This window comes from Cydia pomonella, chromosome 5 (assembly GCF_033807575.1).
Source record: "Cydia pomonella isolate Wapato2018A chromosome 5, ilCydPomo1, whole genome shotgun sequence".
Lineage (NCBI taxonomy): Eukaryota > Metazoa > Arthropoda > Insecta > Lepidoptera > Tortricidae > Cydia > Cydia pomonella.
Window position 1 is genome coordinate 13944916 of NC_084707.1, and position 72089 is coordinate 14017004.

Genomic DNA, 72089 nt, shown 5'->3' on the forward strand with positions numbered 1-72089 from the left:
TAAAACTTGGAAACCAAAAATAAAATGACTTATTATAATTGAATATGAAGGTACAAAAATTTGGCTTTTATAGAATTTATCAATAACCACGGGAACATAGCGTAATAAAGTATTCTGACTAGTCAGGATGGCGGGTGACCTGTTTTTTGGTGATAACTTTAAGTACCGTGAGGTACAATTTTTTTTAAAGGAGGTACTAAATAGTACAAATTAGGTACAAAAATATGGTATGGTTTTCATTTAATTTTATTTAGGTACACCCGCCATTCTGACTCTCACGATTAGTATCGCAGAAAAACAAAAGATAGTTTTGTGGTCATGTTTTTTATTATAAACGCACTTAAACAGTTTTAAGATTGCGCAGCAGCAGCCGGGGCGGTGGTGGCGGCGGCTTCCTCCCTGATGCGGTCCTTCTTGAGGGTGCCCATGAAGGCGGCCTTGTCTGCCGGCGTCTGGAAACGACCATGACCGAACTTGGACGATGTGTCGATGAACTTCAGGTTGATCTTTTCAAGGGCAGCCCTCTTGGTGTGGACGCGAAGAGACTGAAAAAAAAAGTGATATTGGACTTTTTCATCAAGTTATTAAATTTATCATCAATAACTAATCAAAATATGGCGTTCGCACATAAATATGTATTTTTATGGAATGATTTTTAGTGTTCTGTACAAAACTTTGTTCACGGAACACTTATGGAATCACTTTGGTTTTGCAAATCGGTTTACAGTACATCGACATTCGAAGTTTTATAATATCTTATCGCTAAAGTTACACATAAAGACAGGTATTTTTTTAGGAAAACTTGAGTTTTAGCAGATATAACAAAACACGTGCTCATTATTTTTTGCTACTTTCAAACATATACTCAAACCAGCCATTAACTAGCAAGTTGCTTGAGCATCACTTTCTATAGGAGTTAGAAGATTTAGTAACTTTTTAGTACTTTGAAGGCCATTTTCTCCTAACAGGTTGAGTTTGGGCAGCTAAAAAAAAATACGTGTCCGTTATTCTAGACTACTCTATAACATATATCAAAATGAATCAAATCGGAGTCGGACAGTTGGGTGCCCTTCCTTGTTAGGTTTCCCATTAATAAAGATAGCTAATCTTTTTTTAACAGCCCATTTTGTCTCACTGCTGGGCAGTCCCAAATTTTTTTTTGGTCACTCCAATTTGCTCGGAAAACTAAAAAAGCGCGTTTTCTCAGAGATAAGACCTAGCTAGATCGATTTTTCGCCCCCTAAAACCCCCATACAGCTAATCCCTCACAAGCGTTAGTGTTTAGGCGGGTCCACACAGAGCGAGCATACGCGCGAGGCAATTTCCTCACGCACAAACCGGCCAGTGTAGACGTGCCTCGGCCGTGGCGGCGCGCGCGTACACTGTATGCTCACCCTGTGTGGACCCGCCTTTTTCAGAGATCCCCGAAAAATATAAATATACAAGAATAGGCGGGTCCACACAGCGAGCATACGCGCGAGGCATTTTCCTCGCGCGTATGCTCGCTGTGTGGACCCGCCTAATTGCTTGTTTAAATGTACAAGATGTAAGCATAATGATCAGTATCTCATCTTACCTTTCTGAGGGTGATAACGCGTTTCTTGGGTCCCATGCAGCAACCCTTGATCATGACGAAGTCATTGTTGACCTCACCATAGTGGGGGAAGCCACCCATGGGGGTGATAGACTTCTCAGACAGGTCGTACTCAGTGCTGGCATTGTTCTTTACAACCTTGCCATCCTTGGTGTGGATACCTGCGGAAATGCTCATAATTAGGCACTGAACATTTCTAGGGCGAGATTTATAGTTTGAACTGCAACATCAGTCCGCCCTAGTATAATCTTCACTTGAGATTCAGGTTCTAACCGTATTTTTAGCGTGTAAGTTGGATCATCACTTGATTTACCAGTAACTTCACACAAACCCTGTGAAAGTTGTCTAATATGAGCACATTTTCAACTTGCATAGTCTGTATAGTCAAAAGTTAAAAAAAAACATGCTGTACTGGTTGGTTATTGTAAGACTAATATGATTCTCATTAAAGATATAATCACCTTGTCCAATACGGTAAATCTTCTTGTTCATTTCAGTGCGATGGTGGTATCCCTTCTGACCAGCACGGGCGACAGTGAAGGAAACTCTTGAAGGATGCCATGCTCCGATACAAGCAACCTTGCGCAGACCCTTATGTGTCTTGCGAGGCAGCTTCTTCGTGTGCCAACGGGAAGTGACACCTGTGAACATTAACCACATTAGAATAGGCACTTAACCCTTTACCAGGCTGACAGTTCAAAAATGACAATCGAATGTCAGTCTTACTCATCGAAAATAGAACACATGTTTGAAGAGCCGCATGTGGGAAATATATATCCCTTAGCCTGGTAAAGGGTTAATATATATGAGATGCTAATTGCCAACTCAATTAGGATTATTTTAGATCAATACGGTGGCATGTAAGATTTGCTCCGGGTATTGGGGAGTTATTTTTCTTTGATGGAGGGGGATCAATGAAAAATACATCAACATTAAGTACATCTCGTCAGGTGACAAGCAAAACTCACTAATTACCACCACAAGTATATAGCCATAATGAACCATATTGATATTACAATAAGGTTCATTTTGGTTTAATTATTTTTTGTAATAAGTGAGTGTTGCTTGTCGCCTGACGAATCTACTCCCACAGCGTTAGTAGGGTACATCTAGAAAGGCTAGGTAGGAGAGGAATTATATATAAGGAGTGAGACAAGGAGACCCCCCTCTCCAAAGCTTTTTATAGCAGTGATGAAAGAAATATTTCGCAATCTTCAATTGAAAAAAAGAAAGGTATATGGATGTCAAATAACTCATTTGAGGTTCTTATTTTGTAATGCTGGGCCTGGGCCTGGAAACAATGCTAGTCTAAATTCAGAGGATTAACTCCTCCCTCCACATAAACGCGTCTAAAACGAAAATATAATGAACAGTCACACAAAATGTATAACTGTAGAAGGAAAGTAATAAAAATAGCAATAAAAACGAGGTGGACAGGAGAATAAACATAGCTTGAGAAATTACTGGTCACATAAAGAAATCCTAAAAGGAAATTATAGTTATGGGTTGATGATATCATAGCAATTGCAGGAAAGAATTGGGAGAATATTGCTGAAGACAATGAGAAATGGAAGGAGATGGAGGAGGCTTTTACAGTGTAAATACAGTTTAAATACAGTGTAAAGTCTACATAGCAACACTCAAGGGAAAAGAAAAGTCAATTGTATAACATATGTGTAAGAACCAGTGATCAGTTTTTTGGATTCGACATGGGGTGAACGACCTCAATCATTATGTTAGTATGGATATGCCCCGGGAATCCGGGCTTTATGTTGTTAGAAAAGGCAAAAAAATACAATGTGTTTATTTTATTGCACTTTTAAACATCTAAGTAGCTGATAGACGAGTACCCAAGAAAGTCCGTTGTTTCGTCAAGCGATATCCATAATTTTTCGTCTGCAACGTCACCGTGTATAACACTTTTTCTTTGTAAAACTTATCCAAATACATTCTTCTTATAATAGATTCACCGGGTAACTTAATACTATCACCACATTTACAGCATATGTACTTTTCAAAGAAAGAATTAAAAGCCGGATTTTCGATTTGCTGCCACGGAATGTTGCAAAGAATTAAGAACTGGACTAGATTAAAGTAAAAATCTTCATTCTTCTGTTGTAATCCTCTGTGCTGGCCACTTTCAACATGTTTTTTTAACAACATTTTTACTCGTACATCCGATGGTTACTTCACATTTTGAACAATAGATTGATTGCTTAGTCGACTCGTACATCAAGTCAACGTGGGGCTCGATCCAACTTAGAATAGTTTCATCCTTAGGGGAAGAATTAGACAATAAATAATTTCTATTTCTATTAGGTTATCGCGGCATGTCAACTAGTATGTAATACTGCCGTACGGTCTAGTACTTCCCGAGAATATTCCAATCATAGAGTTGTCGTAAAAGATAATCTCAGAGTCCATGAAACAAGTCGATGAAATGAAAATTGAACCATAAATCATAGTGTGCGAACTTAACGTGGATACTTATTTATTGGATCGCGTTTGAGCTATAAGATCTATGTATTTGCACTTATACAATAACCTGTGACCTAATATTATAGTATAAATTATACAGATAATACCTATTTATTTATGCAATCCTTAGAAGCAAATAATTAGAACTGAAATCCAGAGAAAATAATGAAATGTTAATGTCAAGATTTTGAAGTATTTTTTCCATCATGATAGATATATAAGCTAATACTTTGTGGAGGTTTTAATATATTTTGCTTTAAATAAAATGTTGAGATTAGGAAAAGAATAGAAGTTTTTGTCTTAACTAGTTGCCATGTAATAGTAAAAAAATCCTTAAAGAAAATTTAAATTGTTTTATTTTTGTACAGTTTGTTCGGCATCGCGGGAAACTGTCGTATCTATATTAACTTTACTTGATATCCCGCGAGGGAGAATCCAAATAACCGATCACTGGTAAGCTTAATTAATAACAATAAATAATGTAAAATTTGCTAGGAATGCACAATAGAGCACTAATTGCTATAATATTTGAAAACCAACCCACCTTTGTATCCCTTGCCCTTGGTGACACCAATGCAGTCAATCATCTCATCCTGAGCAAACACAGAGTCAATGGGGATGGGTTTCTCGAGATGTTCCCTGGCCCACTTAACCTTGTCTTCAACGGTACCACCGTTTATCTGAATTTCCATGATATGGGCTTTCTTTTGACGCTGCTTCAGCAGCTTCATCTGTGTGTGGGCAATGAGCCTCACCACAGTGCAGTAACGGATCATCTTCTTGAAGTCCTTCTCAATGGACTTGCGGCCAAGCTCATCTTGCCACCTCTTGCTGGACTTTGTGAAAGCCTTCTTCTTGCACTTGTACCTGATTGGGGCATAGAGTAAAGCAGCTGCTGTAAGAGAATCCAGGCAGCCTCATCGTTGAGCGGAGACCACTTGGTAACAATATGCTCCAGGGCATACTTGGGTTAACTCTCATCCAGCGATAGGAGAGCTGTTTTTGGATGGATTAGTAATGACAACAAATCAAATTTAGACAAGGTAACTTGCCCTGAAATCAACAATTTTAACTTCCGTAGTGGCATAATGGAATTGTCAAATCAGGCAGGTTACCCAACATTTTAATGTAAAGGCATTATTTATTTAAATTCATGAATTGATTCCAACTACTTACAATGTTAAAAATTCCACAATTATAAGTTTAATTTATTTATTTAAAATAATTTCTATTGAATCGAATATAGAACTGGATGGCTTCTCTTACCAGTTCTTGTAGAAGCGACGGCGGCAGTCCTCGGACATGTGCTCGGCCCATACGGTGAGCAGAGCGCGGAGCCCGTGCGGAGTTTCGATGTAGCCGACAGCACCCACCGCCACCATGGGGGGAGTTTCGATGATGGTTACTGCCTCTACGATCTCCTTTTTATTGATCTCTGAAAAGTTAAACAGTATTAAGTATGTTTAGTTAGCCAGATTTGCAAAGAAATATCCACTTGATCTATTAATTTTAATAACCTACGATTAACTGCGTGCATTTGAGTGAACGATAAAATCTAATCGAAAGATACACGAAAAAAGCACTAATGCTTTTACAAGTTCGAAAACGTGTAGTAGCCACATAAAACCTAAGTTAAGGACTTACTTGATCCAGGACGATCGGGTTCACGGACCACGTGGGTCATACCCGCCTTGTAGCCGATGAAAGCAGTAAGATGCACTGGTTTGCTGGGGTCATCCTTGGGGAAAGCCTTCACCTTGCCACGATGACGGCGGGACCTCTTCTTGGGGTAGAATCCCATCGACCCATGACGGGGTGCTGAAAACTTCCTGTGCGACTGAAAATAAGAAAAAAAGCATTTCTGAACAGATTCACACCGATGAAGATGACACCTTAATTGGAACGGAAATAGCATCAGTCCGCCCTAGTATAATCTTCACATAAGATTCAGGTTCTAACCGTATTTAAAAGCGTAAAAGTTGGATCATCATTTGAGGACGGGGTTAGCATTCGAGCTGCGAAATAATTATTAAATACTTGAGTAGTGATAAGACTATTTACTTCATTATATTTGAAATTTATTAAATAAAAAGATGACTTAGATATTTTACGATAAAACAAGCGGAAACTTACCATGTCGTTAGACTGTCACAACGAAAATGGCCGATTGAGAAATTTTGACTTTTCGATTTCAACTTGACATATGTCCATAGACAAATAGATATGAGCGTAGCTGTTCCAACGGCTATTTAAAACGCTGGTTTAGCAGACGAAGCACTGAAACTTATTATTATTATTATTATCAGTCGTTTAAAGCATCCATATACAATGGAAATATGACTATAAACAACTTTGATTTCAGGAAAATCAAAAATTATCACGCAAAATATATTTATTATTATACAGAAAAACTTTGGAAGTGCCTACTCAAATAGTGTCAATTCGGTCGTGTATTTGACTCACGGACCTAGACAATAATCCGAAGAGTGTTCATTGGCCAAAAAGTGTGTCCACATGAGAAGTCAAAGTGGGCCGCTGCATCTCTTTCTAATTAGGGCGTGTTGAAATAAGGTTGTAAGCTTACACGCCACAATTTATATTTCAAATTAGAATATAGATTTGAACTGTTAAGTCAATCAATTGTCACTTGATAAAAAACAGTCTGTGTTGTTATTATGTTACTTATAATATATTTAGATTAATTGTATTAACTACTTTATGAAATATATTCATTGAAGATTCATCCGTTGTGCTCCATTCATGCTACTGCTCTCTGCTTAGTCTCTCTCTAACAGGGTTATGGGCGAACAATATTCAGCACAAGCATGAAAAATGTCAACGGGCTCTGGCGATTCTTCTAGTGATGTGAATAATAACAGAGGTACTGGAATTATGAATAGTATGACGTTTTTCGATAAACTGGACGGCTGCTCGAACTATTCAACATGGAAATTCCAGATGGAACTATACCTAATAGATACAGACTTATGGGAATACACGAGCGTTACTCCCGCGATTACCGATTTAGCAGGTACGAGAAAGGATCAAAAAGCAAAAGCTAAAATTTGCTTGATGATAAAGCCGCATTGCCTAGTACACGTCAAACACGTGAAGACAGCTAAAGAGGCATGGCAAGTGTTGAAAGATGCCTTCGAAGACAAAGGTTTGAATAACCGCTGTAGATTACTCTCTAGACTAGTGAGTTCAATTTCAATTTATTTATTTCCTTTTAGTACATTTTTAACTTTACAGTATATAATTCGTAAGAGTAGGAAATGATTCCTCCGTACTAGTAAGAACTGTATGACGGCAGGATGCACCACCTCTCCCAGAACACACTTAATCTATCTAAGTCTAGACGACACAATATACACAGTCAGTATCTCCGCAGCACTAGTTATATATATTTATATAAAGATAAAGAGAATATAGTATATATACATATACAGGTTGCAAATTCAACAAATGGTATGGGAAATTCAAATAAGTGTTTATATATGCGCGCGCGCGTGTGCGTGTGCGTGTGTGTGTGTGTGTGTGTGTGTGTGTGTGTGTGCTTGTATGTAGTTGTCATCATATCATGTGAGATTCTAAATACCACGAGAAGCATGTATGGATGGATTTGTATATATGTAAGGCCAACGTATATAAGAAAATTATGCAATTTTTTGGGTTAGGTTAACATTTTTAGACAGTAGTTTTTAAAAGTTTTTCGGTCTCATCATAATCATATAATTTCAAAAAAGATGTAACTTCCGCTTTACACCGATTCACTGTAAGCTGGGTTAAATTAATACTTGTGGAGATCTTGTTGTACAGAAATGGACCAAGGAAAAAAGCAAAGTCATGGGCAAAACTAGTTCTACTGGGTGGATTGATAAAAATTCGGTTTCTTCTTCTCTCAGAAACTCTTGAATATGGCGCTTTCTTGTGTTGTTTTAAGATGGTTGCTTTTATAAATAACTGTCTTACTGATAGAACGTTAAATTCTTTATATAAAGCGGTTGTTGAGTTGAGTTATAAACTAGAGATGTTTACGACAGTAAGAGACTATGTAACAGCGGTAATGGAGACATCTCAGGAACTGTCAGACCTTGGAAAGGAGATAGATGATGAATTGTTAGCAGCTTTGATGCTTCAAGGCCTCACGAGTGAGTTTCAACCTATGCGGCTGGCTGTAGAAAACAGCAACATAATATTGACATCTAAATATGTCAAATCGAAACTTTTTCAAATGGAAGAGACGTATACGTCACCGAGCACAAGTGGAACTTCTACAACTTCTGCATTGCTTACCAAGCAAAAAGGCAAGAAACTGCCGAAATCTAAACAGAAGAAGATAAAATGTTTTATCTGTGATGGTCCACATAAGGCATCAGTATGTCCAGAGAAACCTAAAAAGCAGAAGGAAGCTTTAAGTGCCTTTGCATTTGCCATGACTGGAGACCGTGAAGAGGAATGGGTCCTAGATTCCGGGGCGTCCACACATATGACAAATCGAAGACAGTGGTTTAGAGACTATAAGGTTACAGATCGTGTTTCTGTAAATTGCGCTAATGGTGGTAAGGTATACGGAGAAGGACGAGGTACGGTGCTGTGTAAGTCAACTGGAATGACTGTAAGTAACGTCATGCATGTCCCAAAGTTAGCAACTAACTTGATGAGTGTGAGTACTATAGCAGAAAAAGGGTATGTTATAGTATTTGGTCACAAAAGGTGTGAAATTTATAATAGTGATGAATGCAAAATAAGTGGTACGGTTCTTGTCAAAGGTATAGAAGATAAAGGTGTATACAAACTTAATGAGTGTTGTTTACAGAATACGGCCCTTAATACTACGTCGGAACGCGGTGATGCACTGGATTTGTGGCACTACCGTATGGGACATCTAGGTATTCGAAATCTTCTACTTTTGAAAAACAAGATGGCGACTGGGGTAAGTTTTCCTAACAGCAATTTAAACCTGGAATGTGTCTCCTGCCTGAAGGGAAAACAAACCAAGCAACCGGTGAAGAAAAATCGTGTAACACGAGCAACGGAAGTGTTAGGACTAGTACACTCCGATGTGTGTGGACCCATCAACGTACAATCCTTTGGTAAGTGTCGATATTTCCTCACGTTTATTGATGACCTTACGCGAAAAACTTTTGTTTATTTCTTAAAAAATAAAAGTGAAGTCTTCAAATACTTTCTAGAATTTAAAGCATTAGTTGAAACGCAAACCGGTCATAAGTTGAAAGCGTTAAGGACAGACAACGGAAAGGAGTACGTCAACAAGCAGATGGAAGATTTTCTCAAGCGGCATGGTATTAAGCACCAGCGCACGGTTGAATATACTCCAAGTCAGAACGGTGTCGCAGAGAGAGCGAATCGCACGATTTGCGAGAAGAGCAGATCGATGTTGCAAGCATCAGGCCTGGAAAAGCGTTTTTGGGCTGAAGCCGTTCACCACGCAGTATTCTTGAAGAATAGATCACCTACAATTGCAGTCAAAGACAAAACGCCAGAAGAGGCGTGGACGGGGAAGAAATGTAATTTGGACAACATCAAGGTGTTTGGATGCAGAGCTTTTATGCATATTCCTGATCAAAAGAGGACAAAGTTTGATCCTAAAAGTTTAGAATTGGTCTTCACAGGTTTTGCAGATGATGCGAAGGCATACAGACTGCTAGATCCAAAGACTGGTAGAGCATACAATGCGAAGGATGTGGTATTCTTTGAAAAACAGATGTACCGATCCCAGAGGCAAGAAAGTCAAGGAACACCGACCAGAGATAACTCGGTTATCCAAATTATACAAGATGAGGAAGATCGAACGGAAGCAGATGCAAGGGCTGAGCAACCAACAGTCGAATTTCTACCTGATGTTCACAAAAGTCAACCTCTCTCCGTAGAAGAAGGCATAAGGGCAGAATCCCCAATAATAGACCTCTTACCAACTGTTCAGGAAAGTCAACCTTCCTATAAAGAAACAGTAGAACAAACTGAAGAGGATAGAGAGCAACGAGCAGTTGAACCTGTCATGGAAGGAGTTCAATTTCCTCGAGTGGAGATTGAAGCGTTTGGTGATGAATCTGATGATTTCATGCCAGAGGACGAGGAGGACATAGCAGAACCTGCGCAATCACGAAGGTATCCCATAAGGAACAGAAAACCCAAGCAGTTTCCGGACTATGACCTTTATCACACAATCGAACATGATGAGGATCCAACTACGCTGAAAGAAGCCTTGTCAGGTCGAGATGCTGAAAAATGGAGAGCCGCGATTCAGGAGGAGTTAGACGCTCTGAAGAAAAACAATACATGGACCCTTGTGAAGCCTCCTAAAAAGTGTAACGTCGTTGATTCTAAATGGCTATTTAAAATCAAAGAAGAGGCGGGAAATAGATGCAGATACAAAGCCCGACTGGTGGCAAGAGGCTTCAGTCAAAGGTGGGGCATTGATTATAATGAGACTTTTTCGCTTGTTGTACGCCACAGTTCATTGAGAATGCTAATGGCTTTAGCAAGCAAGATTGGACTGAACATAGATCAGATGGACGTTAAGACTGCTTTCTTGAATGGAAATCTGAGTGAAACTGTTTACATGAAGCAACCTGAAGGCTTCGAAGTCAAAGAGAAGAGGGACTATGTATGTCAACTTAACCGTTCGCTTTACGGATTAAAGCAAGCACCTCGAGCGTGGAACAATAAGCTTGACAGTGAATTGAAAAAACTTCAATTTAAACAATCCAAAAATGAACCATGCATTTACACAAGATCAAAAGAAAACAAGATCATCATTTTAGCAGTTTATGTGGATGATTTGTTGATTTTTTGGAATGATGAAGACGAGCTTTGTAAGGTCAAGAGTGACCTCATGTCCAAATTTGAAATGAAGGATCTTGGAAAAGCTGCATTAATTTTAGGAATGCAGATAACTCAAACAAAGGATGTCATCAAAGTTGATCAGGAGAGGTACATCGAGAAACTTCTCAAGACTTTTAGAATGGAGGACTGCAAGACAGCAGCAACTCCGGCAGCTGCTGGATGTCACTTAAAGAAGTCAGATCACAAGCCTGATGATAGGATCCCATATCAGAATCTTATAGGATCTCTGATGTACTTAGCAGTATGTACGAGGCCAGACATAACGCATGCAGTCAGTATTTTGAGCCAATTTAATACTTGCTATACAGAAGAACACTGGGTAGCAGCAAAGCGTGTGCTCCGCTACTTAAAAGGAACGAAATCTCGTGGGATAGTGTACTCCAAAAGATGCAGTGCTGACAGATTCATCCAAGGATATTCAGATGCAAGTCACGGAGGTGATGAAGATAGAAAATCATGGACTGGCTACACCTTTATAGCTCAAGGAGCAGCTGTCTGCTGGCAAAGCATCAAGCAGAGGACAATAGCACTATCTACTGCAGAGGCAGAATACATAGCTATGTCAGAAGCTGCAAGAGAGGCAATATTCCTCAGAAGGTTAATTGCAGAAATCACCAGAAAGGAAGAGGAACTGATTCCTATCTTCAGTGATAGTCAATCCGCAATAGCGATTGCAGACAATCCAGTGCATCATCAGCGGACGAAGCACATAGACATACGTTATCACTTTGTGAGAGAAGCGATCATGAATGGGCAGATAACAGTTACGTATGTTCAGACAGATCTTATGATTGCTGATGCACTAACTAAACCTTTGTTGAAAGGAAAGTTTGTATGGTGTACAAACAAGTTAATGGGCATGCAAGGTGATTGAATGTATTGATGACAGTATAGTCTATATTCAGGAGGAGTGTTGAAATAAGGTTGTAAGCTTACACGCCACAATTTATATTTCAAATTAGAATATAGATTTGAACTGTTAAGTCAATCAATTGTCACTTGATAAAAAACAGTCTGTGTTGTTATTATGTTACTTACTTATAATATATTTAGATTAATTGTATTAACTACTTTATGAAATATATTCATTGAAGATTCATCCGTTGTGCTCCATTCATGCTACTGCTCTCTGCTTAGTCTCTCTCTAACAGGGCGACCACGAGTTATATGTATGTGAGATCTTAGGATGACATGGACTATATAGGATATATAGGAGAATCTTTTCTCATTCGTGCATAGTCAGAGAGAATCTTACTTTTCGCTGTGCTCGTACGAGTACAATGGCATCTGAAAAGGGATGGATATAGTTTTTTCTCTTCTGTAAAACGCTTCACAAAACCATACTTAATTAAGTCGTTCTAAAAGCTGTTACTGATAGGCGCACATAACCATATGAAAAAGAACGACTGTCAAACTTCAAAAGTGCGACCAAAAATAAAATGCAAGTGTGTGCGTAAATTGTCTATGTGAGACCAATAAGAATGATGTCATGTTAAAATATATTAATAATCTATCAGTGTTTGACTGCTTTATCGACTACTTTTTGAAATGTTTTTTTTTTATTTATAAAAAAATGATATACGAGTATTATTACTATTATTAAACCCTATTAGCGCCTATATGACCTCTAATTTTCTTTTTTTTTAATTTGAATGTCGCGCCATTTTCTACTGTCAAGTTGGGTTGGGTATCGTGTATACGCTGTGTACAAGTATACGCTGTCTTGTTCTTGTCTCCTTGTGTTAGGGGAAAAGCCGTGGAAAAGCGACTAAAAGTTAGTACTGTTTAAAAGTGTAAAAGTTAGTATTGTTAGGAAAGTGATGTTTAAATTTACTGCTAAACATGTGCAGCTTCAAAAAAGGTACTTAGCTCTCATTCCATCAATTTAATCATGCCGAAATAAAGACATATCTATTAAGATAAACTTAATTTAAGTATGTAATAAGAATTGTGCAAAACTGATTCACATCGTGCTGACATCATAGTCACCCTAATGAGTTTGACAATTATCGTCTTGTATTTATATCGTAAAATTGAATGATTGTGGTTCACCTGTGAAAAGATATACCATAATCAGCAAAACTTTCACTTCTACAACCGAACACAACACAAACACAACATTTTTTAACCATTTTTTTAAATTATCGCAATTAAATGCTGAGCGCCGCCATTTGCGTATTTTGAAAATACCTCCAAAATATGTCATCAAGTTGGGGATACCAATTCATATTCAAAGTTTCTACAATGTGTGTCCATATTAACATTAATGATTTTTTGTTGTGCACATTAGGGTTTGCAATTACTGCCATTATTTCGATTTTGACGGATCCGGATATCCGGATCTGTATAAAAAAGGGTTACGTTCTATAAGGATTCGGCCAAAAAAGGACTATTTTTAATAAAAAAAACAGTTATACTCACAAAATAATATGTAAATGCAGTAAAAGTTACATTTACTTCTTAAACGACATATTTGTCAAATATGTTTTAATATTTTATAAATCGGTTTGATAAAATAACATAAGGCGTGTCACACTAGGCGTGGTCCTTGACTCCCACCTCAACTTTCATGACCGTATGATATCATTGGCGCGTGACTGCTACAAAAGGTTAGGGTTTGTAATCAGGAATTCTACGGATTTTCATGACCCAGGTACCATAAAGTTCCGTTGTTTGGTTATGTCTTACTTCTGGAAAGAGTGCAAAAAGTATACGGTTCGTTTATAATGTATGGGTAGTATCCGTTTTTATACCCAACCAAACGTTTGCTAGCGTGACCGTTGCCTCCTGTCAGTCCTGGCTTCTGAGTCTACTGTATCACGTAGGAATTCCCATCTGGTTCGTTCTTTGCTTCTTTTGAATACGCTCCTCGCATCAGCCTCTGAGTGTGATTTGTTTGCAGGCAGGCAGGTAGTTGTGCGTGATGAATGTTTGTAGTTTTGTGAGAAAATGGATGCACGTCCTTATACAGTTTAAAGTGTGCTAATTATTTATTTTTAGATGTTAATATTGTAATTTGTGATGAATTGTAGGTATATTGTTTTTAATTGTATGTGTATGTGTCTTTTAATTTTCGATGTAAGTTAGGAGTGGTTTGTACTGTTATGCTGTTTAACTTGTTTGAAATAAATAAATAAAGAAAAGCTTGCTTTATGTACCTTTGAATAGTCGTTAAATAGAGGTCAGTTGCTTAGAATAAATATCTAGCTCATTATTTCATTCCGCATTACAGCTATATTCCATTATTTACGACTAGTAAATAAGTAATAGAAATCCTGTTAGTTACTGCAAATAATGACCAAAGTTGAGCGAAATCATATCAATATTACCTACTTAGTTAGTCAGTAGTGCGTGTTATTTTCCTTTTAACAGAAGAAGGGGAACCGACACGATAATATACATATAAACAAAACCAGTGTTACCATCACTCACAAGCACTGTAATGACATTCTAAGTAGACGACCCAAAGGCGACTGAGCGAAACCCAGGTAATAATTGCTGTAAGCAATAATAACTTTAGCCTTGAGTTTTATATGGTCAGATCGTTGAATGTAAAAAAAGTTAACTTTACAGGAGAGCCAAAACAAAATTGGCACTTTTTTGCCATTTTTTTCACGAATTATATGGGCTAGACATACCAGACTTTTTTTTACTGAGAAAAGCCTTTTTATCTTCTATGTTGGATAAGTAAAAACGTTGTAGTATCTTTGATACTATATATGTTATGGTGCACTCAAATCATTATATAAGCCCTACCTAACACAAAATGTTCGCGAACGCTTGTCAGATGCGCTAGTTTTATCCCAACTGGATTATGGAGACGTTGTTTATGGGCCTTGCATAAGAAAAAAAAAACAGAACGTGCGATTCAACGTGTGAAAAATTAGTGCATGCGTTTCTGTCAAGATATCCCTCGCCGTTCACATATTAGCCCTTACCTTAATAAAGCGGGTAAGCTGAATATGTCAAATAGTCAAAGATTAAAGCTTGCGGCTATGCTATTTACGCTTAAACAATCTGACATTCCACCATATCTCGCGCGTAAACTTGAATGGAAGCCGAACCGAAAGTTGAAAGGTTTGCGTGAGCAACAAGAGTGTATCTCCCTTCCACTATTTCGGCTTCAGTCATTTAGAGTTTTCGCTATGCTGCGTCTAAATGCTGGAACAATTTGCCGCCTCCCGTAGTTAACAGTAAGTCCCTGGCGGTTTTTAAACTGCGTTGCAAGGCATATTTACTGGACCTCCAAAAGAAAGTAACGTACACTTTTGGTTGAATGACCTGCTCTATAGATATTTAAATTTAGTTAAGTTAGCATTTTTTTTTTGTATTCACTGCGTATTGTTCGGTTTTGCTATCCTGTCCTAAATGTAATGTTTCTGCTGTCCTTAGCTAGATGTCCTTAGATGACCTAAAAGATGAAGACCTAAAAGAAGAAGATGTCCTAAAAAGGCGTTGTTTATGTTGAAAAAATAGATTCGATTTTTTGATTTGTCTCAATTGAACAGTAAAAGAGAGGTACAAAGTCGTATTTTGACTGAATTACACTCACCACGTTGATTATTTTAGGAATATGGTCTTAAGTTCAGATCCGAAACGTAGTATTGTTAGTAAAATTATAGGCAAAACGTTATATTTAATAAACACCTAACAGTGCGTCAACATTTTAGATACATAAAGCCCTAAGTCACTTAGCGCCAACCACAAAATTTAAATAACTGAGAGGCAAAAGTATGGAAAAAGACGGATATGAAAACAATGCTTTATGTTACACGAAAATAAGGAAAATCATGAAATCCGACATTATGCGCTTTCTGTACCTCGGAAACTAAATATGATAGAAATACCAGAGTTAGAAAGATAATTATACCACTACTACCGTTACCGTTATATAAAATGTCATTTTTGTTGGATGTTCATATCCGACGTTATGGAATTTGTGTCGAGAATTACCGTTATTTCAGTCAGGAGGTATCCATATCCAGATACTTAGCTAGTTTTACACTGTTACTGTTACTACTGTCTAGATTAAGTATCATTCGCATTGATTTTATGAAGTTATTGCGTGACGAATTAAGCGTGACGAAGTTATTGTGTACCTATCATAATTGATGTGCTGTAGTATTTGAATTGATTAAATAATTGTAAGTACTAATTTTAAACGATAAAATGGTATAAAATCACTCATAAATTTAATTTGAAAATTGTTTCTGCCATAGTTCATGACCATTTAACATTTAACGGATCCGTAATATCCGAAATATCCGGATCCTATGAGTCGTTGGATCCGGATCTTATATTTGACGGATATCCGAATATTTCGGACATCCGGATCTCAAACCCTAGTGCACATACTTGGTTTAATCAGTTAATAATATTGACATCATAATTATTTACAGATTACTTAAAAAATATCAGAACTGCACTCTGAATATAGCACAAAAAACTGTCGAAGAAGGTAATTTCAGTAGTGTATTGATATAAATACTACCACAACGGTGTTTTTAACATTGGCAACATGTGCGAGTGAGACACTTCGCCACAATTTTGCTATCTCAAGTGAACCGTTTTCTCTAGCCTGTTAAGATCACCTTTTTGTCTCAGTGATAAGGTTTAATTTAGTATGACAAAAAAAGGTAGGGCGTGCTCCTCTTTATATCTACATGATTTGACTTGACGTTTGTCGTTTAAGTTTGGTTTGACACAAAATGTGAATATAGTGATATTGAGAGCGATTTATATGTATTATTTTTTCTTATTCAGAATCACGAGTAAACAAATAATATTAAAGTATAATTTAAAAAGTCGGCGAGTTTGTAACTGCGTATCACATCCTGCCAAATTTATTTTATTCATCATTGATCACACATATTTTTCTGAAATGAATAATTCCGCTGCTAAGGTATTTTAATATATATTTTTTGTGATTGGGGTTATTCATAATTTAAATAATGTAATACTTCTTCAGGTTGGTGAAATATTCACCGAAGCTGGAGCTGCATTCAATAAACTGGCCGAAATGACAATGATGCTGCACCCTATGGCTGAAAATACACCTACGTATGTTTATAGTATCTATCTTATGATACCTCTTCTATGAGCTTATCACTTGCAATGTGATTTAATTGTTGATTTTGAGGCAATCGCTTAGATTAAATTAAGCTTGACATTGATACTTTATTTTTACTTTTTTATCAGGTGCACTGTATTGACTAACCCAGTGCTTCCCAACCTTTTGGGTCCTGTCACTCCTAAGACTAACTAGGGATCTTGATTTACCCCTCCTCCCAATAATCATCAATATTCTTTCTTATAGGTCTAATCTTTGTTATCTTTAATTAAGCTTCTTACCTCTGTGAAATACCAGTTTTATCCCCACGGGGGTGATTACCCCCAGGTTAGGAACTGCTGGACTAACCTCTTGAAAAGGCATGTCTTCTTCCTCGCGTTATCCCAGAATTTTGCCACGGCTCATAGGAGCCTGGGGTCCGCTTGACAACTAATCCCAAGATTTGGCGTAGGCACTAATTTTTACGAAAGCAACTGCCATCCGACCTTCCAACCCAGAGGGTAAACTAGGCCTTATTGGGATTAGTCCTGTTTTCTCACGATGTTTTCCTTCACCGAAAAAAGACTGGTAAATATCAAATGATATTTCATACATAAGTTCCGAAAAACTCATTGGTACGAGCCAGGGTTTGAACCCACAATGATTGCAAGTTGCACACACTTACCACTAGGCCACCAGCGCTTCTCTTGAAAAGGCCTGTGAGATTTTTAAATAGTTTATGGATAGGTGATTGTATCTAGGGAATTTTGACATTGCTAAATAATTTGATTACTCAATTACATTTTATACACCTAATGGACAGCTATCAAAAACTACATTCATCAATCTGGGTCCACCTTACATTAAAATTGACATGTGTGTTTTCAGTGCACCAGCAAAAACACCTGTGAAGAGAAAAGCAGCAGATGACAGACCAGTTATAGCCGGCACCACACCACAAACAACTCACAATGTTCATGCAGCACCCATATCACAGCAGGTTAGTGATTTACCACAATTCAATAAGTCAGAACCAGCAACAGCATAGAGTGGATGGTATTAGGTACAGACATAGAGCATGATTCCTTTCCATCTTATTTTCTTGGAAACATCTATGCTAGTTCAGTTAATGTCAGTACTTTTTGTACCAAGACTGACAGAAATAGCAAGACATGTTCATAAGTTTTCATGAAAATATGATGGAAGATAATTATGCACTACATCTGTAAATCTTATGTCCCTGCCCTACATGAAAGGAGATGGGAACTTTTAATTCTTATTTGTCCTTGCTGAGGATCAATGATAATAGTTACATTCCCATTTGTCCCCACGAGGTACAGATGGAAATGAATCATTCTCATTTGGGACAAAGGGGCTTCACTAAATTAAATTGTGAAGCCATTGCCTGAAATGAGACTCAATATACTATTACAAAAAAATTGATAATTGGGAGGTTTATTTCTTATAAAAATCTTTGATTACCTCAAGTGTATTCAATTATTCTGATATTGCTTATACAATTGCCTGATACTAAGTGCTTCAAGTTAAAGAGTTCAATCTGAATAATAATTCATTAAACAGGCAGGTTGTTTTTATCTTAACATTCCGATTTAGTATTTTTATTAGTTTGAATGTGTCATTTTGCTTATTAGGTATATGGCTGTGTTACTTGGAAGTGAAATATTCATCATACTGTTTCAGGTGACCCTAAACATGTTGAATGCTCATGAATCAGAAATGGATGGAGACGGCCTGAACAATCAAGTAAAACTGGAGTTTGAGTCTAGCACTGAGGAAGTGACAACTTAGGCAAGGTCTATTTAGAAAAAAACAAGTTCTAGACATAAGTAGTCATTATCTATTAAGCTGGCCATACACATCAGGGTATGCTGTGCAGTATTGCCTGTACAGTCCAATTATTATTATTATTATTTGTATGTCTTTCCATATCTCGGGACCATGGGGTCCTGGACCTTTGGGAGGCATGCGTGGGGCCGAAGCCAACAGCGCAGAGGCCCTTTAGGACAAATTTGATGTTATGTAATACACCAGCTAGAACCCATTCACGGGTACTAATAGATACCCGTAAATCGGTCCCAGCTGGTGTAGGGGCTATTGTAAATAAAGTGGAGAAGAGGGCCGGTTATGGTGTTGAACTTTGGCTGGTCAAAAGATTGGGCTATTGTGTAAAGAGATCCGGACACCTGCCATAACAATGCTTAAACACGTTATCGAGGCAGGCGGTGATTTGCCGCTGACTAGATGGGCCCCTGAAACTGCCGTCGTAAAGACGACCAGGAGCATCACCGGTGTGAGCAGCTCAGGGGTGTCGAGAGGTGTGCGCCGCTTTCTACCCAGTGGCCGATAACAGCCACTGTGGCACACACTCGCGTCTTATGCATCTTTCACTTCCAACCCCGGAGCATATAGCTCTAACGATTCCTCTCTGGACGGCCAATGAACGCAAGCCAGAGCTGAGAGTCCTGCGGGTCCCCTTGGGGTCCACTCCGACCGAAGAAGACACGCCGGAGACGGAGACCCTGACCGACTCTCGGGAACACTCGGGTCCGTGGGGTCGTTACTCCCCAACAGCTCGCCACAAGCTGCCCTGCGGGCTTATTATTATTATTATTTATGAATGCACAGGCAGCTTATAGCTGATACGTGCACATCAATGTCCTGCACTTGTGTTTTGTCCGTTAATAAACTGTTCGTCGAGTCGTTTTTAAAAGAATTCACTGAGGGTGCACTGATTACGGATTCGGGCAAACTGTTCCACACATTCACTACGCAAGAAAGTAACGTACACTTTTGGTTGAATGACCTGCTCTATAGATATTTAAATTTAGTTAAGTTAGCATTTTTTTTTTGTATTCACTGCGTATTGTTCGGTTTTGCTATCCTGTCCTAAATGTAATGTTTCTGCTGTCCTTAGCTAGATGTCCTTAGATGACCTAAAAGATGAAGACCTAAAAGAAGAAGATGTCCTAAAAAGGCGTTGTTTATGTTGAAAAAATAGATTCGATTTTTTGATTTGTCTCAATTGAACAGTAAAAGAGAGGTACAAAGTCGTATTTTGACTGAATTACACTCACCACGTTGATTATTTTAGGAATATGGTCTTAAGTTCAGATCCGAAACGTAGTATTGTTAGTAAAATTATAGGCAAAACGTTATATTTAATAAACACCTAACAGTGCGTCAACATTTTAGATACATAAAGCCCTAAGTCACTTAGCGCCAACCACAAAATTTAAATAACTGAGAGGCAAAAGTATGGAAAAAGACGGATATGAAAACAATGCTTTATGTTACACGAAAATAAGGAAAATCATGAAATCCGACATTATGCGCTTTCTGTACCTCGGAAACTAAATATGATAGAAATACCAGAGTTAGAAAGATAATTATACCACTACTACCGTTACCGTTATATAAAATGTCATTTTTGTTGGATGTTCATATCCGACGTTATGGAATTTGTGTCGAGAATTACCGTTATTTCAGTCAGGAGGTATCCATATCCAGATACTTAGCTAGTTTTACACTGTTACTGTTACTACTGTCTAGATTAAGTATCATTCGCATTGATTTTATGAAGTTATTGCGTGACGAATTAAGCGTGACGAAGTTATTGTGTACCTATCATAATTGATGTGCTGTAGTATTTGAATTGATTAAATAATTGTAAGTACTAATTTTAAACGATAAAATGGTATAAAATCACTCATAAATTTAATTTGAAAATTGTTTCTGCCATAGTTCATGACCATTTAACATTTAACGGATCCGTAATATCCGAAATATCCGGATCCTATGAGTCGTTGGATCCGGATCTTATATTTGACGGATATCCGAATATTTCGGACATCCGGATCTCAAACCCTAGTGCACATACTTGGTTTAATCAGTTAATAATATTGACATCATAATTATTTACAGATTACTTAAAAAATATCAGAACTGCACTCTGAATATAGCACAAAAAACTGTCGAAGAAGGTAATTTCAGTAGTGTATTGATATAAATACTACCACAACGGTGTTTTTAACATTGGCAACATGTGCGAGTGAGACACTTCGCCACAATTTTGCTATCTCAAGTGAACCGTTTTCTCTAGCCTGTTAAGATCACCTTTTTGTCTCAGTGATAAGGTTTAATTTAGTATGACAAAAAAAGGTAGGGCGTGCTCCTCTTTATATCTACATGATTTGACTTGACGTTTGTCGTTTAAGTTTGGTTTGACACAAAATGTGAATATAGTGATATTGAGAGCGATTTATATGTATTATTTTTTCTTATTCAGAATCACGAGTAAACAAATAATATTAAAGTATAATTTAAAAAGTCGGCGAGTTTGTAACTGCGTATCACATCCTGCCAAATTTATTTTATTCATCATTGATCACACATATTTTTCTGAAATGAATAATTCCGCTGCTAAGGTATTTTAATATATATTTTTTGTGATTGGGGTTATTCATAATTTAAATAATGTAATACTTCTTCAGGTTGGTGAAATATTCACCGAAGCTGGAGCTGCATTCAATAAACTGGCCGAAATGACAATGATGCTGCACCCTATGGCTGAAAATACACCTACGTATGTTTATAGTATCTATCTTATGATACCTCTTCTATGAGCTTATCACTTGCAATGTGATTTAATTGTTGATTTTGAGGCAATCGCTTAGATTAAATTAAGCTTGACATTGATACTTTATTTTTACTTTTTTATCAGGTGCACTGTATTGACTAACCCAGTGCTTCCCAACCTTTTGGGTCCTGTCACTCCTAAGACTAACTAGGGATCTTGATTTACCCCTCCTCCCAATAATCATCAATATTCTTTCTTATAGGTCTAATCTTTGTTATCTTTAATTAAGCTTCTTACCTCTGTGAAATACCAGTTTTATCCCCACGGGGGTGATTACCCCCAGGTTAGGAACTGCTGGACTAACCTCTTGAAAAGGCATGTCTTCTTCCTCGCGTTATCCCAGAATTTTGCCACGGCTCATAGGAGCCTGGGGTCCGCTTGACAACTAATCCCAAGATTTGGCGTAGGCACTAATTTTTACGAAAGCAACTGCCATCCGACCTTCCAACCCAGAGGGTAAACTAGGCCTTATTGGGATTAGTCCTGTTTTCTCACGATGTTTTCCTTCACCGAAAAAAGACTGGTAAATATCAAATGATATTTCATACATAAGTTCCGAAAAACTCATTGGTACGAGCCAGGGTTTGAACCCACAATGATTGCAAGTTGCACACACTTACCACTAGGCCACCAGCGCTTCTCTTGAAAAGGCCTGTGAGATTTTTAAATAGTTTATGGATAGGTGATTGTATCTAGGGAATTTTGACATTGCTAAATAATTTGATTACTCAATTACATTTTATACACCTAATGGACAGCTATCAAAAACTACATTCATCAATCTGGGTCCACCTTACATTAAAATTGACATGTGTGTTTTCAGTGCACCAGCAAAAACACCTGTGAAGAGAAAAGCAGCAGATGACAGACCAGTTATAGCCGGCACCACACCACAAACAACTCACAATGTTCATGCAGCACCCATATCACAGCAGGTTAGTGATTTACCACAATTCAATAAGTCAGAACCAGCAACAGCATAGAGTGGATGGTATTAGGTACAGACATAGAGCATGATTCCTTTCCATCTTATTTTCTTGGAAACATCTATGCTAGTTCAGTTAATGTCAGTACTTTTTGTACCAAGACTGACAGAAATAGCAAGACATGTTCATAAGTTTTCATGAAAATATGATGGAAGATAATTATGCACTACATCTGTAAATCTTATGTCCCTGCCCTACATGAAAGGAGATGGGAACTTTTAATTCTTATTTGTCCTTGCTGAGGATCAATGATAATAGTTACATTCCCATTTGTCCCCACGAGGTACAGATGGAAATGAATCATTCTCATTTGGGACAAAGGGGCTTCACTAAATTAAATTGTGAAGCCATTGCCTGAAATGAGACTCAATATACTATTACAAAAAAATTGATAATTGGGAGGTTTATTTCTTATAAAAATCTTTGATTACCTCAAGTGTATTCAATTATTCTGATATTGCTTATACAATTGCCTGATACTAAGTGCTTCAAGTTAAAGAGTTCAATCTGAATAATAATTCATTAAACAGGCAGGTTGTTTTTATCTTAACATTCCGATTTAGTATTTTTATTAGTTTGAATGTGTCATTTTGCTTATTAGGTATATGGCTGTGTTACTTGGAAGTGAAATATTCATCATACTGTTTCAGGTGACCCTAAACATGTTGAATGCTCATGAATCAGAAATGGATGGAGACGGCCTGAACAATCAAGTAAAACTGGAGTTTGAGTCTAGCACTGAGGAAGTGACAACTTAGGCAAGGTCTATTTAGAAAAAAACAAGTTCTAGACATAAGTAGTCATTATCTATTAAGCTGGCCATACACATCAGGGTATGCTGTGCAGTATTGCCTGTACAGTCCAATTATTATTATTATTATTTGTATGTCTTTCCATATCTCGGGACCATGGGGTCCTGGACCTTTGGGAGGCATGCGTGGGGCCGAAGCCAACAGCGCAGAGGCCCTTTAGGACAAATTTGATGTTATGTAATACACCAGCTAGAACCCATTCACGGGTACTAATAGATACCCGTAAATCGGTCCCAGCTGGTGTAGGGGCTATTGTAAATAAAGTGGAGAAGAGGGCCGGTTATGGTGTTGAACTTTGGCTGGTCAAAAGATTGGGCTATTGTGTAAAGAGATCCGGACACCTGCCATAACAATGCTTAAACACGTTATCGAGGCAGGCGGTGATTTGCCGCTGACTAGATGGGCCCCTGAAACTGCCGTCGTAAAGACGACCAGGAGCATCACCGGTGTGAGCAGCTCAGGGGTGTCGAGAGGTGTGCGCCGCTTTCTACCCAGTGGCCGATAACAGCCACTGTGGCACACACTCGCGTCTTATGCATCTTTCACTTCCAACCCCGGAGCATATAGCTCTAACGATTCCTCTCTGGACGGCCAATGAACGCAAGCCAGAGCTGAGAGTCCTGCGGGTCCCCTTGGGGTCCACTCCGACCGAAGAAGACACGCCGGAGACGGAGACCCTGACCGACTCTCGGGAACACTCGGGTCCGTGGGGTCGTTACTCCCCAACAGCTCGCCACAAGCTGCCCTGCGGGCTTATTATTATTATTATTTATGAATGCACAGGCAGCTTATAGCTGATACGTGCACATCAATGTCCTGCACTTGTGTTTTGTCCGTTAATAAACTGTTCGTCGAGTCGTTTTTAAAAGAATTCACTGAGGGTGCACTGATTACGGATTCGGGCAAACTGTTCCACACATTCACTACGCGGTTAGACAGGAAGTGTCGTCTTGGGTTGCTACTACTCTGCGTCCGTGTCAGCTTCAGAGAATGTCCTCTCAGTCTGTCACACATATTCCGAGTGAAAATATCACTCAATGCGGGTACGTTGTAGTGTCCTGTAAGTATTTTGTATGTTTCTATTAAGTCACCGCGTGGCCTTCGCTGCTCTAGGGTTGTCAAGCCCAATTCCTTTAACCTATCCTCATATGGTCGGTTGCAAAGAGATGGAACCAGTTTTGTTGCTCTTCTTTGGACTTTTTCAATAAGATCAATGTCCTTCCGGAAATATGGGTTCCAAATTTGGAAGGCATATTCCAATAAGGGTCTTATATGTCTTATAGAGCCCAATGAAAAGATTCTTATCCATATAACGAAAAGCTTTCTTGATCATATATAATATTAGAGTTGGCTTTTTTGGTCAACCCCAAAATGTGTTCTTCCCATTTTAAGTTATCAGTTATAATGATACCAAGATCTCGCTGCGAAGCAACACTCTGTAAACTTTTGGAGCCAATATTATATGTGTGCTTAGGGTTTTTTTTACCTATATGAAGTACAGTGCACTTGTCTGCGTTGAGGGTTATAAGCCAATCGTTGGTCCATTGTAAATTGCGGTCTAAATCCTGCTGTATGATGTTATGTTGACGACCGGTCTGGCCTCGTGGGTAGTGACCCTGCCTATGAAGCCGATGGTCCCGGGTTCAAATCCTGGTAAGGGCATTTATTCGTGTGATGAGCATGGATATTTGTTCCTGAGTCATGGTTGTTTTCTATGTATTTATATATTGTATATATCGTTGTCTAAGTACCCTCAACACAAGCCTTATATTGAGCTAGTCAATTTGTGTAATAATGTTCTATAATATTTATTTTAATTTATTTATACTTCTTACATGAGTAGTAGATACCCTATAAAGAAAAGGTCTTATAAATAGTAGAGATGCTTGTTTGAGGCGAAAAATTCCATGTCACAATTTTAAAGTGACCCAAGTGACATAATCATCGCAACCAGGTGCTCAATAAAAGTGAATTCACTTACTTACCTTCTGGGCATGGAAAAGGATTGTTGTAACATTCTGCCCTTTTCCATTTGTAATGTAACCTGAATTGAAAGTCCCCAAACTTCCTCACACTAGGATATACCTGCACAATTTTGCCTGTACATTTCAACTGCTTAGGTAGAGCTGTATAGGAAACTGCACAGTCAATAAAACTGTGCAGGCATACTGTAGTGCGTATGGCCAGCTTTAAATAACACTGCACCACAACTAAGTAATATAAAAGTAGGACACTTCAACACATTTAGCTCTCAGAAATGAGTAGGTATTATTAATTAAAAGTTAGCTGTTTTGATTTCTATACCTTATTATTATGATGCCAGTGCCTGTGTTACTTGAAAGTGATATTGATTTATTTTAAATAATCATAAGTGCACTTATATTACATACATGTTTGGAGGGTATTATAAATAGATTATATGTACCGGGTGTGGCCTGTAACAGGAGCAAAAAATTTAACTGTAGGCTGTACTCCTAAAACTGAACATTTGTTAAGCGACTTTTAAAAATAACTTGTCTTTTGATTTTTAGTACACTTTAAAGTTTATTGTAAGACGTAATGTAATTTTGTTATATTTAAGGTGTGACAAGCAAAGTCAATTACAATGATGATGGTGTGAATGTGTTAACAGTAAAAGAAGCTGAAGTAGCAGTACTGAGCTAAAAACAAGATGACCATGTTTTGTTTAATTTAGGTAGTTAATTAATGTTGTGTGATGTAGGTACTCAAATGTTTGGTAATAAACATGGTTTATATTTTAGCTCACATTAAAGCAAATAACACATTAGTTCACTTTATACATACTTTTTATTAATAATAAACAATAAAAATGATTATTATCTACAAATAATTTTATTTATTTTGTAATCAATCCTTGTTATCATGAAAACTTAAAATCTTTCTATTCCAGGATGGGTTCAGAGAACCATATACTTTCTCATGTGTGCCTTCATTAACCTTATTTTCTATGAAAAGTTCCACATCACTTCTGATTTTTAATGAATCATACAAGGGGAATGTGCTACCAGATTTTTTCAATCTTCTTTGGGCATTTCTGTAACATTTCCATGGTTGTGGCTCTATAATGATTGATCTAGATTTTCTTTTGATATAGTTGATAAAGTGTAATAGACCATCATCTCCATTATTTAGGTGTATCCACATTGTGACAGAAAAACAGAAGGTTACATCAAATCTCTTTTTGTGATAGCTTTTCAAATAGTCTTGAATTGATTTCTGATCATTATCAGACATAATATTGCAAGTCGTAAATGTAATATTAGGGATTTGATTGATTTCTTGTGCTCTTGTGATCAGTGTTCGGTCAATGTCAACAGCCAGCAACCGTATTTCATTTTCTGGGTAAATTGTTTTCAAGTATTGATATAGGTCTTTTGTAAGTTCTCCTGTGTTGCAGCCAATGTCCAAGCACAAAAATGGTTCATTAGCAACAGATGCGGGAAACATTTGTTTGTTTAGGTTATTCATTCTGTGCTCCACATTATGAAATGAGTAATAGTTGATAAAATTACCAAATTTTACAGCACCTGGATCATTACCCAGATGATTTAGATCTTCACTTGTCATGACAAAAAAAAAAAATTGGAACCGCTAGTTAATTCTTGAGCTGAAATCAGTCCAGGTATGTGATGTGGGTCCTATTAAGATAGGTCTTAATAAAAACGTAATATTTCCAATCTATGAAAACTGTGTGAAATAGCTTGCTAGAATTCGCGGTATACAGGGTGACTTCGAATTGGTAATACAAAACACTTGATTGTGGCTCAGTTAATACCAAACATTATAATACATTCACTCCGTTGTTAAAATCAGCTGCATTTAATACTCGCTAATTTTCTAACAAAACCAATAATTAAAGTCCCAAAGTGTGGTTACTCTACATTAAATATCTAACTGTCATACCTACTTGTCACTCGATGTTATCGTCAATGTACGTTATCATTGATATCACTACAACGTGTAACTAAATTGTTTTGATGAGGTTTTAAGTACCCTGATAAATTTATGGTAATAATAAGCCGAATTATTTTTTTAAAATCATTTATTATTGTACCTAATCTACCGATTAATACAAACTCGAAATTTTCTCTTCTTTACCGCAATAATTGTTTATAAGAATGAAACACTTTAAAACGCATAAATCACGTTTATTAACACCATGACCCTTTAAAAGTTTAAGTGTGAACCTACCTAAGCGTATTTTAAGATGTGTTCAAAATGACCACCGCCTTCCCTGACACATAAGTGGGCCCGCCGTCTATGGTTGATTTTGAGTCTGTCTAAAATAAATTCATTGGCTTTTACAGAATTAAATGCCTCAATTATCTTTTGGCGAAGTTCATGGATAGTATTTGATTCCCGTGCGTACACTCTCCTTTTAATTTCGCCCCACAAAAAGAAGTCGAGTGGCGTCAGATCGGAACTTCAAGGTGGCCATGCGACTGGGCCGTTGCGTCCAATCCATCTGCCAGGGAATATTCTATCCAAATAATTTCGCACACTTAGAGCAAAATGTGCTGGTGCACCGTCTTGTTGGAAATAGAGATTCTTCAAATTTTGTTCCGGCACCTCTTGTAGCAAAATCGGTAACACGTTTCTCAGGAAATCTTCATATTTCGGTCCATTTAAGATGCCGTTAATAAAATACGGTCCAGTCACACAATTATTCAGAATGCCTGCCCAAACGTTTACAGAAAAACAATTTTGGTAAGAGTCTCGCCGAGTTACGTGAGGATTTGCATCACGATCAGCCCACCAGTGTTCATTGTGCACGTTAAAGAGGCCGACTCTTGTAAAAGTTGCCTCGTCGGTCCATAGGATATTTAAGTGTAAGTTTTGCTGCAGCCAACGCCCAAAAATAACTCTTCTAAGATAATCAGCCAATACAATATCCTGTACCCTTTGAAATTTAAAGGGATGTTTTGCTTCAGCTTTCATTAGCCGCCAAATAAACAATTGGCTCGTGCCGAATCTCGCAGCAGCATCCCTTGTGCTGGCTTCTGGGTTGCGGTTAAAAAACTCGAGCACTCTTCTCCGAAAAGCTTGTGAATACCGCGGCCGCCGGCCTTGTGCTTGAGCATGTACCGGAACCGTAAACTGACCATAGTCTCGTAAATTTTGGATGGTACTGTTTATTAATACACGTGTAGGTGTTGGGCAATCAGGGTATCGTTCGTTAAATAATGCCTGAGTTCGCACAGTACTCCGTGAAGTAAAATAAAATTCAAGAATATCCATTTTTTGAACATTAGTATACGAATAACGTCGAGGCATTTTAATTTAATTGTGAAATTAAAATCTTCGGAAAATATTATTTTCTTTGACAAGTGACAATTACTAATCAAAACACGTTTTCTTCATAAATACCGTGACAGGTGATTGATAACCAAAGAGGAAAGTGTTCAATTGAAATTCTTTAAACTTCTTTGTTAATTATTATGGTAGGATAACCATGTGAAGTCTAAACAAAAGGGATAAATTAAAAATTAAGAAAAAAATACTTTTGCTTAATTTAATAGCATGAGACTTAATTAAGGGGATTAGTTAAGGGAAAATGTGTGTAAAACATTAATTTTGTATTACCAATTTGAAGTCGCCCTGTAGTTGCGCTAGATGAGATGACGATGACGTATAATTTATATTAACTTAACTTGACAGTGACGTTTATACTGACTGACGTTTACTACACGATACACGACATACTCATATTTCAAATATTACCAGACATTTATCATCGAATATGATTTATATCCCTTTAATAACTTTTTATCTCGTAGCTTGACTTGCTTTAGTTATAAATTGTATCCTGCTTTGCTTCAATTATTTAGATCGATATGAAAAATTAGAAATCAGTTATGTAGTTGAGGTGGCTCAGGGCTATCATTAGAACGTACCCACTTTGACCCACATCCGGTCCACCGGTCGTCGGAAGACGAGTTTCGTTTCACGCAAAGCAAAGTCAAGAAAAGAATTTAAGTGGACTCTTTTCTAATACATGTATGGCATAGATGGTAGGATCAACTAGATGTGCTATACGCGTGCACCCGTGAGGATCAGAACATACTAGGCTTGTGTAGTACATGTACTAAAATAAAAAAGAATTCCCTCCACTGCACTAGACCGAACTATAGGGAGCGTGCATGAACTGTAGGAGGCAGCACAGGAGCCGTCAGATTTTTGGCGCGAGGCGTAAATGTGATGTTTATATTGTTCCGATGTAGCCCACAAGATGTCAGAATCTACTATGCACAAGAAAACACGTGACGTGTAAATGTAAATGTTTATTGTTCCGATTCAGGCCACAAGATGGCAGACCCTCCAACGCGCACGGTCTCTATTCCCTAATGATTCTGTTCTTAGTACATTTTAGTGCTACACGCGAAACGGAACGGGAGCGAGGAGAGATACTGACAGCAAAGCGATCAGAGGGGACCTACCGCGAAATTCGAAATTCGCAAATTGCGGGGATCTTTCTCTTTTACTCTCACTAAGACGTAATAAGAGTGACAGAGAAAAATGCCCGCAATAGGGTTGTTTCCAATTTTTTGAAACGCTTGTAATGCGTTCTATATTAACCAAACGTTGCCCTAAAATTTAACTTTTACCCTAAAAACGCCTATAAATATGTAAAATTAACAAAATATATTTTGACCCATGCTTTCGCGCCCAAAACGCTCTTTGAAAATTGTATTACGTCACAGTTTATGGTTTGACACATAACCATGTACCTACATACCAAAGAGTAAGTATATAGTTATAGTAGGTATAGGTATAGTCGTTCGATTTGAAGCTGGCCCGAAGCTGCTAATCTTTTGTCTATTGTTAACTAAAACCGCGCGTGCCACTGCAAAAAAAAGGGTCGTATGATTCTAATTGGCACCTGAGCGCGGGCTAGTCCAACGCTCAAAAACCAGTGTAGGTGTACTCTCCGATAACGTGCCTTTGTTACGCATATCGAGGACCCATTTTAGACTGGTTCGTTAGCGTTCGACTCGTCGGCAGTCAGTAACCGTATAGGGACCACACAAGAAATCGCAAATTATTTTTTTATTTTTTCATTTTGAATCTTATGTCAATTACCATAGGAGTTGTAATTAAATAACCGGTTAAAGTGACCGGGCCCTTTTTTTGCAGGTAGTGGCACGCGCCGTTTTAGTTAACAATAGACAAATGATAAGCCGTTGTTGGCCAGTTACAAATCTAACGACTATACATACACACGTAACACCAAGGCCCCCCATTGTTCTCAGTACAAATTTATATAAAGATGAAGTGTGCTGTATAATTAATTCTACACGCCTAGACTCCTTAACTCAAAAAAATCTTTTTAATTTAAGATTAGTAGTTAAGCTAGAAAAATGCATGTTTTTTTGGAATGAAATAAACAGATTCAATTTTAATTTTTTTTTTGATACTCGAGCCGTAGACATTTAAGTGGTGGGTAAGCTATGTATGCGTGAGTGTGGGTTTTTAACCAACTAATAAAATATGTTTTCTGTAATAATTGAGTTATTATATATCATGAAGTATTCATTATCCATTAGCATTTCTAATGATGTTAATTTAATGGCCCACCACCAAAATGGCTACGGCTTGAGTATATTAAATTTTGTAGTGAGTACAGACAACGCCTACCGCGAAAATTGAAAATCGCATATTGTGGGGATCTTTCTCTTTTACTCTTACTAAGACGTAATTAGAATGACAGAGAAAAATGCCCGCAATGACGAACTTCGATTTTCGCGGTTATAGTCCAGAGCTAAACCGTGAGTTGTGACGTCAACTAGACCAGAATCTTCAATGTCGTTTCGACTTGGGTCACGTGACGTGTGTTAAAAGATATTTTAAATTCAATATTTACAAAAATATGCTTATTAAATGTCCACTAAAGGTAGTTTAACATGTTCTTATGATCCATAAGAATTTATTGGGAAACAATTCTGCCCTAAGATTTGTAGATGGAAACAACCCTATTGAAGAAGTTCGATTTCCGCGGTTATAGCCCAGAATCCGAGTGATCAGACCGAACTAACGCCGAGCGCGTGCGATGACGACCGAACGGCTCTCGGCTAATATGAGCGAGACAGCACATAGCCGTCAATCCGTTGCAACTCACGGGAGTAAGCGAGAAAACAAATTTTGAATTGTACTACTTCACAAGACGTCCGCAATGGGGAAGGCGGCTGAAAGCTAATTGTAGATGGCGCCACTAGAGTTTGAGGCAACTCGACCAACTCGTTGTATGAAATTCATAACTTAAAAAAAAATTATTACGTAATAAATTATTACGTACATGCTCCTGTCAAAATAAAACTTTTTTATTTCAATGGCTTTGAAACTTCATCCGACAGTTTCTCGGCCTCAGATACAAAGTTTAATACTTATACAGAGAGTTTAATTATGATTTTTTATTAAACATTGGTTTATTAAATACAATTTTTTTAATAATCGTCTGTTTAACGCAATAAAATATATCCTCATGAAAAATATGGACGTCTGACTGTAACACAGTTAAAATCACTTATACGGGAACGCGAGGCATCCGTGAAAGGGAAAAAAAGACCTCATAGAAAGGTTAAGTATATTTGGCTATGTGCTGTTTTCACTCGAAAATATTATGCTTAAAATATCAATGAAAATGTACAATATCAACATTTAAAATTGATTTCCTGTTTATTTCAGGTTAATATTTTACGCGCAAAATAATAATTTTCAATTGAATCCAGTATTAAATGTCGATTATGAGGCACCAACAGAATTCGCCTGTGATGTAAATTCTTACAGAGATATCAATGTAGATTCCAAGCTCCCACCTCTGATTATGTCTAATATTAAAAACTATTTAGACCGGTACATAAATATCTCATTAAATTAAGGGCCTACTAAAGCCGCGAATACCGGTTCGTAAGCCACGCCCGCTAGCTTCCTTCCTCCCCGCTAGCACGCACACATGGAAGCGCTCCGCGGAGTCCGCGGCGCACGTGATGGTGAAAGCTCCATCTAGCGTTATAAAAGTTAACTACTATGATACGCGGTCGGCCAGAAACTTAATTCTTAGAAAATAGAAAAAGATGGCGTTATTACTTGCTATTATAAAATAAAAAAAAACCCAAATCAGTAGAACAGTTTCCTACTTTGCTGTGCGGTATTTAGAACACCAACATAGGTCTTGACTGGCTTAAAAAGTTAAAATGCTCAGAGTTTTTGTTTCGTTATTTTTGTTGCATGTTGTGACGGCCCAATGATGCCATTTTGAGGTCATTTACTGAAAATAGGTCCGTTGGCACTGTTTGATGTATCTTTCTAAACATCCTCTACCCGTTTCTCGCCTTTAAGTTGTAATGGTCAGATTTGATAACGGCACTGTCACAAGAACTTGGCGTCCTAAAGAACTTACATTATTCAGTCAGTGGCAGTAATGCAGTTGGCAGTAATGTCGCGTTACAAATACTGCGGCAGTAGTGCAGCTGCGCTGCGGTCGGGAATCCGAACGTTACCTTTACATTGCTTAGAGTAGTGGTCGACCTGGGGTATCTTGCTGTAGGTTGTTTATACGTTGCGCTTTCTCAGGTTTAATGTCTAAATATAATTATCCTTTAATTTGGATCGCCTCGCTAAAATTAAGACTGTGAAACTCCTTCTATTGCGATTCAAGGACTTCGAGGAGGAAAAAATACTGAAAAGACTGGCAAACCAAACAAACCGACGCGTACGATGAAGACAACATTATCCGTTTACGGGCCAATTTCGAACGTACACTGACATCAGAATCCAGTAATTATATATGAACCATTTTATTTAGTTATCATGCGTCGCGCTTGCGCCAATACATGTACGCACTCCGTAGAGTACGAGCGAAATGCATGATAACTGAATGATATTAATATTCGATAATAGGTGGTCCAAAAATATAAAGTAATGAAAATTCCTTTTCCATGCGGGTTTTTTTATTCCAATATACGTAACAAGTATCCCTAGCAAAATTTAGAGCATTAAACAGGCGTCATTTAGGCGTCGCTATAAATAAAATAAAACAATTCTGCCATAAAAAAATGTATGAAAATAAATTGACCCATCAATAATTCTGCTTTGGAAATGTATTTAAGGATTTCTTACTCGTATACGTTTTATTTATTAGTCATAAGTATGTTAAAAATATGGCGGTTGATTTTTTTAAACTTTTTGGTTACTTTGCATTTTTTCAATTGTATGAGGATATTGCAAATCACAAAGTCATAGCGAGTACAGCGACCACTAAATCATTTGCAAATGAGTTCAAATTATTCCATAATATAAGAAAGGGAGCCTTGTGAAGATAAAATCTATTTAATTTGTTTTCTATGTACAAAGTAAAGTTATGACCACCCTATTCGATAATTATGTATTTTTGACAATTTAGTTTTTATAAATTCTTCTAAACAGTAGAGCCATACACTTTTAAGCTATGCTCGCGAGGTCTACAGCTCACAGAGCTACTAGTTCTTATTGCTCCTTGTCAAGTAAAATCAAACTGAAAAGCATACTTACTTTACTCTTTGCTGAAAAGTCATATTAGCCATTGACGTTTGGACAGTATCCTGTTAAATAAATTATGTGAATTGTTCTTAAGAGGTCGCTGGTTCAAACCCCGGCCCGTGCAAACGAGTTTTTTTTTCTAATAAACGTGTTGATTTTTTTCGTTTTTAGGGTTCCGTAGCCAAATGGCAAAAAACGGAACCCTTATAGATTCGTCATGTCCGTCTGTCTGTCCGATTCTGTCACAGCCACTTTTTTCCGAAACTATAAGAGCTGTACTGTTCAAACTTAGTAAGTGGATGTATTCTACGAACCGCATTAAGATTTTCACACAAAAATAGAAAAAAAACAATAAATTTTGGGGGTTCCCCATACTTAGAACTGAAACTCAAAAAATCTTTTTTCATCAAACCCATACGTGTGGGGTATCTATGGATAGGTCTTCAAAAATGATATTGAGGTTTCTAATATCATTTTTTTCTAAAATGAATAGTTTGCGCGAGAGACACTTCCAAAGTGGTAAAATGTGTGTCCCCCCCCCCGTAACTTCTAAAATAACAGAATGAAAAATCTAAAAAAAATATATGATATACATTGCCATGTAAACTTCCACCGAAAATTGGTTTGAACGAGATCTAGTAAGTAGTTTTTTTTTAATACGTCATGAAATTAAAAAAAAAATTTTTTTTTCATCATACCCATACGTGTGGGGTATCTATGGATAGGTCTTCAAAAATGATATTAAGGTTTCTAATATCATTTTTTTCTAAACTAAATAGTTTGCGCGAGAGAACCTTCCAAAGTGAAAAAAAGTGTGTCCCCCCCCCTGTAACTTCTAAAATAACAGAATGAAAAATCTAAAAAAAATATATGATATACATTGCCATGTAAACTTCCACCGAAAATTGGTTTGAACGAGATCTAGTAAGTAGTTTTTTTTTAATACGTCATGAAATTAAAAAAAAAAAAATTATTTCATCATACCCATACGTGTGGGGTATCTATGGATAGGTCTTCAAAAATGATATTAAGGTTTCTAATATCATTTTTTTCTAAACTGAATAGTTTGCGCGAGAGAACCTTCCAAAGTGAAAAAAAGTGTGTCCCCCCCCCCTGTAACTTCTAAAATAACAGAATGAAAAATCTAAAAAAAATATATAATATACATTACCATGCAAACTTCCACCGAAAATTGGTTTGAACGAGATCTAGTAAGTAGTTTTTTTTTAATACGTCATAAAATTAAAAAAAAAAATTTTTTCATTAAACATATACGTGTGGGGTATCTATGAATAGGTCTTCAAAAATGATATTTAGGTTCCTAATATCATTTTTTTCTAAACTGAATAGTTTGCGCGAGAGACACTTCCAAAGTGGTAAAATGTGTGTCCAAAGTGGGAAAATGTTGAACAAGATCTAATAAGATTTTTTTTAATACGTCTTAAATTGTACGGAACCCTTCATGCGCGAGTCCGACTCGCACTTGGCCGCTTTTTCTTTTTAAATAATATATTTATTTTACATAAAGGAATCCTTTGTAATATAATGCTATCACATATCACAAATCTTGTGACATTAATATGTTGGATTTTAGCCGCTAAAATTTGCTCGATTAGATTTTTTCCTAACATTACGCCTAAGTCTCTATTAATTGATTTCGATACACCTATCAATAACCAGCCAGCCAACCACGCTGGATCGGGACAGGTGGCGTTCTCTCGTTTCGGAGGCCAAGATTCTTTTTGGATCGCTGAGCCAAAGCAGTTAGTTAGTTATCAATAACTACAGAATAGCAGCATAATGCAGTAATGATAATTGAGCAATCGCCTGCAAGCATAACTTTGCTATTTCCTAGTTTCCTGAGTCATTACACCTACAAAATACTTAACAAACGTATATCTACTTACTTATAATAAAAACTCAATTCATGAACGGAAGAACACTAAGGCAATCGTGCGAAACTGCATGACGTTTTGTACAGGAACGAACTGCGCATGCGATTGAGAACAGTTAACGTTACGGAGTTTGCCCACTGCCATGCTTATCATTATGTCGCGACTAATTTCTTGTACTAAATCAGAACGGCTACTTAACGCAAAAAAATGTTCAAAATAAAATATAATTAATTTGATTTTTGTGCCGTTGTGAAAGGTAAGAACGGTGTTCGTACTGGATAGTGTGTGGCGTCGCAAAATAAAAATAAAAACTTTAAAAATACGCACTACATGTGTAGGTAATCTTTAAGACAGTGAACTTAAACATGAATAAGTTCTGAAATTACATTGCGTGAATGCGTGTTATAGTAAGAGCTTTTGGATTTTTGGTATGTTGTTGAGATTAGTTAGTCTGAAATTCGAATCAGGATCGTCAGCTGCGTTGGCAGGGTCACTAAGCGTACTGACTAAGCTAGGAGGCTATTAAAGTGTTTTGAACCCAACAAAATTTAACAAAAATTAAATAGTACTTATTAAACAAAAAATTTCAACTGCTTAGCTCTCATACTTTAGATTTTATTCATATCTAAAAAAAACCGATTTCGGCACTGACTCACTCACTCACTGATGATCATCAAAATTCAAAACCCTTAGGGTACTTCCTGAAGTCCTAGGAAGCTAAAATTTGGTATATAGGAAAGTACACAAATAACAAAAAAATCTAAAACAAAATCTTTAGACCTTAAGGGGGTGGAATTTTGTATGGGGACTTTGACGACCAGTTTGGCCGGTGGGTAGTGACTCTGCCTGCGAAGCCGATGGTCCCGGGTTCAAATCCTGGTAAGGGTATTTATTCGTGTGATGAGCATGGATATTTGTTCCTGAGTCATGGCTGTTTTCTATGTATTTAAGTATTTATTAATATTTATATATAATATATATATCGTTGTCTAAGTACCCTCAACACAAGCCTTATTGGGCTTACTGTGGGACTTAGTCAATTTGTGTAATAATGTCCTATAATATCCTCCTCTGGAGTTGCAGGCGTCCATAGGCTGCGGTGACTGCTTACCATCAGGCCGGCCGTATGCTTGCTTGCCACCATCGTGGTATAAAAAATATATTTTTAATAACCGCTGAACAGTACCCCCTAGTGTACATTTATTCAACAGCGAGACGTGACGTACATACACGTTTGCGTTAAGTCTCATTTAGTATGGGATATTGAGTTACCAAAACGTCCCGATTGGCGCGCTGTTTCTAAATCCCATACAAAATTAGACTTAACGCAAACGTGTATGTACGTCACGTCTCGCTATCGAATAAATTTACCCTAGGGATTCTGATTTAGTTGAAATTTGATATGTAGGTAAATAGTTTTTGTTATGGGGAAGGATATAGAATAGTTTTCAACCCCAAAATCACCTCGTAAGGTTGAAAAGGGGGAAGAAAAGGGCGTTAGGGGGGAAAATAGGTTGAAGTTTGTATGTGGAATTGGTAAAAAGAGCAGATTGTATAAAAGATACGTATTTCAGGATTTTTAATAGTAAAGCACCCTCAACCTTTTGAATTAGGGTATGGAAGATTGTCATAAGCAACTTACATAAAGATGTGAAATCTCATCAAAAACATTTTCATTTAAAATGTTGCCAAGACGAAATTATCAGATCTCTTGTAGAGCCAACCTTCTATCTCTACAAGCCCTAACTTCACAAACTATACCACCTTAGTCAAAATATGTGGCTTGGCCGTCCGTTACTACAAGAAGTATTGTATAATGAATAAATTTTTACGAAATGATTTTGATAGCCCAGTGTGTACAAGTGTTAAGTAAACGTCATAATTTGATAGAAGTTTGACGCTTAAACTAACACTTGAACAGTCTGTGCTATCAAAATCACTGCCAACTTAGCTTGGTCTGAATATAAAGCTCTCATTTCAACGGACGTACTTTTACAAACATTTTCAAATACCTGTCTGTATATCACAGGAATTTGGCACACGGTAATGGTCATTTTATTAACTAGAATGTAATCTCTACCCATAAAGGAGAGAACACACTTGAAATATAAACAAACGGCCATTCTAAATTGTTCTTAAGTTTGCATATTGTTCTTCTGTTATTTGTTATATTTGTTTTCGCGACAGGCTATCCTTAATTTACTCTTTGTAGGCTATTCGAGATCTGCAAAAGTAGTTACTTAAATGTTGCCTTCTTGGTCGGTAGACTATTTACAGAGTGGTTGTCAAATGTTGTAGAGCTCCAAATTTTTGGAATTTAACCCCTAAGTGGGATTGATTTTTTTTACTCACAGCGCTAATAATAACAATAGTCGCTATATACAGCCATTTACTCAAACCTGTTAATATTTAGGTCATAATGAGCAACTTTTATTTTGGGTCAACCACGAAATCAGGAAAAAAAATTGACTATAGAAAATGTCAACGTCAGACTAGCCAAAATGTAATATGTATATAGCCAAATTTTACTCACTTCTCTCTCTTGGCACTCAAACTCCAAGTTAAAAACGTATAAAAATTATATAAACGAATTTTGAGAACAATCAAGCATTATTTAGAGGTCGCTCAAAATGGAGCAAATCTGCCATACTCAAATGTATGAAATGAACATGACCATATAAAAAATATTACCTTTTTTTTTAATACTGCGTCGGTGGTAAACAAGCATACGGCCCGCCTGATGGTAAGCAGTATCCGTAGCCTATGTACGTCTGCAACTCCAGAGGAGTTACATGCGCGTTGCCGACCCTAACACTCTGCACCCTCGTTGAGCTCTCACACCTTACTCACTGGTGGGAACACAACACTATGAGTAGGGTCTAGTGTTATTTAACTGCAGTTTTCTGTAAGGTGGAGGTACTTCCCCAGTTGGGCTCCGTTCTAGATCTGGAATGACATCCGCTGTGCTGTACCCTATCACACAAAGCGAGATGACATTCACAATGCCCATACCTCTCTTTTGGACGTAGTTTAAGGACGTACCCGGATCCAATACCTAAAGACATTTTAATGGTTTTATTATATTTTTCTCTATTTAGTTACATCTAAAAACATAAACCGGCCATTTTGTTACTTTTGAATTATTTTGTTTTTTTTTATTTATTGTATGGGATTACGAATTTTAAACAATGTTGAGCGACCATTATGAGCAAATGAGTCAAAATTTGGCACTTACTACTTCATAATAGAACAAAGGAAGCCATGTGGAGAAAGGATTGCAATTTTTTGTACATATCGGCTTTTATCCTTTTTCAGGACACTTTTTATGAAGCTGACGTTTGATTTTTCGTTAGATGCGGAATACTCGCGCCGTAGCAAGGGCGTAGCGTCTATACTTGCACAGCAGTAGCGAGACAGCCGGCCCGATTCGAACTTTAAGATACGTCAAATACTAGGTCTAGATACGTCAAATACTAGGTCTAGATATGATATGGATCAGATATGTCAGTGTCAAAAGTGACGTTTTTGTTTAAAGAAACGATGCTTTTGATACTGACATACCCGATCAATATCGTATCTAGACCTAATACTTGGCGTAACTTAAAGCTCTAATCGCCCCGAGTATCTCGCCTGCGAGATAGACTACTTACCCGTCTTTTTCCCACTGTATTAATTAGAGAGAGCCAAGGCCTAATGACCTTGACACGACTCGCAGTGCGTCTTACGCGAACCAATAAGTGCGAGGAGATGCCTAATGATACAATTCGCGTGCGTCAATTACCGCGAGCTATCGTATTATAGTACATTACGATACAATTGCCAAAAATAGGAAATGCGAAACGAGTGGTGATAACTTAAAACACGACCGAAGGGAGTATTTTAAATCGACACGAGTTGTGAATTACCTATTCGCACATGTATCGTACAACGTTTTACAGTACATATGGCCCTTTAAATGTTCGATACAGTAACGTAATATGTTAATTTTCGCACTAGTGCGGTAAAGTAGCACCATATGTACTGTAAAGTATATTATAAACTTAAAAGGTTTTAATATTACATTACCGCTCCTATTTTCATAATCGTACTCATAATCATTTATATGTCGCATGTTATTACAACATGATCTTACACTTAGTCAGTAAAGACCCTACTAGGGTGTAGCAACATTTTAACACTATAATCAGTCTTAAACTTACAAAAAAAAACTTAAACAAGTAAAACTGGTTTAGTGAACATTCGATACTTAACACATAAAAATAAGGATAAAATTTAATAATGTAACATATTTCAAACAGATTAGATTAGATGATTTATTTCATGAAAGACAATTACATAATAAATTTGCATTGATGTCAAAAATATAAGAATTTCTATCATGATCGTCAAAATAAAATAAAAATGAAAATAATAACAAAGCACTTAATATTAGTAACAATTAAGCACCGTCTTAAGCACGAGCTAACTTTCCATGGACTCTTGTAGAGTAGGTAAGGTATATGGACATTCAATTAGTAGATACGATTTTAGTTTATTTGCGAAAGTAGGGCTTCATTCTTTGTTCTGAGGTATTCGGTAATAGATTTCAATTGACAGAGTAAGGGCCTTTGTTACATTTTCAGGTTGGCAGGGGTTGCTTGGACTATAGATTATGAATTAGCGGTTTAATTTTAATTTAATTTATTTTTATTTCAAAAGACAACAATGGTCCATAATGGTTAGTAACATTTAAGGTTTAAAACTAAGTGTTAGTACAACAAATACAAAAAGACAAAAAGAAAAGCGAAAAGTACAGCAACAATTAATAAAAAACAATAACAAACAATCACCTGGTAGCGGTCATGATACCCTCAAAATGTCGCACAACAGCTGAGTCGTATCGGCCCGCTACCGTAGCCAGGATGGGGTTGGAGCTGGCCCGCACTCTGCAGAGCAACTAGGCAATCGTCTTTCTTATTATGGCATAGTAATCATCTGTGCGAGCTTGTGCAAACATGCCCGATGCGCTGCAGAATCGGGGCAGCCCCAACAACATCCTGAAACCATTATTATATTGGACGCGCAGGGAACTGATGGTCTTCTGCGTAAAACTAGTCCAGAGGCTGCACGTGTAGAAAACTTGACAATAGGCTTTAAATAAAGTTATTTTTACCTGTTGGCTACACCGTGCAAACCTCCTTATTAGCATGTTGCATCGTACCGCCAGTGCCCTGCGCTCCCGTTCTATATCTAATTGGTCTTTAAGGTCGTCGGTGACATAGTGTCCAAGATACTTAAATGTATACACGCGCTTGAGCTCATTATTATTAAGTTTTATGGCAGGTACATTTTCCGGTAGCTTGCCCCCGACGGCCTTAAATACCATATATTCGCTTTTCTTAGCGTTATATAGTAAGCCATATTTACTTACTTATTCTTCACATATGCTGAGTAGTTTTCTCAATGCCCTGACTGTTGGACTGAGCAGCACCATATCATCTGCATAGCTGATGTTGTTGATACTAACATCATCAACTCTGCATCCTACTGGAGCGCTGCTCAACCCCCCGGTTTAGGGTTTTTGGGTTTATTAAATAAATTTTGATGTTTTCGTTTTCGTACAAACTTGCAGGTCTTCAGTATTTACAGCGATGTGAGGGTGAGTATTTTAGATTTTGAGAAGTATGGCCGGCAACTTTCATCGTTTCTTATGTTACAAATAGCTCGTATACATCTTTTATGCAGTAGAAGCAAATTGTTGACATTTACACTATTGCCCCGTAAAACGATTCCATACTGGAGCCAAGATTGTGCAAAAGCATGATATTGCAGCGGTATCTTTGTGTGTATAAGTATTTGGCACCGACTTCAAACATATCAGTATCGGTAACGCATAAACTTAAAAATGATAATATTTTATCCTTTTTGAAGTCGGTTTACTTGTTTTTGTAAAAAGTTTTTATCACAATGTGGGCTTTCCAGTTTACATTTACATCAATATTCAAACCGAGGACCCGGCAAAAGTATTCATAGTACGTTGTAGTTTGTCATTTCGGTAGGTATAATTGAATTAACTTCTAAGACTCTGATTTGATCTGAATTGAATCTAGTTTGTTTTTTGTAGGTTTGTTTTGAAGCTAAGGAAGAATTGTGATAGGGTGAAATCATCAAAAGATGACCAGTTAAGCGACTACCCCAACTTTATATATATTTTTTACAATTGTTGTAACTTATTTTTAACAACTTTAATTTTTAATATGATTTAGCATGTAATCTAGATTAGAATTAATTATTCCAAATGCTCATATTGTAATTCAATATTTTTATAAAAAATATTATATGATGAAATAGGTTATCCTATATAGTCCAAGGTGTTTGTAGCTTCGTTTGTGTTTAGTTATTTATGTTACACGCTTCCTAATACTTTTCCCTGTGGAATAGAACATGTCAAATGTCAAGTTTATTGTGGATGGTTGGAGTTTAACGTCGACAACGCGCGGTACCTATTTAGATAAACCCTCCAGAGTTAGAACTATTGCAAATATTTGCTGTTGAAAGCCAACTTGCCTACTTAAGCGGCATTTGAAATTTGAAAATTAGTTCTTAGGCATTCATTTGACATTGGCATGTTATGATTAATAGCGCATTTCGCTCACTCATTATACTATATAATGCAATAATACTAATAACTCTTGATTACTCAGCTCAAATAACAACACGCATATTATACATATGAGTATTTTAAAAGGAATTTTGTATTTAAACTTTTAAAATAAAGTCTTTTATCGTTGCTGTAATCGACAATAAGAGAGAGCAGTTATTGCAGCGAGTGCTAATTTTGAGACAAAAGCAAACTTAAGATTTTGCATTAGTAAAGGAGAGTTGCGAGTGATTCTAGAATCTTGAGCGAAGGACTCAAACCTATGCAAATAACTTTTCGTTTTGTGTCGCACAACTCGCACATACAACTTTCCACCTCAAACACATTCTGAAAGCTATTAAGTCATCCCGTTACAGTGGCATTGACCGCCGCCATCACGGACGAGACAGCAATATAATTACGCGCGTGTGATATAAATAGGAACAGGCGGGTCAATGTACGAATTTTTTGTGCTTAGCATCCTTCTTTTACTGATTTAATGCGTGATTATGGCTGACTAGCCGACAAGTCGATAATCGGCCATCGAATAGCCGATTAGTCGGCTTGTCGGCGAAATCCATAGTCGGTGCATTACTAGGTACTTACAAACTTCTTGGTTCTTATGACCGATTTTGTTTTGCTATGACTCCCCCAGACCAGTGCAAAATACTACTCTTTAAGTGTGATTAAAAGACCTTTTTGCATTTCCTTAACATGTAGGTCTACCTAATTTCAGAAACAACAACAACATACAACTCATAACTAAGGGCCACGACCCGTCGCATTCTCAGCCAAGTCAGGATTGTATTGTATAAGATTAAAAATTATGGCAATCGCCTGTATCGTCTTCACTGACAGTTTGCTGCTGAACATAAGTCTCTCAGAAGACTCCATCTCTTTACTAAAATGTGTTCAGTATCGTGTCGGCAGTTCTGCGACGGAACGCGTGCGGAAAAATCAATATTCAATAAATGTTCTTTACAATTATTTCATAAATATAAATGAAAGGTGAGAAATGGGCCAATGCACGTGCTTAAATAATTTTATAAGTTTTATAACTATGACTATAGATTAGCTTTTAATAAATACGAACATTGTGCATGTGCTAATGCAACCCAAATTTGGCTCTAGTTAACAATTTTGGGCATATTGCCTTCTTTGATCAATATCAACTTCGGCAATACATTTCGTCAATTTGTTATCGTGTTGCGCTATATGCATCTATTTCCTCAATATGTCAATATGTAAAGCACAATAAAAAGCGGCCAAGTGCGAGTCGGACTCGCCCATGAAGGGTTCCGTACCGTATGACGTCTTAAAAAAAAAACTACTTACTAGATCTCGTTCAAACCAATTTTCGTTGAAAGTTTGCATAATGTATATCATATATTTTTTTTTAGTTTTATCATTCTGTTATTTTAGAAGTTACAGTGGGGGGGGGGGGGGGGAACCATTTTACCACTTTGGAAGTGTCTCTCGCGCAAACTATTCAGTTTAGAAAAAAATTATATTTGAAACCTCAATATCATTTTCGAAGACCTATTCCTAGATACCCCATGTACATCACATATGTTTTTTTAGTTTTATCATTCTGTTATTTTAGAAGTTACAGGGATGGGGGTGGGGGGGGGGGGGGGGGGGTTGGGCACACATTTTACCAAGTGGCTGTGACATAAACGGACAGACAGACGGCCATGACGAATCTATAGGGGTTCCGTTTTTTGCCATTTGGCTACGGAACCCCCAGAAATGCAACGCTATAACAAGCCACAAAGGGAGTTGTTCCACTGATGATTTACCTATATCTATCTAAGTAGTTAATGACAATTCTTACGGAAACCTGAATAAGTATAGCTTAACGATAATGCGTTAGTATTAATGGGTGAATCCGCCGACACGGTTCGATTCCCTATGGCTTTTACTTTCTTTTTGTCGATAACAGATACATTTCCTTATACGTATGTAACGTTTGGAACGCGTACGTCCTCGGCCGCGCGCCGCAGGCGCCTCGGGCACGCGCCGCCTGGTGCCGGAAATCCACTTCCCACCCCGCGTAAGCGCATGATACCGATCGATTGAAGTATGACTCGATGGTATATTCATGTAATCTGAAATCGGTAGGCCATGAGTGAAACGGAGGATTGAACGAACCTCGTAGTGCACGCCAACTTACCTGTATGTAATTATATTCTTCGTACACACTCAAACGCGATCTACTACACGAGATGTAGATATAAGTCTTGCTTTTTGCCAAGCATTCTATCGGAGAAATTCACTTGGAAAATATTTCTCGATCATTTTCAAGTTCAGTTACGTAAGTACGCGTGCGGGAGAATTGGTGCGGAATGGCGGATGTTTGGTGGTGCTCGACGGCGAAGTGGCGCGCGGTTATAAGCTCGCACCCGCTCCTCCGGCTGTCAGTTGCCGATAGACCACCCTCGCAGACGTTGATTTCTAGTTATTAGTGCAGTGTGTGAACATACGTCAAAATAACAAAATGTGTTCCGCTTTTCGGATAGCCGTCGTGTCAGTTATCTGTGTGGCTGTCGCCTTTGGCCACGTGCACGGACCCCGCAGATCCCGCCGGATGGATGCCGAGGATTATGCACAAAACGAAATCGACAGTGGAAGAGCCGAAGAGAGCTCGTGGTGGCCTTCGGCAGAGTTCGCCGTTTTGCAGAAAGTTTATGACGATTGCAGTGCGCAAAAGCACCTGACGATGTGCTTAAAGGGCAAAGCCCTGCACGCCCTCACACGGGCCGTGGAACAGGTGAAAAGTGAACTAAGTGCTCAAAATACCGTGATGTGCTATAAGAGTGTATTGTAATGTTTTGTTGTATTGTACAGGAGAGCGTGCAGCTCGCGGACGGGCTCACCTTGGTGAAGCAGGCGGACGCTCCCGCGGCAGTCGCGGAGCCGCGCTTCTTCCCTGGCATGTCCACGGAAGACAAGCTCGATATGGCTCTGCGCACTAAATTCGAGCAATTGATGAACTCGCACACCATCTCGATGGACTTGGCTTCGGAGGGTAGAGGCAGAGGTGAGTTCAATAATCAAGCATACATAAGGTGGATTTGATTTGAAATAAATTTGTGCTTCTCACATGAATTTTTAAATTGTGATTTAGGCAAGAAAGTGCTCCCTTACCTGCTGCTCGGTATCTTCACCACCGTAAGCGTGGTGGGAGGCATCGCCCTCAAGACGCTGGCAGCCATCGCTGGCAAGGCGTTGATCGCCAGCAAGGTCGCGCTCACGATAGCCGGTATCATCGCCCTGAAGAAACTCTTCAGCCACGACGGCGCCCCCGGCGAAACTACCTTCCAAGTGCACGCTGATGGACATCATAGGTAATACTAACAATAAACACATATTTTAAGCGATTATAAATATCTACTGGACGTGGAATGGATTTGTGTGTATCCTGATTGCTGATCTGGTGTTGGGTATTTTTAACAGAATTATTTATACCTCTCGAAGTGAAATAAAAAACATATTGTTATACTAGTAAGTAAGCAGTAAATTTGTCTCATTTTTACGGATTCCAGAGGGTCTAGCCAAGATTCCAATCGTTTGCGCCGTAGCGAACGAAACGGTAATTTCTCTCTATTACTGTTCCATATAACTGCGACAGAGAGACATCAGCTTTTCTTTCGCTACGGCGCAAACGATTGGCATCTTGGCTAGGCCCCCAGGACTGAAAAAAAGCAATTATCGACAGAACTCCCACTTTCTAGACAGGGAAGGCGTAAAATTTTGTGCAAATCGTGAGCGGTAATCCAAATAATATCTCATATTTTTAAAAATATTTTCGTAATAGGTATACACCGTTGACTGGTAAAACCCGATAGATTTAAACCACGCAATCCTGAGATCAGAAGGAGCAAAAATAAGTATATGAGTTTTGGTCAAATTTTCTGCCGATTTTTTTTGCGTTTTCTGCACACGACACGTTATTTATTTTAACATCTTGGAGAAAAAAAAAACATTACTACGAATAAGTAAAGTTTTTTAAATTTACAAATACAAATTGCGAGTTTATTTTAAAACTTTAATGTCGCAGCAAATAGGCGTTTTTCACTAAGTTATTACAAAAACAAATTTTTACAAGAATTGTCATTATCTCTAAAACAAGACCGATTTCAGAAAATTTTGTATGACAATTTAGTCTATTAATGTGGCCAAGATTACACCTTTAAAATTTCTTTTGTTTAAACCAGGCCACGGTGTAGGTATTATATTTGATATAATGTTTTATAATTCTTTATATTTCAATTCTAGTCTTTAATTCGAAGGCGGAATATGTACGTGGTGAGGCCAGCGAAAGCAAGCGCGGTGGACCCATACCGATACTACGGCGAGCAGACGACGTCCACCGCTGCCGCCAGCGCGTAGCCCGCGCCCCGTCTCACCCGCCCTGACCCGCCGCGCCTTCGCCCACACAAAAACCTCAAACCAAAGTACCGTCCATGCTATGGACATCCTACTAAGACGATTGGTCGTCCGCTCTCGTTGTCAAATCTATGTCAATAAATTATTTAGTGTAATTTATTTATTCGTGACTACGGTTATATGTTTAAAGTTAAATAATTGTGGAAGTGATGTAAGAGATAATAAAAAACATGACACTGAATATGGTTTCATTTTCCGGACAGTCTGGGTTAACACCCAGACTTTATTATTGAAGAATTCGAAAGATTATAGAAGAATTAATTTTTTTTTGTAAAAACTACCGAATTACTTAATAACATACTTTTCTTGCAGTAATTCTTCAATAATAAAATCTGAAAAGCATCTAACAGTGCATAATATAATAAGCGATGTTTGATAAGCATGCAATGTTAGACATGATAACGGCACTGTACAGATATGGGGCGTTCACTGTCAGTGCAGTAATTAAAACGTTGTTAACGTTACTTGCAATTATGCACTCACTGCAACATCCTATAACTAAATAATTTCACTATTTCTACCGGTAAAATTATGATGCTATAAGTAACTTTAGTAGAGGAATAGACTTTTTAGCTATCTTGAATTTTGTGATAGTTCCGGGATGGATGGGTTTATACCTCACGAGGCTGGTTTAATACGTACTTTAATTGATTGTATTAACCCGCTTTCTTTATTCGCTCTAGTGGAGAGGAGTCCGAGAAATGTGTCGAGATTTTCCGTTAATGTGGGTGCACTGGATACGAACGTGGAAAGTAGAAAGTTTTAATCGATTCACTGCACATGCACGCATAGTGGTGCAGGACGTAGCTTGTTATGATCTTTTCTGCCTTATTGCGCATCGAGGTAATGCGATTTATTGCTTTTCACGCTAGGCTTGCTCTTGATTTTGTTTATTCAATGCGAAGGTTATCTACTATGTTCTGTTTGCTAGTGGGTACGCGGGTGTGTGTAGTATGGTAGTTGATGTGTATATAGTAACAAAACAAGTAGTTAGGAACGCTGCCTAATTACAAATGAATAGATGAGTGGACTAGTGAGCTATTTTCCAGCGACGAGAGCGCTGCAGCGGTGTGACGCGGCGCAGCGTTTGTTCGGCTGCGGAAGGTCAGCTCGTTGATTAGTCTAGCGCCGGTAAAGGCCGACCACAGAGCGCGTTTGTGCGCCCGGACTGCTGTTTATAATGCAGATATGTGTTTGCCCAATCGCTGCACGCTACGCTGGCTATATGGCATCGTTAATGTGGCTGGCGTCTCTTTGCATACGCAAATATAGGGCGGGCGGTCCAGCGCTGATTAAGCGGTGCGCTGGCGGCCTGTGTACAGCGTCTCATTCTCTATACCTCGTATTTTGCAACTTAAAATTTAGGCTAGGAAATGATACCCATCCTGGAGTATACGGATTTTTTTTGTAATTGTCGCGTAAAATAATCAGATCAACAATGCGGAATATGATTAAAAGTGCTCCAGCAGTCTATAAGTGGCGCATCTAATGTAAGCGTCATTAATTATTAGTTATGGTAGGATATATCGAGGTCCGGCATCACACCGATACACCTAGTCGCGACAGCCGTCTTCCCTCGAGACCTCGGCACCTGTCTGGGCACCTGTCAGCTAATATAAGCTGGTGCTAGATGTAGGTGTCGCCTACAATCTGCGGGCTTCAATACTTGATGTCCATCTGCGCCTCGAATTAGGCCAACCGCCGCCTGACTGACTCGAGATTACTGATGGATGAGCCGTAATAGCGGCTTGCTCATACTATTATCGTAAATTATCCACTTACATTGTGTCCATCATTACATAGCTGCAATGCCGCCATATTATGTAAACGTTTGTTGGCTAAAATAACGAAAAACATTTTAAGGCCTCGATAACGTCACCAAAACAAAACGAAGTACGTAGTAGTAATTAAAAGTTATTGATGTTCAACATGATTTGGTCGTTACTATGTTTCATCTTATATGTAAGCTGCCGGGCCGCACGTGAGGCAGGATATGAGGCTGCGGACGTCACTCGTAGCGTAGAGCGAAGTTACTTTACGGGCGAATGGTCAAAGTATCCGACATAAACCTATTTTGTTCTCTTCTTATATTGGATATACGCTCCCTTCTTCGCCCGCCTCTCCACCGTCCGCTGTCCTTTGAAACAGGGCTGAATCAACTTACCTTTAGATTTATAAAAATTTTAGTAGTAATATGTATAACACAATTATTTTTTAAGAAACGAATAGGTATCATAATTACAACGATTTCGTACTTAATGAAGTTAAGCAGCATTGTATGTGCATTGGTAGGTAAATATATCAATATAATAAGTCTCGGTCATCGTAATCCTTATAAACCGCAGTATGTATCTTCTACACACTTATAATGTTAAACAGGCTTTCTAATGGAGTTTTAAATAATTTCGTCGGTACGGCGAGAGTAGCAACCCTGCAGCAGCGGGGCGGGTCTCTGCGCGGAAGTTTTGTCGGGAATTATGTTGGTACGTGCCAAAGCCATTATTGCTCGAGAAAAGTTCATCAATTTCATTTCTAGCCCGGCACACGTCCCGGCCGCTCCCACCTTCCACACATGACTGATATACACGACCTTATTTCAACGGATATTTTAACCATCAGAAAGGAACTTCCTAATTGAATATGTCGGCATATCACAGGGAATTGAAAGGTTTTGATTGTGTTTGGAAGGGCTGCTTGGTACGTTGGTTTTATAAAAGGACACGAGTATTCATTTATAAATTTAAACGGTATAGTATAACATACTTACGTTTTATTAACTTAGTTACCAGAAAGTATAGTTACAAGGTAGGTGTTTAGGGGTAGACTTGCCTAACAGTGGCCACCCATACCTATGGGCCGATGTAGTAGCCAAAGTAATTTATTTTATTTTATTTGGTTTTGTATACCTTAGGTAGTTAGTATTTCAAAAATGTTGCCAATATACAAACGCAGGAGGGATATCAATAGTGCCTAAATAGCAATTGTCATGAAGTGGTTGCAAGTCTGTTAGTCCTCGAAAATCTCGATATGAAAACTTTACAGTTCGTCGCCGACGTTGATTGTTGACTTCAATCGAACAACACTGGCTTAGTGGTAACTACTATTAGTTGCAGCTATAAATAGCAACACGAGTGCCTAAGCAGAGACGACTGCACATGCACGACAGCGTTATAAATCCTCACCGAGTGGCGTGCTCGACCACATGACATATCGAATGCCCGCACAATCAAGAGAAACTGAACATAAGTATTTATACTCATAAGAGAAACCAGTGCATCTAAAACATTGGTGTTCGTGGGTGATAAAAATTCAAAGCATTTGTTTCAGTAAACAATATCTGACTCAGCAATAGTACTAGTATAGGTACCTACTTACTAATGAAGAAATACATAATTTGAAATCGTCCTTATTTCGTGATCTAATCATAGAATAAACTCTATCCTTGGAGGTTTATTGGACAGTAGGACGTTCCGAGAATCACTGATGTATGACGATAGTACAACATAAAGTTTTAGACGACACAAAATTATGTTATATTTATTAACGTATATCGAAATTATTTTTCATTACTTTGATTACTCGCTTAACGCAATACGAGTAGAAAAGTGCAATTGGATTAAAGTCGGTGCACGCGCCGTCTGAAATGGAATTATCGCAATCATTTGTGCAGTTCCAATCGATAATAGTATACTTCACTTTCTAATGCTTACACGAATCACGGACATTTCACGTGTTTGCCGCATGCAAAAGATCTGACACGCAAGATAATTATCACTTAATATAGGTATATTGCCAGATATTATAATCATTCTTAAGTAGCGCTGTGGGAAAAATATGATCTACTATATTTGGATAAAAACACAAGGTAAGGCCCTCTCCTTATTTAGGTATCGTTTACAAAAAAAAGTTATATGTAACGTTTTCACTTAACTGTGTACCATTAACGGCCAGTTAGTAATCGTCAAAAAACTGACGGTCAATGTCAAACCTCATTCATCATTCATTCATTCATCATTCATCAGGTCATTTTGTCAGGAGTGTAAGTCGCGCTTTAAGGAACAAGTTGAATTGAAAATGCCTTAAATGCGTGAGGACGCCTATGGATGTTTTAAGTAAAAGTTCTGCACAGTAGATAATCTCAAAAATATAGATCTAAAGCTGAAGAAAACTAAGATAAGTAAAGGAAATACCTCAAACCCTCACGTGTTATGAGGATAGTGGACGACTGCATCTCCATCCAAACGTAGGTAGTCCTTATTTTCATCCTTGGATATTAGTAATATGGTAAATATTTTTAAACAATTTATTGTATACTAACCATAGCTATGCCCCTTTGCTTGACTTTTTTCGATTATTATAAGAGTTACGAGGGAAAAAATTAAGAAACTCCATACTTTCACATTTTTAAAAGCTCATATTTCTTAAAATACTTTATAAAATGCATTAATCAAATCAATAACGTGGAGTCGTAGATGTTAATACAAACATCAAATTGCGTAAAACGTATTCTATAATATTATTATCCACAGAGAAAAATGGGGACTGCTAGAAACGGTCACGGTTTCTCTTTGATAAAATTGTTAGGTATCCTATCCAAGAAAATGTAGGTACCTGTTTTTGTGGTCTTTTTTTAAGACATGCTTTCTAGATTTGTTTTATATGACGTTTTTACGTTAGTAATTATAATAAATATTCTTCTTCCTCCTGTCATTATCCTTATCTCGTTATATGGGATCGGCACAACATGTTTTTCTCTTCCATTCTCCTCTATGTTTCGTCACTTCAGCACTCACTCCTTTCTTTCTCATATCCTCTTTCACACAATCCATCCATCGTTTTTTGGGTCTACCATTCGCTCTCCGTCCATCAACGTTCATTCCTAACATTCTTTTTCCTATATGGCATTATTATTTATTATTATTCATCCCTCCTCATTAAATGCCCATACTACGCTAACCTACCACTCCTTATCTTCTCCGCTACCGGTGCTACTTTCAAACTTCTCCATATATACTCATTCTTAATCCGATCCTTTCGCGTCACTCCACACATCGGTCTCAACATTCTCATTTCCGCTGCGTGCACTCTTCTTTCATCCCTCACTTTCGTCGACCAGCATTCTGATCCATACATTACAACAGGTCTCACGATCGTCCTGTAGATTTTCCCCTTAAGTTTAAGGGGCATTCGGGGATCAATTATTATAATTATTATAATCTTATAACAGTTGCAGGTACTGCAACGTAAAGCAGGATGAGACAATTACAGACTAGAAGACGTGATTAATTGGAAATCGATATGAAAGTGAAGCAGATATAAGTGATGTTCAATAACCTGTCCTAGCTAACGGTGCGGTGGTTTGGCATCAATTTCTAGACGTGTGCGCAATAATGGGAGCATCGTGGGCGGGGCGGCGCGTGCGCGTGATCTTGCGCGCGGACGCGAACAGGAACTGTTCTGAGGCTCGCATATCTGGAATAATGATAAACGGCCCGATTCGAAGAAACGATACGAAGAAAGATACGATAACGATAGGTTCTGGTTTAGATAAGTTCTCATTTAGATATCGTTTGTATGTCGAATAATTGACAGAAGCGGCTCAATTCGGGCAACCAATATCACTTTGACGCTAGAAATATCGTAGATAGATCTTATTGGGATCACAGCGGAATCGAAATAAACATCAATTTTAACATGTCGTTTAGTTATCGATCTTCTAAAGATCTTTCCAAGATCCTTTTTCATGATCTTCAAATCGGGCCGAAAGTAAAAATATTAAAGTATCAATTTTTTCGTTTATATTTAGCTAGTAATTAAACTATCGATTATATTATATGCTTTTAGTGTCTGTATTTTTTATCTCAATTGATTGTAAAATTCACTTTTCGTATATATAACAAGGCAGAAATAGTTATTTGTTATACAAGGGGGCAAAGTTGTTGTTAACCTCTTGTGCTCATATTGATATCCGAGCGTATCGAGTTGTTCGAAAAGTGGAATCTTGAGCGTTGCCAGGGTTTCAAGTAGGGAGTGCTCCCGGTACTGGTTTTCTATACGATACTTTTGCGAGCTGGTGTGGTGAAAATGGATTTTCCCATCTTTGGGAGTGCCACTTTTCAAGGGCCTTTTTTATATTGTGATGTTGAAAAACCGAATAAATACCTACGGTACCAAATAGGTTTGTTGAACGTTTTCAACTCTAATGCTCAACTCCTGATTCTATGAAAAAAGATAATTTTACCTCAATTATTCAGAAATAGATAGAATACCAACAAGTTTATGTAAGTCATGTTTTGTACATGCGTATGTATTTTAATAATTTCAAGCACAAAGTTCGTGTCAAGCACCCTTGACCTAAGTTTGCAGTCTAGAAGAATATCTTGGAGAAGTCCAATCGTGTAACTAATAGGGAATATTACGCGAAACTCTGCGTAGGGAGCGCCACTACCACAATCCATCACAATATTAGGGTGTGCCGCGAAGCAAGCAAATCGAAATTTCGTTATCTAACCTCTCTATCACTCTTGCTCATTCGAGCGACAAAGAGGCAGATACCTAAATTTTGATTTTCGCGTTTCCCGGTAGGCCGTTTGTAAACAAACCGCCTTGATGTATTAATATCATATTTTATTATCTGTGAAATAAAAACTTGTCAAAAATCAGTTTAAGGCACAGTATGTATAAGTTACTCCATGGTTTACGATAGGTACTAGTGCTGCACTCTGGCAGCAGAACATTGCAGTAATACCCCCTACACCCCCAGTAAATAACCTCTAATTCTTGCTAAGAGAAGCGAAAAATATCCAAAAAGCGAGTTTCAGATGGATGATTTAATGTTACGCATGAACCTATCACTAAAGGCAGTCTCGGATTGGGGTGAAGCCAATTTGGTCTCGTTCAATGCCAGTAAGACTCAGGCGTGTCTTATCTCCGCCAAACGGAGTCCATTCCACCTGACTCCTACTTTCCGAAATGTATCCCATCCGATAACCGACCATCTTGAGCTTCTCGGAATCTCGCTGACTTCGAAACTCAACTTCAGGCAGGTTCACATCTGTGGAATGGTTCAGCAAAATACCAGCTTGAGGCGCTCGAGTCAGTCGAGAGGAGAGCCAAGAGAATCATTAATGATGACGATCTGACGAATGCTCGACTCCAAAGTCTGAAGCATCGTTGCAAGGTTGCCAGCCTAACGTTATTTTACAGGATACATTTCGGAGAGTGTGCCGAGGAACTGCACAACCTTATTCCTCCGTCCCCATTTCACCATCGGACTACCAGACAATCGTCACTCCGGCATCGCTTCATGGTAAGTATTCCACAAATACGCACGAAGCGTTTTGCTTCAACATTCCGTATGCGAACCAGTGGCGTAGCGAGGGGGGGGCTAGGGGGGCCATGGCCCCGGGCGGAACATGAGAGGGGGCGGCAAACACGGTATTAAAAAAAATATAAAATTAAGAATTCAACATTTTCAAATCGCGCCACGAAACGCGCCAATGCACAGCGGGAACGAACGGCGTTAGGCGAGGGGGCCTACCGCAAAAAACCAAATTCGCAAATTGCGGGGTTCTTTCTCTTTTACTCTCACTAAGACGTAATTAGAGTGACAGAGAAAAATGTCCGCAATTGACGAACTTAGATTTTCGCGATTGTAGCCCAGGGGCAGTCCAACGTTGTCGGAGTCCGGCGTTCGGAGCCACCGCAGAGCTTACCCGCTCCGTCCGTCCGCTAGCTATATGTTATATGACGTCACATCAAATTGAACACAGCGCCCTCTGCGCGTCATTTAATTCCGGGTGCCGTCGGCGCCTTCATTCTAAAAAAGTCGTACATAGCCCGACGTACGTACGTACTTACGTGGCGCGCCGCGTGCGTTCGGGTACCGGGCGCTCTCAGCGCCCTCATGCCAATGAACTTATAAGTACTTAATAGTATTTGTCACGATCATGGTAAAAGCATCGGGCGTAGCCTGACGTAGGTACTGGGTGCTTTGCGTGCGCTGCTGCTTAACACATTCACTGCCAGACAAAAACGGCGCACTACCCCAGAAACCGGTGGTCTATAGCTGCGTACAAAACAACCCGCCCAGCGGGTTGTCCGGCATCTGAACAAAGTTCACGAGCGCCCACCAGGTGGGTTCCCGGCAGTGAATATGTTAAGGCGCCCTCGCACAAAAATAATGTAAAATGAATGTAAATAATTAATCACGAAATGATAACCCCAAAATGAATTAAATAAAAAATAAGTTCAAAAACTAAAACCAGACTACTGAAAATCGCGCTCTAAAACATATGAAACAAGAAAAAATCTTATCTGAACTAATCATTTACTTTTACCTTAAAGCTTATGACCGTAGCATACCACGGCTGCCCTTTAAATATGTTTGTGAATATTAAATATACACCGTGGGAATGAGTAACCTGACAGATTTTAAAGGTGTATTCTTGACCGCATTTAGGGACTAAAATATCATACCAAGTTTTCTAAATTCAGTCTTGTTATACAGATAATGGCAATTGTGGGGATGAATCATGGAAGATTGTCATAAGTAACTTACATAAAGTTCGGGCTTGTAGAGTTATCAGAAGCTTGGCTCTACAAGAGATCTGATAACTTTTTGACAGTGCGAGGCTTATGGTTTCGTCTTGGCAACATTTTATATGAAAATGTTTTTGATGGGATATGTTTTTGTATTAGGTAATAAAATAACTCAGTAAAAAACGCCTTTATGGCTGCGACGCTGGTACTATGTGACTTGGTTTAGACATAGGTAGATACTTACTGACAGACATTAAAGTTTTAAAGGAAACTCGCAAATAAAAATAAATGGCATGTCGTATGCACAAAACATACCCACACTTTTTTTTGCCAAATTTAACCAAAAGTCACCCAACATTTTTTGCTCCTTATGACCTCAGGAATGCGAGGTTAAATCTGTCTGGTTACTTGTTCACACATTGTATACAAAATTTAGTAGGTAAAATATGTTTTGTTGTATTTCTTTATCTAAAACAGTGGTGGGCCAAGTACGGCCCGCGAAAGGATTTTATCCCGCCCGCCGACAGTCTATGATATTTAGTATATGGCATTGGCCCAGGATAATCGCAAATCAAAATTCAGTTTTACTGCAATTCTGGCCCTTCTCTTAAATTTCGTAAAAAAATCCCCCTATGAAGAAAGATTGCCCACCACTGATCTAAAAGATGATAAATATAAAGCATTTTCTGTGTGATTATTTCAGATGAGATTTTTTTTCATAATTTTTTACGTTGATTTTTAGAGCCCGATTTTTAGTAGTCGAGTTTTAGTTTTTTTACTTATTTTTTGTATTTTAAAATTTTTACGGAACTTATTCTTATCTATTAACTAATGTCGATTATAAACGGGGCGGCAAATTTCCGATGGGCCCCGGGCGGCAAGAGCACACGCTACGCCGCTGATGCGAACTGCCAAGGAGTGGAATGCTCTGCCCGAGTCTGTGTTTCCGCATGCGTACATTCTGGGTCTCTTCAAGGCTAGGGTAAATAGGTATCTCATAGGTAAGCGTGCTCCACCGTAGACCGCATCATCACTTACCATCAGGTGAGATCGTGGTCAAACGCCTGCCTATCTTTATATAAAATAAAAAAACTGATCTGCGATCTTATAATTATTTAGCCTCATAAAAAAATGGCCATCGTCATGGCCTGTAGGTGTTCTCTCACTCTCACTGAGCGTAAGCGTGAGCGAGATGGATGTGCTTGCTCGGGACTACGGATATCATGTTGTTGAAATTTTATTTAGTTGTACATTAAAAAAAAAAGGGAATCGCTGAGTTCTCTCTAAAATAAAAATGCGCATTTATAGAAGCAATTTTCTTAAAAGTTTTTGTGCTCAAATTGTTGTAAAATTTTAAAGTGCGTTTTAGACCTAAGTTCGTGATTTTTTTCTATCGAGCAAAAGTCAAAAAAACAGGATTCGCACTGCCGAAGTCTCTAGAGAAAATCCTCAAGATTGCTAATTAAATTTTTGGCAACTATATTGTTATCTAAAAAAGCAGTATGATTTTTCCAAAACTCCGCTCTCTGGACGTACGGCACCTTAACAAAATAAGCATGATATTATTAGATGTAACCATTAGATTTTGAGGAACATTAGTTTACTTACGTGATTATAAAAAAGCGGCCAAGTGCGAGTCGGACTCGCCCATGAAGGGTTCCGTACCATTTAACACGTATTAAAAAAACTACTTACTAGATCTCGTTCAAACCAATTTTCGGTGGAAGTTTGCATGGTAATGTATATTATATATTTTTTTTAGTTTTATCATTCTGTTATTTTAGAAGTTACAGGGGGGGGGACACATTTTACTACTTTGGAAGTGTCTCTCGCGCAAACTTCAGTTTAGACAAAAATGATATTAGAAACCTCAATATCATTTTTGAAGACCTATCCATAGATACCCCACACGTATGGGTTTGTTGAAAAAATATTTTTTGAGTTTCAGTTCTAAGTATGGGGAACCCCCAAAATTTATTGTTTTTTTTTCTATTTTTGTGTGTAAATCTTAATGCGGTTCATAGAATACACCTACTTACCAAATTTGAATAGTATAGCTCTTATAGTTTCGGAAAAAAGTGGCTGTGACCTAAACGGACAGACAGACGGACATGACGAATCTATAAGGGGTTTTTTGCCATTTGGCTACGGAACCCTAAAAACCAAATTTTACTAACAAAAAAAAATGATCATAGTTTTTCACGGCGTTTTTTTGATTAATCGATAATTTTACAAAACGTAGCAATATGTAAAGATTGCAAATAACAATAAAAAAAAATCTGTATGCACGTATGTATTTAATTACAAAAAATGTATTTCTATCAGTAGCCAAATTTTTTATCCTCATAACGACACACATCAAAGTCAATTCTAAAACGTGATATTATGCGCCGTAGAGAGCAGCAATTAGCCGTAGCTGGTCAGGTGGTCGAGCTCGCGACTGCACTGAACACCGACCCGACAAGACCTCCCTCGCAGCCAACAAACCTTGACTGACGCTTCTACAATCTACATACAGCATCTCCCTTATCACATAGCTCCAAAGTCTATATTGCATAGATGCAGGTTAACTTTATCGTTGTCCGAGCAGTACACCCCCGGCCGTTAGCCCGGCCGTCATTATGTGTCATTAGTTTTGCGACACTGACCAAATGACTGGTCTGCGATATCGAATGACTCATTCTATCCGTGATTAGTCTCCGTGGTTTTCTCAATGTTCATGTATAAAAGTAATTTGAACTATCTCGTTACGTTAATACGAGCGCCGAGTGAAAGAACGGTGGCGTGACTGAAAGTAAAGTTTTTCGCTTCTTTCCAATACTTCCTTTACTGGTACGGACAAAGTGCCAATGTTGCGAGTGTATTTAGAAATATTAGTAAAGTACGGCGTCAGGCAGGTACGTTAAAAAGAAGTCTGAATATCTATATATAAATAGTGCATAGCAACGAAACACACATAAGTGACCTATTTTCATTGCTCTAAAATTACCGAAGTTTAGCGACAATTAATAAGTATGACATATTTGTAGAGCTTATTATTAACCATCTACTAGTCTCCTTAGCCTCAACTATGGCCCCATTCGGCAGAACGCGCGAAAGTTGGCATGAAAATAGCTTTTTGAATAAGAATAAATTGAAGTAGAAATACGCCGAAAAGTTACTGTTTCCCCCAATCCCCACGTTTATACCCCATTTTTAGTTTTGTAAAGGAGATTCTGGATTAACTTAAGCCTTCTCGTCAAGCTGAACGTATGCATGTAATATATACAAGAAAGTTATAACTGCTAGATTATGACGGTGAAAACAGAATCATGAAATAAAACGGGAATTTTGAGAAATCCTGCAAAAAAAACTTGAACCTGACAAGAAAAACTTTAAAATTCAAAAGCGTATACTACTCACACTATTATGTAAAATAATAATGGCTTTTTTAAAGAAAATAGACTTATTCTGACAAGTAAATGGAAATGCAATCGTATCCTAATATAAATGTATACAATAAAAAGTTGTATTTTGATCTTGTTCGGAAGTTCATTGTAATAAAAATGTCTAGAAGTATGTTCTCCATAAAATTCTCTACAATATTATTAATCGTTTTTAGGGTTCCGTAGCCAAATGGCATAAAACGGAACCCTTATAGTTTCGCCATGTCCGTCTGTCTGTCTGTCTGTCTGTCTGTCCGAGGCTTTGCTCCGTGGTCGTTAGTGCTAGAAAGCTGAAATTTGGCGTGGATATATAAATCAATAAAGCCGACAAAGTCGTACAATAAAATCTAAAAAATTAATTTTTTTTAGGGTACCTCCCCTACACGTAAAGTGGGGGTGAATTTTTTTTTTCGCTTCAACCCTAGAGTGTGGGGTATCGTTGGAAATGTCTTTCAAAACTAATAGGGGTTTTCAAGAAACATTTTTTGATAAAGTGAATATATTCGGAGATAATCGCTCCGGAAGAAAAAAAAAATGTGTCCCCCCCCCTATAACTTTTGAACCATAGGTCCAAAAAATATGAAAAAAATCGTGGAAGTAGAGCTTAAGAAAGACATTAAATGAAAACTATAGCGGACATGATCAGTTTAGCTGTTTTTGAGTTATCGCAAAAAGTTTTCCCTTCATAGTAAAAAGACTTTAATTAGGTACTGATTATGCAAATTTGCCTATTTGTTTAACTCGGGTGAAAGGTACCGTTTCATCCCTTGGTTAACAATTTACTATACTTTAAGCTCCAGTTTAGCTTATTGTGACGGAAGAGTAACTACGGAACCCTACACTGAGCGTGGCCCGACATGCTCTTGGCCGGTTATTAACATTGATGAAGTCATCATGACATGATGCCATAACAGATCTACGCTTGCGCTTACCTAGACCTAATGTTTGACGTATCTTAAAGTTAGAATCAGGCCGTCAGTCTCCATTTTGAAGCACTACCAGTGTAGAGTACAGTTAGACCAAAATAAGTTAACAGAGATTTTGACAGCCTAGATAGTGCAGGTGTTATTTTAAACGTCAAAAGTAATCTATTTCGTATCATTTTCGTCTGCGATTTGTCCCGATAAAGTCGCATTTGTTACGCGAATATGAACACACTAGTTTTGAAACTCATTAGTCGCAATCACACAAACAAGTTGAATGTGCAGGACTGCAAGATTAGATTTGCATGTGTGCTGCCGGCTATGAAAAATAACGAAATTCGATAGGTAAGTACGTTATATGTCTAAAAAGTGTCACTCTCTCAGGCGTATTGTAATTGACTAAAGCGTAAGCGAAGGTTTTAATAATAATATATATAAATTTTGCTTTCGAATGGCCGGATATTCTCCTGTACAAGTCGCAATTCTTAACAAAATCACCGCTGAGCCACAGTCGTAGCGCTACGCCGTAGCCGATAACATAGGTTTCCCGGTATGGCAGAGGAAATCTTTCGTAGAGGCAAAACGACAATGTGTCGTGATTAGCGCTGAATGGGTTAACCGACCCTCGTGAAATTACAATGTGTCGTGATTAGCGCTGAATGGGTTAACCGACCCTCGTGAAATTTTGTGACCAGATTCTATGATTAAATCAAATTATTTTGTCGATCCAGTTTTTGGAATTTTTTAATATGCGGAAATTGGCATAGAGCCCAATAGCGTCTATGGCGCTTAAGACCATTGTGAGTTCATTGTGTGTTATGTATCTATGCTTTTGACGAAGCCTGCGCTGTGGATGATATCTCTACTAGTTTGTATTTTCCACATATAACATAATATATCTATAATAAATATTATACAACGAAGTAAGTATTTATCACTTTTATATTTTCTAAGCTTAAGGAGAGGTCTACAGCTCACAGATCCACTAGTTTTAATTATAGGACATGAATTCTATCTGGATTAGGTAAATATAAAAAAAAAAAAATATAGTAAAAACTCTTGGGTTTTAAAATATTTAGATATTTGACTTTAAAAAGCTTTCATTACGAAAAATAAAAATACAAATAAAAAAAAAAAAACATTTGTCGTCATTTTTCTATTGTGTTTCTGTCCGGTGCGCGTTTTGCTGTCAAGAAATGTTCTAAGGGAAAAATGCGACATTAACCGCGAATTTAATTAGCGACTTTATGGTCTTAAAGATGTGTCATGAAGCACTAAAATTGGATGAAGTGTTTTCATTCCGGGAATATTGACGTCAAAATTGAAGCAAGTTTTGGCCGCACTGTTACAGGTAAGATGATGCCATTCATGAAAAACTGGAGCAAGATTGGCATATTAGTAGTTACAACATAGCTAAAACGCTAGCGTTTTGATTACGAAATAGATTTGATAAAGTTTAAGTAAAGTTAAGTGCCACGCGAGCTCACTGAAAGAAACCTAATGAAGCGTGTATGTCGTTATACCACACGCATTTTCAGCCACTCAGTCAAAATTGATTAGCTAGGTTTGGGAAGTGTTAATGCATCCGTCATATAGCCCTGACCTTGCACCCTGACAAAATTTCGGTCTCGTCAGGATTCTGTACTTTAGGTAGTATTAAGTTAACATAACGAGAGAAGTGTCAAATATACTTGTACCAGTCTTTTGAGCAAAAGTCCTAACATTTCTACAGTAATGGAATAATGTCACTATCTACCTGCAAAATGGCAATAAATTGCCGAACCTAATAGCACATACCGTTATAACTATAACACAATAATAACTATATTATAACTATAACATAATCTTATAACTTACGACCTATCTGGCCTGGTGGGTAGTGTTCCGGGTGGTTAGTGACCTTGCCTATGACGCCGGTGGTCTCGGGTTCAAATCCTGGTAAGGAGATTCATTTGTGTCATGTTTGTTTGTGTTTTTGATTATTTGTGTCATGGGTGTTTGTTTTCTATGTATTTAAGTATTTTAAAATATTTATATATTATATATATGTTGTTGTCTAAGTACCCACAACACAAGCCTAATTGAGCTTACTGTGGGTCTTAGTCAATTTGTGTAATAATTGTACGATAACCGTACCGTACTACGGGAACCACAATCATAAATAATCACCACACTTTACATTTAAAGTACTTGATAACTTATTCAGCAACACTTAAGGTGGACTGCAAGTTTAGATTTGGACCCGGGTATGTCCTTAAACTACGTCCAAATAGACCCGGATATGTCCTTAAACTACGTCCAAAAGAGAGGTATGGGTATTGTGAATGTCATCTTGCTTTGTGTGGTAGGGCAACGCACAGCGGATGTCATTCCAGATCTAGAGCGGAGGCCAACTGGGGAAGTACCTCCAGCATACAAAAAACTGCAGCCAAATAACACTAGACTCTACTCATAGTGTTGTGTTTCAGTCGGTGAGTAAGGTTGCCAGAGCTAAACGACGGTGTGGATTGCAAGCATCCATAGGCTACGGAGACTACTTACTTGTTTGCCAAATATATAAAAATATTTTAATAATATATAAAAAATATATAAAAATATTTTTATTAGCGACCAGTAAGCAATGAATGATCTGATTTGAATTGAACAAAGACAACCAATGTTGCCAACAAGATATTTTAATATTGATCTTTATTTTACATCTTTGCGTGTTCATTTTTTGTAAATATTTCTAAGTTAAATAACTAAATAATAAATATATAAATTAAGCTTAATACTTAAATAATTTAAAATACATATCTGATTATAACTGATAACATCTGAACTTGGCCTACTTACCTTAAGATATTCGTAACAAGGATTTAATTCGTGTCTGTCGGTAAGCTTTCTGCAAATTTAGAATTCTAGATTGTTAATCAAGGGATGAAAGGCACTCACTCGAGGTAGTCTCGAATCTCCAACGCAGCGAAAGCGCCAATAGTCCGAGACTGAAATGGTGCGAGGTGCGAAATACGAGGAAAGTAAAATATATGTGTATTTAAAAAAACGTGACTAAGTATAAACTTTTATAGTACTCGTATTTCTTGAGGGTACTTTCAATTAACAATTTAGCTAAAAGCATCGTGATTTATGGAATGCGGAGTTAAATATCAGAATGGAAATTGTACAACAAATCCATTTAATATCAAATTTTAATTGTTTATCGTAATATAAAAGAAAAACAACGACCCACTTTCAGTGCATGACAAATGAAAACTAACTTGTATTTCATCTGAGCCAAGGGTCACCCAGTCTTTATGTGCTCAACGAGCGATCCGCCGCCCTAATTATACCATAAATTTCACTTACAGGATCAATGAGATGTTATTGGAAATTTCCCATTAGCTCTTCCATGCTATTGGGGATACATCACGGGCAATAAGTTAATGAAATTAGTTTTGTGAAGTTTTAGGTTACGATGTTATTTACCCAATTTTAGATTGGTACGGTAGGTATGGTACAAATACTTAAACGCGTTTTATTTAATTCATATGTGTATAATACAGAGTGCTTCTATTTACTTTTTATATTTAGAGTGAGTTTTAAACTCGTTTTGAGTAGGTAGTTCAGTACTTAGTTTCGGAGAGTTACCCAAATATAAGCACTGATTATGCTTTTGAAAATAACAGAAATCAAAAAGAAGGGATTCCACTGTGATATGTCATTTGGTTCTCCAAAAAAAGGAGAGTAGGTGCAGGTTGGAGGCGTCCTTGGTTCGCCACCGACGGGGCATTAAAAAAACCGGACAAGTGAGAGTCAGACTCGCCCACCGAGGGTTCCGTAGTTTTTAGTATTTGTTGTTATAGCGGCAACAGAAATACATGATCTGTAAAATTTTAAATTGTCTAGCTATCACGGTTCATGAGGTATAGCCTGGTGACAGACGGACAGACGGACTTACAGCGGAGTCTTAGTAATGTCAAATATCAAACATTTATTCAGCAAATAGGCCACAGGGGCACTTTTACATGTCCATTTTTACAAACAATAAAAATTACAAAAAACAATTACAAATATGGAATTGATGAAATAATATATACTTTATTAGAGATGTATACCGTCTCTAAATGTCAAATTACACAAAAAAAACTATGATAAAAAAATAAAACCAACAAATACTAAAATTCTTTAGAGATGTATAAGTCTCTAAGTGTCAGAGATAAAATATAAATAAAACCGGCCAAGAGCATGTCGGGCCACGCTCAGTGTAGCGTTCCGTAGTTACTCTTCCGTCACAATAAGCTAAACTTGAGCTTAAAGTATAGTAAATTGTTAACCAAGGGATGAAACGGTACCTTTCACGCGAGTTAAACAAATAGGCAAATTTGCATAATCAGTACCTAATTAAAGTAAGTCTTTTTACTATGAAGGGAAAACTTTTTGCGATAACTCAAAAACAGCTAAACTGATCATATCCGCTATAGTTTTCATTTAATGTCTTTCTTAAGCTCTACTTCCACGATTTTTTTCATATTTTTTGGACCTATGGTTCAAAAGTTAGAGGGGGGGGGACACATTTATTTTTTCTTTCGGAGCGATTATCTCCGAATATATTCACTTTATCAAAAAATATCTCAACAAAACCCCTATTAGTTTTGAAAGACCTTTCCAACGATACCCCACACTGTAGGGTTGAAGCAAAAAAAGCCCCCACTTTACGTGTAGGGAGGTACCCTAAAAAAAATTAAATTTTTAGATTTTATTGTACGACTTTGTCGGCTTTATTGATTGATATATCCATACCGAATTTCAGCTTTCTAGCACTAACGACCACGGAGCAAAGCCTCGGACAGACAGACAGACAGACAGACAGACAGACAGACGGACATGGCGAAACTATAAGGGTTCCTAGTTGACTACGGAACCCTAAAAAATATATTAAATTATCTTTAATAAGTAGAGGGTCTCCAAGGCTTGAATTCTTATATAAATAATTAAAAGACAAAAAATTAAATCAGACAAGAACCGAATGAAGTGTCTCACGTTAATGCCACTCAAAAATAAAGTTACATACTTATAACATAACATGTAGCCCGTGTAAGCTTAAACAGACAGGATCCCGTTTGGGTAGGGAACCCTAAAAACCCACCGACCAAGGGTTCCGTACAAATTTAACTTACGGCCCGATTTGAACTTTAAGGTACGTCAAATATTAGGTCTAAATCGGATATGTCAGTGTCAAAAGTGACGTTTTTGTTTGAAGAAACGTCAGTTTTGACACTGACATATCCGATCCATATCGTATCTAGACCTAATATTAGCCAAATTTCAAAGTTTTAGATCAACGGAAAGTACCCTATACATTTTGATTCCCTTGATAGTGTCGAAATATACGTTTTTTTGCGGCATTAACGGCCGTATATTTTTATACGTCAATTTATAAAAAAAAAAATTCACAGCTTCAAGTATACTTGAGTATATGGTTTTAATTTCAACTCGATACCTCCACGCGTTCCCGAGAAAAGGTCTTGACCAGCAGATGTACGGACGGACGGACATTTGGACAATAAAGTGATTTTTCCTTTTACGGAATCCTAAAAAAGTACTGCGTTTCCGTACTAACATTGTAGTAACGGGTCTCTATTGTTTCCCATAAAGTTTTCAGTCATAATGTATTGTTGTCCGCATTTTCGCTAGTCATAATTTGTTTTTTTTATTAGAAACGCGTAACTTTTCAGGATTGGCATGAAACAAACCTAACGTAACCTAACCTATCTATAGGATAACCTTACGAAAATCCTGAGAAGTTAACAGTTTCAGAATTATGATGATGATCTGACACTCATTAAATTATGACTTTTAATGATTATGTCAAACATAGGAATCCATAGTAACTAATAATCAAAAAGAACTAGAGACATTTTCTTTGGAAATTGAAGAAAAGCCCACAAACACCTAGTTTGTTTTTAATTTCTATGTCTCTGCGCCTTGCTGTATTCAAAGCCTATACGAGTAGTCGCTGTAAGTTGAGAGGTCAATTTTGGCAGTTATGAATTGGCAGGAATACAATGTCAAATTGGTTCGAATTGCTTTGTTTTTCTTCATGAGTACGAGACGACTCATGCAAGACCACTCTAAGTTGATGTTTGTGTGCCGTATAGTTATTTACTAAAAGAGATCGGTTTACACTAGTTCTTTGTGGGATAAAATTCAAGGGTAAAGGTTCGGTCCTCAAGCAGACTTTAGATGCGGCTAGTAGAATTTTATGTACGGATAAAATTGAGCCGGCTGGTGGGTTCACAGAATAAAAAGTTGACACTTCTCTTCTCGATTAGACTGTAGTTTAATTCTGGTTGTTACTTAAATAAATAAATAAATATTACGAGTATAAGACATTATTACACAAATTGACTAAGCCCCACACTGCCACTGCCACTGTACTTATATGGGCCAACTTGATCCCGACGTAATTTTTGGATTTATGGATGTATTTTCAGTGCTCTTGAGTCATAAGTTACCTTTCGTTTAATTACAAGTCAGTTTTGTTGCGTTATAGAATAAAGAGAAAACCGCCAAGTTTGGCGAAATCATAAGTCACGCACATTGTCACACATGTCTCAGATTAGGGCCATATGCTACGAAAAATTTGACTTTTGTGATCATTTGGCAATGGTCATTATTACAGATAGTCAAGATGACAATCGTTTGCGCTGCGACAACGAAACGCTATCTGTCTCTCTATCACTCTTCCATGTTTGTGCGATAGAGACAGATAGCGTTTCGTTTCTCTGCGAACGATTGCCATCTTGGCTAGGCACCGTGGTTTGTCTCTTTAATGTTCTTAACTATTGGGTACGGAAAAGACAACATCGAAGCTAAATCTGGATATATCGACAAAGGCCGCGCCGCAACACACAAGCAAAATGAACAAAGCGAGTTGTCTAGTCTTGCAGCATTAGCGTTTCACTTCAAAGCTCGGGCAAGGAAGGCCGGCTTTCAAACTGCTCCTATTAAGTATGTATTTCACTTATGTAGCTTGGTGCCTCGCTGATAACTTGGTGATGTAAATGACGGTGCCGGTGAACTTAATAACCCCAGTGAAGCGATATAGGACATGAGGCCAATGGATCTCAAAATGATGTCATTATTTTATCATTCGCTCATGTGTCTCTATTGTGCCAATACAAGTACGATCTAAATTCACGCGCGAATGATAATAAAATCACATCATTTCGATGTCAAAATGTACCTATTTTTAGCGATTCGTGACGTGTCTTCAGCTAGCTAAATAGCGAACCTTCTGGGCATTATAACTATTGTTTTAAGTTCATACAAATATGTATTTCATATTTAAATACGAAAAACAAATAATTTACACAATATAATTCCAGAGTCTGTAATAAAATATAATTCCGAACGAGAGAGCAATGTAAAGTGTATCTGAAAGAAAGCGTTTCATTCCCGGCGGAATATAATCGTCCGCTCGTAATTTATATTGTCTGCTGCAGAGGCGAGTCCCGCTGCACATTCATTTATTTTATGTGCCATTTACAATTGTCGGTCGATGGTCAAGGGAGCGGGCGACCGAGCCGAGGGCTGAGGAGGCTGCAGGGAGACCGGACGATGCCTTCGCATTATAAAACGGTGCGGTCATCTGCGAACGCCGTAATGGTATTTGTAATAGGAGCGGGCCGCATGAATTGTGACGGCCGGCGAGCACATGGGTCTGATGATTTATTTATAAGATTAATTTAGACCGCACGGACACCGGACGCCCGGACCGGAACGCTCCAGTAAACTGTTTCCTTGACGTAAATAAATAGAATAATTTTGGAGGGATTTTTTTGGAATTTATACTCTAATAAATTTGGAAGGTGATGTAGTACGTTTATGACTTAATTAATCCACTTTTTCATTTTAAAATGGTTTTAACTAATTTTATTATTCCAACATCTTTCCGTTAATTGTTGAAAAAAGTAAATCAATTCTTCTCGTAGTTAATTTTGTTTATGTCAGCCGTTGCATTTTTCGTATGAAATTCGAAGCGGTGGCGTCGGCCAAGAGGCTGAGTGGCTCTGTATTCTTTTGTTTTTTAATTAGATATAACGGCGCGGGTGGGGTGGCGCGTCCCCCTTGCCAAGTTCTGATGGAGGTGCTTTCTTGTTAAAGGCAACCGGCGCTCGCCTCCTACGTGCCTCGGCCATTCATTTCGTAGAAACTTATAACCTGACCCGCGTACTTATGAGCGTCGCCAATAAATATAGCAATGACCGGAGGCAAGCGCGGGTGTCCCTGTCGAGGGCAGCCTCGAGCGGGAGTAGGAGCGGGATGGCGATGCATTGTTAGCTAAATATCTAGGTGGTCAGTTGGGCGGGCGTGTGGGGGGCTCGGGGCAGCTAGAAGACGGGCCGGTGGGGGCGGACGTGCCGGGCCCGGCGCCGGCCGATGTATTGAGCGCGTATTGCAGACGCGGTCACGCGCTGCAATATTGCGTTCGCTCTGCGATATTGCCCCTCGGTAACTCAATTTGATAAATTGTGCAAACTTCTCTTGCGCTGCGCTGCTATGAGCTCGGCGGATATTGTGCGGTGGTAGGTATTCCTGTCGATGCACGATTACATACGCTATACCCTACAATATTGATGACTACTATCCAGGTATCTATGCTTGGAGTCAGGGTGTTATTTATAAAGTAATATTGTTATGTGCTATATTTATAAAAAATAACATTGTGCCTATGAGTATGTTAATACTGCGCACGCTTCGACGTTTAATTGAAGCAACGGTATTATGATACGTACGACAGGAAATGCACGGGAAGTTCTTAAAACTTCTAATTACCCTAAGGTATGCATATATAATATACCTATACTAGCTGTTGCCCACAACTTCATCTTCACTTCATATAGGGACTGAATTTTCAAAAGCACTAAAATTATTTTTCATAGTTTCTAATATTTTCTTTTCCTACAAATTTCAAGTCCCTACTCAAATTATTCCCGTTCCAAACTTTCAACCCCTTTTTAATCCTATCGGGGGATGAATTTTCATAAACGCTGAATTTTTCTCGTATTTTATAAAAATGTCTTATTACGTACTTTCAAGTTCCTAACTTAATATAAAACTTGATCCCCACACAAAACTTCATCCCCTTTTAACCCCCTTAGGGAATGAATTCCTTAAAACGCTGAAATCATTTATATGCTATATTCATATAGGTATACCTTTTCACGAAGTTTCAAGTTCCTAACTTCCTATACAAGCTTTCATCTCCTTTCTCCTCCACCTCCTTTCAGCCCCCCCCCCTCCCCTTAGGTGATGAATTTCCAAAAACACTGAATTTAATTTCTTCTAGTTTAGTATAATTCTTTTTCACGATGTTTCAAGTTTCTATGTTAAAATAAAACTTGAACGCCATACAAACATTCAATCCTTTTTTAACCCCCTTAGGGGTTGAATTTTTCAAATAAGCCTCTTATTCTTTTTATACTTTAAAATCCAACCTAGTGTGCAACATTAAGTTTTCTAGATTTAATAGTTTCGGCTCTGCGTTGATGAATAAGTCAGTCAGTCAGGCAGTCAGGATATACGCATTTATATATTTAGATGTCATGTATAGCTTAAGCTAATATATATGTAATATGTGTGCATAAGTGCTTATTGACAACTTTGAACTTGAACATGCATAGGTATGCAACAAGTTAATTTCAATCTATGAGTTTTGATCCTTAGGTGTTTTTTTATCCAGATAAAACAAAATCTAAATCTCTTTCTTGAATGGTTTCATTCATTTAAATACTAAATTTTATGTACAAACAAAAATGTTAAACTAAAAAAAACATTTAAAATTTATTTTGATGTTTTTTTTAATGATTATGTACAATTTCTCTATATACCATTTTACCTATCAATATAACACGATACGATCTGTAGCATGTTCAGCATCATCATCCATTATTGTTTAACTATAGTGGGCTATAATACAGGTATCGATATCGGGAGTTTTCTTTTGATCGCAACGGCGGTCGCGCGGGGCGCGCGGCGCTTACAGTTGCGAGGCTTTGGCTGGAAAATGATTTATTGTTTGTAGAGCGGTGCGAGCTTTCTCAAGCAGATCCAGTCCACTGCAGATATAGGCGAGTATTATATTGATCCGGCTCGGGCGGTGGTCGGCATTTCCTACCGCTCATACTCGGCGCGGGGGCGCGGGCGGCCGACATATTTATTGAGGCCCGAGGGCGCGATGCGGGAACACACGGACATAAAACTTATTATAACGACGCAGACCGACTCTTACGGTGCACAAACCTTTAATAAGGGCGCGCGGGGCGAGGCGAGCTGCCTCGCCCAATCCCGGCTCGATATGATATTATATCAACCATATTAGCCAATCGCGGCGCGTTATGATATTGTAGGCGGGCGGATGCGAGTGCAAGCAGCAGTTTTTCCTTGTTGGGCGGGCGGTTTTATGATATTCGGTTATGATTGTATTATATTAACGGGGTGCTTAGGGGATGTATCCTCCAATCCAAAGCCTTAACTTGCGGTTTGTTTATGTTATGAGTTAAATAAACAGATTGTTTAGGTAGTTAGGTACTTACAGATACGTTTGGGTGTTTTTACATTTACATCCACACTTGTTTACAGGTATGTTAACGATACATATAATTAAATAGGCTTATCACAAATATTAAGTTAGAATCACATTAAACACTGCAGACAAGCGACTACGTGAGTCTAGACTAGTGCCGCTGCCGCCGCGGATATGATCTGGGGTGTCATCGATAGTGAGCGTGCAATATCGCATTTTACATTTCCACGAACGGAGCGTGGAGCGTTTGATTTTATTTTCGCCGATTTCGCAGAATCGTGACCTGAAACGAAGATAAGGATTTGTTGCGCAGTTTTCATCTTCGCCTTCAGTTGTGCGAGAAATGGTTAAATAGATGCCAACCTACATCCACCTTTGAATTTGTACCGAATACAACTGAATATTTTTACATATATTCTTACATTTCCTAACGTTCCACTGAAAGAAAAAACTTTTCATTTCTCATGCTCTGAAAGTGGGACGTGCATGTTCTAAAAAATGCAGCGTGCAGAAAATGATACGTTTCTGCTCTAGAGCACTGTACTTTCTAAGTACGTTTTTCTTTTGATTTACAATAAGCAATTAAAATGTTGCTTTTAAATGGATTTGTTGTACAATTTCCATTCTGATAATTAACTCCCCATTCGATAAATAACGATATATTTACCCAAATTGTTAATTGTAGGTACCTCCAAGAAATACTACTGAAGTTTATACTTAACCGTGTTTTTTTTAATGCATGCTCGTATTCGAAATGAAAAGTAATGTTTAATTCGGGTGAAAGGCACCATTCGCGGACTATTGGTGCTCGAACGCAGTGACACTACCTCGACAGAAATGGGTGCCTTTCATCTCTTGGGTAACAATCTACTATTATTTACGTTTTCTAGTTATAGATGTTTCAAGCTCATTTTTATTCAAGTTTCTTTATTTGGCTAAAAAAATATGCTTACAATTGTTTTATATAAATAAACATATTTTTCATTTTGTATGTAAATTCATTGAAGAAGAGTTCAAGTTTACGTTTAAATTTTATGTTGTACATGTTAAATTCGTTATGTGTAAAGGCATTAGATTGTAGAGGGTATTTTTAGGGTGATACCTTGCTTGAATGTTTTGGCTAGCTTTGTTGCAGGAACGCATAGCTTATCCTTATTACACGTGTTGTATGCATGAATGACCTTCCGTGTCGATTTTTATTTATGTGAATTCATATTAATTTAATTACTTTCGTGATTCGGCTAATATAATTCTAACAACTCGTGTTTGTGATAAAATAATCTTTGTATTCCAACAATATTACCCTAAGTAGTGACGGCATAGTTTAGATTCCCTCTGGGTTCGAAGGTCCTTAGGGCAGTCGCTTTCCTTAAAAACTAATGACTACGCCAGTTCTTGAGATTAGTTACAGAACGGACCCAGGAGCCGTGGCAAAGAGCCGTGGCAGGGTCAATGGTAGGATGATAATGATGAGTGATTAGGCAGTTAAAGTTTAAGTGTAAGATATTTTTGTGTGTCGTGAAAGTCAGTTTTAGTTTATGGTACCTAATGAAAAAATAAAACACGTTCGGAATATCAAGATGTTGTCGCAATATTTGCTTTCTTTGTTGCGAGTCACCAACGAAAAACGTAGATATTTATCCGCTTGTGTGTTTTTAAACATAGTTTTAGTTAACTAATTTTTTTTT

At 37.9% G+C, this 72089-nt stretch overlaps 5 protein-coding genes across 6 annotated transcripts; 3 read left to right on the plus strand and 2 right to left on the minus strand.

The window, feature by feature from the left end:
• Positions 1 to 305: 305 nt before the first annotated feature.
• Positions 306 to 6354, minus strand: LOC133517780 (large ribosomal subunit protein uL3). Its single transcript, XM_061851197.1, has 7 exons — positions 6206 to 6354; positions 5717 to 5909; positions 5339 to 5507; positions 4617 to 4939; positions 2056 to 2235; positions 1577 to 1755; positions 306 to 545 (listed from the first exon to the last, which is right to left on the minus strand). Exons 1-7 carry the CDS (start codon positions 6206 to 6208, stop codon positions 351 to 353), a joined length of 1242 nt encoding a protein of 413 aa, XP_061707181.1. The 5' UTR covers positions 6209 to 6354; the 3' UTR covers positions 306 to 350.
• Positions 6355 to 16626: 10272 nt separating this feature from the next.
• Positions 16627 to 18928, plus strand: LOC133517781 (uncharacterized). Its single transcript, XM_061851198.1, has 4 exons — positions 16627 to 16844; positions 16911 to 17002; positions 17880 to 17991; positions 18693 to 18928. Exons 1-4 carry the CDS (start codon positions 16683 to 16685, stop codon positions 18798 to 18800), a joined length of 474 nt encoding a protein of 157 aa, XP_061707182.1. The 5' UTR covers positions 16627 to 16682; the 3' UTR covers positions 18801 to 18928.
• A 2290-nt stretch (positions 18929 to 21218) lies between these two features.
• Positions 21219 to 25188, plus strand: LOC133517783 (uncharacterized). Its single transcript, XM_061851200.1, has 4 exons — positions 21219 to 21436; positions 21503 to 21594; positions 22472 to 22583; positions 23285 to 25188. The coding sequence occupies exons 1-4, from the start codon at positions 21275 to 21277 to the stop codon at positions 23390 to 23392; spliced, it is 474 nt and encodes a 157-aa protein (XP_061707184.1). The 5' UTR covers positions 21219 to 21274; the 3' UTR covers positions 23393 to 25188.
• Positions 25189 to 26235: 1047 nt separating this feature from the next.
• LOC133517782 (probable RNA methyltransferase CG11342) lies at positions 26236 to 27186 on the minus strand. Its single transcript, XM_061851199.1, has one exon. The coding sequence runs from the start codon at positions 27032 to 27034 to the stop codon at positions 26315 to 26317; it is 720 nt and encodes a 239-aa protein (XP_061707183.1). The 5' UTR covers positions 27035 to 27186; the 3' UTR covers positions 26236 to 26314.
• Positions 27187 to 44135: 16949 nt separating this feature from the next.
• On the plus strand, positions 44136 to 47206 carry LOC133518325 (uncharacterized). Of its 2 annotated transcripts, none has more exons than XM_061851995.1 (4): positions 44136 to 45266; positions 45344 to 45536; positions 45624 to 45843; positions 46775 to 47206. In XM_061851995.1, the coding sequence occupies exons 1-4, from the start codon at positions 44994 to 44996 to the stop codon at positions 46779 to 46781; spliced, it is 693 nt and encodes a 230-aa protein (XP_061707979.1). In that variant the 5' UTR covers positions 44136 to 44993; the 3' UTR covers positions 46782 to 47206. The 2 variants fall into 2 exon arrangements, with proteins under 2 accessions (XP_061707979.1, XP_061707978.1); XM_061851994.1 differs by having other exon boundaries at positions 46789 to 47206.
• Positions 47207 to 72089: the final 24883 nt, after the last annotated feature.

Excerpts from the sequence above, each read along its gene's own strand:
- LOC133517781 (XM_061851198.1), top strand. The coding sequence starts at position 16,683 with ATGTATTATTTTTTCTTATTCAGAATCACGAGTAAACAAATAATATTA. Across the intron at positions 16,845-16,910 it reads TGAATAATTCCGCTGCTAAG|GTTGGTGAAATATTCACCGA; the intron begins GTATTTTAATAT and ends ATACTTCTTCAG. Across the intron at positions 17,992-18,692 it reads CAGCACCCATATCACAGCAG|GTGACCCTAAACATGTTGAA; the intron begins GTTAGTGATTTA and ends ATACTGTTTCAG.
- LOC133517782 (XM_061851199.1), bottom strand. The coding sequence starts at position 27,034 with ATGACAAGTGAAGATCTAAATCATCTGGGTAATGATCCAGGTGCTGTA.
- LOC133517783 (XM_061851200.1), top strand. The coding sequence starts at position 21,275 with ATGTATTATTTTTTCTTATTCAGAATCACGAGTAAACAAATAATATTA. Across the intron at positions 21,437-21,502 it reads TGAATAATTCCGCTGCTAAG|GTTGGTGAAATATTCACCGA; the intron begins GTATTTTAATAT and ends ATACTTCTTCAG. Across the intron at positions 21,595-22,471 it reads ATGGCTGAAAATACACCTAC|TGCACCAGCAAAAACACCTG; the intron begins GTATGTTTATAG and ends GTGTGTTTTCAG.
- LOC133517780 (XM_061851197.1), bottom strand. Across the intron at positions 1,756-2,055 it reads GATTTACCGTATTGGACAAG|GTATCCACACCAAGGATGGC; the intron begins GTGATTATATCT and ends GCATTTCCGCAG. Across the intron at positions 546-1,576 it reads GCGTTATCACCCTCAGAAAG|TCTCTTCGCGTCCACACCAA; the intron begins GTAAGATGAGAT and ends TTTTTTTTTCAG.
- LOC133518325 (XM_061851994.1), top strand. The coding sequence starts at position 44,994 with ATGTGTTCCGCTTTTCGGATAGCCGTCGTGTCAGTTATCTGTGTGGCT. Across the intron at positions 45,537-45,623 it reads TTCGGAGGGTAGAGGCAGAG|GCAAGAAAGTGCTCCCTTAC; the intron begins GTGAGTTCAATA and ends ATTGTGATTTAG. Across the intron at positions 45,844-46,788 it reads CACGCTGATGGACATCATAG|GCGGAATATGTACGTGGTGA; the intron begins GTAATACTAACA and ends TTTAATTCGAAG.